The sequence below is a fragment of the Nicotiana tabacum genome, chromosome 24 (genome assembly GCF_000715075.1).
Source record: "Nicotiana tabacum cultivar K326 chromosome 24, ASM71507v2, whole genome shotgun sequence".
NCBI lineage: Eukaryota > Viridiplantae > Streptophyta > Magnoliopsida > Solanales > Solanaceae > Nicotiana > Nicotiana tabacum.
The window spans coordinates 39,102,051-39,174,139 of NC_134103.1; the positions used below are offsets into that span (position 1 = coordinate 39,102,051).

General features: G+C 38.0%; 1 protein-coding gene across 2 annotated transcripts; it reads left to right on the forward strand.

Moving 5' to 3' along the window:
• The first annotated feature begins 10,378 nt into the window (after positions 1–10,378).
• LOC107776338 (ATP-citrate synthase alpha chain protein 2) lies at positions 10,379–14,643 on the forward strand. Of its 2 annotated transcripts, XM_016596223.2 has the most exons (14): positions 10,425–10,630; positions 10,761–10,867; positions 11,993–12,169; positions 12,283–12,444; positions 12,548–12,628; positions 12,735–12,786; positions 12,871–12,985; positions 13,092–13,173; positions 13,515–13,610; positions 13,700–13,801; positions 13,965–14,081; positions 14,160–14,276; positions 14,396–14,503; positions 14,596–14,643. In XM_016596223.2, the coding sequence occupies exons 2-13, from the start codon at positions 10,769–10,771 to the stop codon at positions 14,465–14,467; spliced, it is 1,272 nt and encodes a 423-aa protein (XP_016451709.1). In that variant the 5' UTR covers positions 10,425–10,630; positions 10,761–10,768; the 3' UTR covers positions 14,468–14,503; positions 14,596–14,643. The 2 variants fall into 2 exon arrangements, with proteins under 2 accessions (XP_016451708.1, XP_016451709.1); XM_016596222.2 differs by having other exon boundaries at positions 10,379–10,630; positions 14,396–14,643.
• The last annotated feature ends 57,446 nt before the right edge of the window (positions 14,644–72,089 follow it).

Consider the following 72,089-nt stretch of genomic DNA (forward strand, 5'->3'; position numbering starts at 1 on the left):
TCTCATAATCACAATCTGCATGATCACAGATTCACAATCACAATCTGCCGGTATGGTCACATGCTCAATAGTAACATGAAAACAGATAATACAAGAACACATGGGCATGATTAATAAATGTCAAGTTTCATACTCCTGAGCTAGTAGTCAACAAGTAATATCAAGACATCGAGTAGCTCATCAGAGAAACACAACAAGTCACGTAAGGGGTAGGACATACACAAGGAAAAGCACACCATCACATGAATATCACCAACACAATGTCCCCAAGCCACCACCCATCATCCCTGACATTGCCACCCTTATCTCTCTGATAGCCACCTGTATTACTCCGCCCTGACAATATCATTAGCCACATGTATCACTCCAATAGCCACCCGTATTACTCCGTACATTCAACAATAGTGAGATTCCACTTTTATGCCCCGAATAACAACAATGGTGAAATGTCACCCTTATACTCCGCATAACAATAACCAAACCACACAACAATTCACATATGCTAACATCACAAGAACACAACATATCAACTCGTACCACAAGTGCCCATAGGCCACAACCTTTCCAAAGATCTAACAATATCAATATTCCCACGACAAATAGCCCACGGCTCAAACACAATGTGTATGGAATCTCAATAGCAATAAAATAAATGGGAAAGTAACTCAACAAGGAACAACACCCCCTTTAAACATAACTTCAATTAAAATAGATTAATACCTTTCGATAACCTCAAATCCAATTAATTGTTTAAGGATAAACTTGATAGTGAAAACATTTCTATGAAATGGAAAACTTCGGATTCTAGTGTATGAATTAGGCTAACAATGAAAGAGATGGCACGAACTAGTACTACTTCTAAATGCATGAGAATAACCCAGCAACAAAAGAATATCATGTAACTACAATTTCAACTAAGAGTAACTCCACAATTAAAAAAACCACATAATGATAAAAGCGATAACAACTTCAAATAAATCATATAAGAGCAAACTTGACAAGTAAAGAATGTGAAATGTAACGACAACTTCAAATAAAGCCTGCGATAGTAGACATGACAAATAAAAGATATAACATGTGCTAACAATTCCAAATAAGTACATGAAAGAAGCATAGGAGTCTAAACCGGTCAATTTCCACATATAAGCCCGAGTATGTACTCGTCACCTCGCGTACACGAATTTCACAAGACACAAATAGCACAAACGACTCAAATCCTAAGGGGTAGTTTCCCCCACATAAAGTTAGGCAAGATACTTACCTCAAAGAAGTTAAACCGATACTCTAAAAGGACCTTCTCGTATGAAATAACCTCCGGACAGCTCAAATCTAGCCAAAATAACTTTATATCATAAATAAAAATCATAGGAAATAATTTCGGATAATAAAGCTTTGATCTTTGATGAAAACTAAAAAGTCAACCCAAAAAGTCAAACCCAGGCTCCGCACCTCGGAACCCCACAAAATTTATAAAATTCGAACACTCATTCCGATACGAGTTCAATATACCAAAATTATCCAATTTCGATATCAAATCGATCTTCAAATCCTCATTTTATATTTTTGAATGTTTATACAAAAATTCTCATTTTCTCCCATTCAAATAACTAATTTAATATTAAAAATAAAAATAGAATCACGAAATATAATCAAATCAGGATAAGGAAGACTTACCCCAATCCAACACGTGAAAATCCCCTCCAAAATCGCCCAAATCTGAACTTCTAACTCAAAAAATGATAAAATATCAAAAGCCCTCGAAATAGAGTTCTTATATTCTGCCCAAACATTTGTACATCGCGATCACGGAAATACGCATACGATCGTGAAGAAGAATTAACACTGCCACCACAAAGCACTACGCGAATGCGCAACAAGGGACGCGAATGCGGTTCATCACTGCCTCAGCTTACGCGATGGCAGACCTTTCTATGCGAACGCAAAGAACAAGGTACCGGCCTCCCTAGCATGGTCGCCCACTATGCGATCGCGAAACACCTACTGCGAACGCGATGAAGCAACACTCACATATACGCGATCACAGACCTTTCACTGCAAACGCGAAGAAGGAAAAAGGTCAGCCACCAAACAGCCTACGCGATCGCGACTGGACCTTCGCGGTCGCGAATAAGGACTTCAGACACCAGCAAATCAGCAGTCCAAAAACATGGAGAAATGGCATGTAGCCCATCTGAAACACACCAGAGGCCCCCGGTACTCCGTCCGAATATACCAAAAGTTCCGTAACCTAACGCGGACTTGCTCGAGTCCTCAAATCACATCAAACAACATCAAAACTACGAATCACACCTCAAATCAAACTTAATAAACTTATGAACTTTCAACTTCTACAACTCACGCCGAAGCATATCAAATCAACCCGGAATAACCTCAAATTTCGCATGCAAGTCTCAAATGACATATGGTACTATTCTAACTCTCGAAATCGTAATCCGAGCCCAATATCCACAGAGTCAACTCCCAGTCAAACCTCTCAACCTTCCAAACTTTCAACTTTCTAATTTTCGCTAAAATGCATCAAATCAACCTACAGACTTCCAAATCCAAATCTGGACATACGCCTAAGTCTAGAATCATCATACGAAACTATTAGAATCATCAAAATACCATTCCGGAGTCGTCTATACCAAAAATCAAACTTCAGTCAACTCGTACCGCATAAGCTTCTAAAACAAGAATCATCATTCCAAATCAATCCCAAATCATCCGAAAACCGAACTCTACCACACACGCAAGTCATAATACATAACACGAAACTATTCGAGACCTTAAGCCACTGAACGGGACACTAATTCTTAAAATGACTGATTGGGTCGTTACACGACCCATATATAATACAAATAGAAAATAGGTTAACCGGCAGATAATATGGGTAACCATATTATCCATGGCTTTTTTAATATGGTCATTTTTGGAAAAATTTCTAGTCTCCCAAGCTTGAGGAACCCCCAATTTGAGTCTTTACAAATGTAAAAGTTAAACCCATTAGTTATCCATTGATTATCCATTTTCTAAGTGAATAATATGATTTTTATCCATATTTGACCCGTTTTTTAAAAAGTTTATTATCCAACCCATTTTTAGTGGATAATATAGATGGATAACTTTTTTTTTATCCATTTTTCCACTACTACTAGCAGGTATTACTTACACTACTCCCTCAGTGAAATTTAAAATATTCATACTCATTTACTGCATGCAGGAACGTTCCATGAACTACAAGTGCCACAGCTGGACTACACTTTTCGAGAGGATAATAAAGTGACAGATGCTCTGACAAAATTTGGCAAAACAAATAGACAATCTACATAAAAAGAGTCCGGAACCAAAGTGTGATTCATTTGGACTCAAGCGACACAAATAGGTTAAAACAAAAACTGGGCACCATTTTATATATAGCGCGGTTATTCACCGCGTTATATCTTAATGGCAGTTTTGTCCGTTAAGGTATAGCGCGGTGAATTACCGCGCTATATTTGAACTCAAAAAGGGCGGGATGTATAGCACATGTATACAGGGTGCTATAGTATAATGCAGTGAATACATGCGCTATACATACATAAAAACACGGGCCTCCATCTTCCCCGACCAGAACCAGTGCCCTCCCCCTTTCCCCATTCCAGCGGTCCCCCCTCCATTTTTAAAGAAAACAACTCAGTGGAGCCCACCCGTCCCACAAAAAGTGTATCTTCTCGGTATTATAGCAAGCTTACACCGGATTTAAGGTATTATCGCGTAGTAGATTGCTCGTTTCGGTCCCCAAATCATCAAATCCTCACCTTTCAAAAAATTATAAATCGAGGTAATCCGACTTACTTTTTGTTAAAACTCATGTATAAAAAATGCGTATTAGTTATTTTTTACTGTGATCTATATTTTTTCGTGATTGTTTTGTGATTTAAATAATAAATTATTTTTTATCCGGATTAGATTATTGTTGTGGTAAAAAATTAGTAAAATAGATAAATTATTATTTTATGAATAATTAATGTTATTAGTTATAAAAAATATTTATTAGTTATCTTTTACTGTGGTATATATATTTTTGTGATTATTTTGTGATTAAATTAATTTATTATTTTTTATCCGAATTAGATTATTTATGTGCTCAAAGATTAGTAAAATTGATAAATTATTATTTTATGAATAATTAATGTTATTTATGCGACTTTATTGTTGTTTAGTGCCATTTAGTGTTATGTTATGCCCGTAATTATAATATAGTGCTCGTAATTATAATCTAGTACCCTTTAGCAAAGTAAAATATAGTGCCCTTTAGCGTAGTATCTTTGTAGTTATTGAAATTAATCATTTAATTATCTGTTAACTCCAAAAATATTTGAAAAAAATGATAGTTAAAACACAAACTCTCTCAAATGTTAGTCAACAAATGTAAGAAAATAACATAAAAAACAACAATATTTGTCAAACTAAGTATTTTTATATGAATACTTATTAATTATATCATGTATAGTTATAAAATAATAAACTAACATATAAAATAAGAAACAAACATAGAAACTAATAAACTAACATACAAAATAATAAACTAAGATAAAAAATAATAAACAAACATAAAAATAAATAAATAAATATATATATATATATATATATATATATATATATATATATATATATATATATATATATATATATATATATATATATATATATATATATATATATATAATAAGAAACAAACATATAAAATCATAGTATAATAATCAAGGATTTTATCCCTAACTCTCAAAAAGAAAGTTGTTTTAGCCTGATCATAGTATAATAATCAAAGATTTAATCTCTTACTACACCATATATACCAACATACCATCTTACAACATGTAACTTAGAAAATCAAAATTGCATCCAATTGTTTTCTTTTTAAACATTAAAAAAAAAGGCAGTTCAGTGCACAAACCATCTCGCATTCATGTAAAATAATAAACTAACATATAAAATAAAAAACAAACATATAAAAGTAATAAACTAACGTATAAAATAATAAACTAACATATAAAATAATTAATTAACATATAAAATTATAAACTAATATATAAAATAATAACCTAACATATAAAATAATAATATAGAAAATATATCAACTTAAGTAATAATATAGTAAAAATATCGATTAAATATTAATATAAAAGATATTTAAAGATGTTAAGCAATCAAAAAGAAAAATACTTTAATTAATATTGTTTAATTTACAGACATCGTCATGGAGGTTCCCCTTGTGCATCCCGGACCTGTATCTCAAGAGCTACTGTTGCTACAGGGCAACCATATGCCTTCATACATCTAGGATGGGCAATGTTTGTCCCAAATATTCCGCCCAGACGTATAGACGATATGTGAGAGTTCATTAGGGACCACCCACTCCATCCCCGTATTATTAGATGCCTTCAGAATACGGGTTTCTACAGGATCATAGAGATCGGACGGTTGAAGAGTATTGATCATGGCTATGATAGAGCGGTGACGACCGGAGACGCACAAGTTTCATCTACCCATCGGCGAGGCTACCATCACACTTGAGGACGTGGAGGTTCTCTTCGGGTTGCCGGTTGATGGATTACCTGTAGCTTACCCACATGTTCTTAGAGACTATAGGGGAGTGTATTACCTGCATATGTTGCAGCGACTCACCGGTTTCCAGCTTATACCTGGTGGACAGATGTTATACACTCTTTGATCTTGTACCTTATGAACGCTTCAATGTGTGGAATCAAGACAAGAGAAATCAAGTCAACATTCAAGTTAAAATGATTCCCACTTGAATGTGTCCATTTCACAATTGTGGGTGCCAATGTATTTCCCCACAATCCACATATTTATTTTCAACTTTCTCGCACGCAGCATCCAGTTACAACCTTGAAACCATCTACGACAAATAACCTTGTATACTTTCGGAGATGACTCATGAACCACAATTGCACGACACTCTTTTATGTGGTATATTCGCACCGCCCTGCTTAGGCGCGCTTTATCAGCAAAAAGCATACCTTTTGATAGCATCGTTGCTCTAGATTCATCCCACATTGTTGTCCGAATTTTGTCAAGATCCCTTGTGAGGGCATCGATATCTGGCATACTTGGCAATTAATCAAGGTAGGGAACATCCCTTGAATAAAATGACACATGAGACTCGTACACTCTTAGTCTAACGGGAGGTGGAGCATGCTCCCTCCTCAAATCAGGTTCATCATTCTCGTCCTCATCACCATCACCCTCATCAGGGAAGGGTGTGTCATCTCCAGACTCGTCAGCATTGTTGTCATAATCACTATCATCTTTCTGACTTTGCACATATGCTAGATCCCGATTAAATATGTCGTCTTCGGGCAACTGAGTAAGGACATGACCTTCAAGTTGCTCGTTTTCACTGCACAACCAATAAAATAATGAGTTTCTCAAATTCATCCAAACTTTACATATAAACTTTATCACTTCACTTACAAATCATAATGTGTTGATATCCCAAGATGCATATTATCCTGTTGGTGATGACTCCCGGATGGACCACCATGATCCAACACACCAAAACTAGGCATATTCTAACTGTTCATTGGTTCATAACTTATAAAATTCATATCTGACCGGTACCCCATGTGGAATATATGAGTGTTAATACAAATTCAATACATAAAAATAAATATCGTAACACAAAGAAAAATTGAAGTTTACCACTCGGCTTGTGAATTATATAAACTTGGGTAGAAATTATGTGCTCGCTCCTCATTTGCCCGTGGAGATAAGTTTAGATCAGGCCAAACTCTTTCACCCGGAACCTGTTCGACTAAAACTGCTCCAAAATAACCACCCGATGATTGAGGGATATCCCTATTTTGCGGACCTCATTATTGCGAACGTCTTCAGCCTTAACGTACATTTCCAACATTTTTATCGCAAGAAGTTCCCGGTGTTCATCCAGAGTCCTCAAAAAATCTGTCAGAGTCTCATCGTTTTCGATGTCAAACTCAGCATAACAAGCAACCCCTTGCGGAGTAACAGAATACGGACATCGTCTTCGATATCGAACGTTTGCTCACACTCATTTTTTTTTTTACATAACAACGATACCAATCTATCGTACCCCATTGTAAGTGCCAACTTAACATGACAATGTAGAGAACAACTATAGCGTACTGAGTTATTTTCTGCCACAACCTCACCCCCACAATATAATGAAACCCTAATTTTTTGCTCTTCGGACATTATGACAAAATACAAAATAACTTAACAAACAAATATTTCAGAAGACTTGAAGGATCCTAAATGAATTTTTACCAAATTCTGAAACTCCTTAAATAAGAAAAAAATCAGTCCCGGGGTACAATTATTTGATGTATAGCACATGCATAATAGGCGCTATACACATATAAATTATTGGTGGGTCAGTTAAGTGCAGATGAATTATTGGTGGGGACACATTTTATATATAGCTCGGTTATTCACCGCGCTATACCTTAACAGACAAAAGAAAACTGCCGTTAAGGTATAACGCAGTGAATAACCACGCTATATATAAAATGATGCCCATTTTTTTAACCTATTTGTATTGCTTGAGTCCAAAAGAACCACACTTTGGTTACGGACTCTAATGAAGATGTACTTTATTTTGAAAATCCCCCAACTTTTACTTTATCATCCTTAGCTTTGATGTAACCGGGGCTGTAACTACCTGTTCAGTCCCCCCGTCTGCACTCTTTTAGTTACCTGCTTTTAATAATAAAAGTCTTTTTTTTATCAAAAAAATAATAAGTACATATTTTACACCTTCAAATCATAACTGCAACATTCACTTGGTGTTCTTTTTGGAATTCAATGTTTTTGCTAAACTTGAATTTGTTTGGCCGGTAAATTCTGAGGAGATTCTGCCACACACCCAGCAACATAACAGGGGTACAAATTTCTTAAGAAAAATGACCAATACTATCAAAGCATCTGTTATTTTATCCGGCAATTATCTTTTTCTCCAACACTATTTGTGAACAGTGAAGAACCTGAATTTTGAAGCCTGCCGAAAACAAAAGTCAATAAAATACTAAGAAGCAAATGCAGTACAGTTTTGACTAATTTGGGCTAAGTCGAGTGAATCATTTGACTGGCATTCTCGGACTAATAATATAGAAACAAATTTTAGTATAGAAGTCATACTTCACAAGCCCCCAACATTCCTTTAGCAGACACATGACTTTTTCAACCTAAAACAGCTGAGCAATTATTTTTAACAAAAATCACAAAGGAAATAAAATAAAAAAATATTCCATTTTACTTGTTATCCATCATTTCAATTTGATGAAATATCATTGTGACTGCAGTTTCGTTTGACTAGTGTTCGATTGAGGCCTGATTAATCCAAATTTTTACTGAAAAGTTTTACTTTAGGAATAAAATACTTTCTATCGAAGGTTATTCCGTATTCGGAGCTCGAACTCGAAAGCTCTAATTAATAATGAAGTATATTTATCACTCCATCACAACATTTGATCGTAATAATAATATTATATCATTGTTCACAAACGTCGAACTTAGCAAGCATTTAAGGTTAGATATAATGAAAAAAGAAAATAGCAACAGTGGAATATATAAAAGGAATATATCAGATAATATGAAAAATTATGTAAAATAATTTTTAGCACTTGGACAATAGATCTCCACCACCCTACAATTCTACCTTCCTTGCTATATTACATTCACAATTACCTTGATACAAATGTTAAGAGTTCTTTCTAGCTCCTTTTGATTTATTACCAAAAATCCGTACTGTGCAAAATTATCAAACTCCCAAACATGAGTACTAGTTCCAACTTCCAATTGCCGATTTAAATAAATTTTTTGGCATCACTTACACATATGCGACAAATATCACATGAGATTGTCTCATGTGGAATATTAATTGTTGAGGGAAAAACTGATACTTTCGATGCATGAACCAAATAAATTTTTATCACATTTATCTGACTGGAGAATTTCAAATAAAAGGAAAATCAGAATTCAAAATCTAGTGACTAAGGGATTAGTTTAATAGCAGTCGATGTGTACACCAGGTTTAGTTAGTTCAACCTCGGTGTAGCATTAGACCATCAGTCAATAATTAAGGAGAGTTTTATTTTTAATATTTTAATTTTGTTATTCTTAATAATTTTACAAGGGATATGTATTATTTTTTTTTGGCATCGAGTACTAAAATAAAGTAAACATTGGGTGTTTCCTACAAGATAATGCTAATTCTAAACGGAGTGATGCTATACTTATTAGCAGCTCCATTTCGTCTTTTTGTCCAATTCTCATTTCCACATCTTACCATTTCTCTCCTAAGCCTAACTATTTTGGTTCCGTGCCATTTGGTAGCTACAAAACCAAAACAATGTGAATTTAGCAAGAATTCATTTAACCCAGCAAATTATGAAATATTGGATCTCTCATCTTTGGTAGTAAATATTAGAGTACTACTATATAAATTCACTTTTCATATATCACGCTTTATTCATGTATTTATTTATTGCAAATTACATTTTAATTTCTATTTTTACACTGACAAAGTGTCCCGCTTATTAGTTACTACTTATAAAACAAATTATCACCAGTCAAAATAGTACTACACAAACGTCAAAATATCAGATTACCAACCAAAAAGAAAATGAAAAAACAAAATCAAATATGGCTGCCAACGATTACAGTAATCTAAATTCCACCTTTTGGACCATTCCACAAAATATCAGCACAAATGGGCATATAAATCCACATTAATCATATAGCGAATTTTTACAGTATCGCTATGACATGTTATAATAGGTATTCTATTTTATTGTTTATATTATTAATATTATATGTTTGGTTAAAAAATAGGATACCCTAGGATTATAATAATGAGACTAAAACTAGGACTATAACCTGAATAACTTAATATGGCATGTACCAAGATTTTGGTATAAAAATGATATGGATTTTAGCTAATACCTCCAACCAACCAAAAAAGGAATAAATTTAATTTTAATTTTTTTTTATTGAGATAACCCATCTAATTCCTTGAACCAAATAGTCCTTTAAGCAAAACAAGATTATCCCAAGATTATAATCTTCCCACTTTCTATATGAGATATATAATACCACATTTTAGTATTAAATTTATACTCATATTAGCTATATCAATAACCAAATGGTGAATAAATATAATTTTAAATTTAATACCAGAATTAGTATCCTAATTCAGATAAACAAACGAACGCTAAAAAAATATACAGTAACTTATTTTATACTCTAGGGGTAGGGGGTGGCTAAAGCCAACAATAAGCCTAACTTGTTTTACCGGTTGGTCCACATAGGTGGGCAGGTACTTTGCCTGTGCTTCATGTACTGTCCATAAGCTTACAACCAACTACTTCCCGCTAACAAATGATCCTTTTTTCTCTACATTTCTTTTCTAAAATTTTATTTTTTTCTTAATGTTCCAATTTTTCCCATATTTTAATAGCAACGGTTGAACTATAAATAGAGGTACTAGAGTTCCCCCAAGATTGTTAGTGTATGTCTTACAACTTTGTCTGATACATTCAGCTCAAGATTCATTGAATCAGTTTTTTCTGTGTCCTCTTTTTTAACGGTAAAGATCTCAACCTTTTTTGCATTTTTGCCATTATCATTGATCTGTGAATGAAATTCTTGATGATTTCATCTGGGTTTTTGGATCTGTTGATGGGTTTTAATTTTCTTCTTGTTTTGTATGAAAACAGGTTAAAAAATGGCCCGTAAGAAGATCAGAGAGTATGATTCAAAGAGATTGTTGAAAGAGCATTTTAAGAGGCTTGGAGGTTATGATTTGGCCATTAAGTCTGCACAGGTTAGTTTAAAATATTTTTGTTAATTTTTGAATTTGGAGTAAATCCTTAGTGTTTAGCTTAATTTGGATGATTCTTGATTTCAAATCTTTGAAATGTTAAGATACAACGGGGAAGAATGTTATTTCTTTTTGTTTGTATTAAGATTTGGCCACCAGAATTGCTTTTGCTTGATACCAAAATGTAGGAAAGATTTAGGTAGCATTTTGTATAAAAATTAGGCCACCTACTTGAATCAACATGCTACACTAAGAGCTTTGGTTTGAGGGATAAGGGATAATTAATCTCAGGATAACTAATTCCGGAATAATTAATTATGGGATTACTTGTTTCCCAACCAAATGACCCCTAAGGGTGCAGAATTTGAATCTCATTGAGAATATGTGATTCACTTTTCTTTTTATTTTCTTATTGTGTCATTTCCAGTAGTGGTAGCAAAGTCTAATTTTAAGCAAAATTTGTCCAGATACTACATTTGAGGATACAGATTTTGACTCTGATTAAATTTGAGTTAAATGATGGTCCTAGTTTTTTCCAGTAGGGTAGAATTGGCAGGTTAGGTGCAATGCTTAAGCTTAAAGAGAGTGCCTAATATTTTTGAAATTACAAGTTTAAAATTTTGGGGACCACCTTATCTGAGAGCAGCCACTTGATAATCCTAACATCCTTTAGTCTCAAGTTAATAATTGACTAAGTAACTAATAACTGAAGAGAACAAGAAAATAAATCTTTCCTAACTATTTCATTCTATGGAGCTGTTAGTTACTGCATCTCTACCACTGATGTCTGTTCCGAAAGTCTTTGATAGTGCAAAGACTTTGCTCAGATTGGGAGGATCCGACACACACCCAACGACACTTTTGAAGGATCCGAGCAACACAGATTCTGACTATTTAATTCAGAGACTGACTTGTATATTAATTTTCTATGAGTGTGGTGGGAGTACAGGGAGGAAAGCCAAAAGCTTTTCCTTTTTTCTTGGAGGGAGACTGGAAAAACCAAATTTCATGTTTCTTGTGAAAATTATGAACGGTATAGTTGACTAGTTTTATGAGCTTTATAAGCAGGATTCAAATCAGTCTCGATTTGCCACTATATGATGGTTTTTTTCCTTTTCTATGGCTTAGGTGACAGAGTCTACTGATTTCAATGAGCTAGCAGAGAAAGAGCCTTGGCTCAACTCGTCAAAGTTGGTTGTAAAGCCCGATATGTTATTTGGGAAGCGTGGAAAGAGTGGGCTAGTTGCCTTGAATCTTGATCTTGCTCAAGTTGCTACTTTTGTGAAGGAGCGCCTCGGCAAAGAGGTAATTCAGATATTCGCTGACCTTGTCTCTTTTGTCAAAAGAACCAAGTGCAATGCTTTATATAGACTATTAGCATATAGATGTATTGCTCACATTTAGTTTTACATTAACAGGTGGAGATGGGCGGATGCAAAGGACCCATCACAACCTTCATTGTCGAGCCATTCATCCCCCACAATGAAGAGTTTTATCTTAATGTTGTCTCGGACAGGCTTGGTTGCAGCGTAAGCTTTTCTGAATGTGGAGGAATTGACATTGAAGAAAACTGGGACAAGGTATGTGAAAAGTTACTGTATTGTTACAAGTTAACAGTAGGTTAGTTAAGTCCAAAGCCCTTTTCATGCATATCTCAATCTAACATATAATCCTTGTATCCAGGTTAAGACTATTTTCGTGCCCACAGGAACTTCTTTTACTTCAGAAATATGTGCTCCACTTGTCGCGACACTACCATTGGAGGTAAAAAGAAGAAAATCAGTAATGCTAGAATACTCTGTCCATTTGTTTTAATAATTTATCCAATTTAGATCTCAAATTTGATCTGGAATTTACTTGTATGTTACAGATTAAGGGCATCATTGAGGATTTCCTCAAAGTGGTTTACACTCTATTTCAAGGTATCTACAAAAAACTTAGTCATTGCTAGATCTTCACAACTTTTTGAATTTTTGTGTAATCCTCTCGACATGTCTGTCTATCAGATCTGGACTTTACTTTCCTAGAGATGAATCCCTTCGCATTGGTCGAAGGGAAGCCTTATCCTCTAGATATGAGGGGTGAACTTGATGACACTGCTGCTTTCAAGAACTTCAAAAAGTAATCTACTGTCTTCATTCACTGATACACTCTATATACTCTACCTAAATTTTAATGGCTAAAAGTTAGTCAATTTTTAGTAATTCGCATATCTACTATCCTACAGGTGGGGAAATATTGAATTTCCATTGCCATTTGGAAGGGTTATGAGTGCTACAGAGAGATTTATTCACGGGCTTGATGAAAAGGTATATCTTGATGGTATTGTATTACTTAATAGAGTTATTGAGAAATTGAAAACTCCTAACTGTCAGCCTCCAACTCCCATTCTTTGGCTGGTGGTAATGGGGAAGGAAAAAATGAAATAAAGAGATTGCATGCCAAAGAGATAAAACAAATTAACCAACTTCTGGTGGTTACGCATTTCAAAAACTTAAAATAAAAAACAAAACAAAAAGTGTTTCGTACATGTTCTTTAAATGGAAATCTTGAGGACTATGAGAATTGCGAGGCAAAATTGTTCTCCAGCTTTATATTGCAAAATATCTGTAACTACATACATGCTAAAGCGTTCAAGTCGTTATCGCAGACAAGTGCATCTTTGAAGTTCACAGTCTTGAACCCCAAGGGGCGAATTTGGACTATGGTTGCTGGTGGAGGAGCTAGTGTCATCTATGCAGATACTGTACTACACTTCTATTGGAAAATGCTATGCCCTCATATCTTCTTTGATTATCTATTCTCTTGTCTAAACATGCTATGTTACTTTAACAGGTAGGCGATCTTGGATATGCTTCTGAACTTGGGAACTACGCAGAATACAGTGGTGCTCCCAATGAAGAAGAGGTCTTGCAGTATGCCAGAGTTGTAATTGATGTAAGGATAAACTAGTTACATAAACTATGTTTCTGACACAACTAATATCTTACAAAAAAATCATTTATGAGTTTACATTATGCCACATTTTCCGTTTATGCACCCTGAAAGGAAAATTTCACCTTATTGGGAGAAAGATACTGACCCTAATCTCATATTACAGTGTGCCACTGCAAATCCTGATGGCCGTAAGAGAGCCCTCGTTATTGGTGGTGGGATAGCCAACTTCACTGATGTTGCTGCTACATTTAGTGGTATTATTCGAGCTCTGAAGGAGAAGGTATGATAACACAATTGGCTGTTGTTAAATGACTTGCTCTGATATTCAGATTTGCTTACTCAACATTTCTTATGACAGGAATCAAAACTTAAGGCTGCAAGAATGCAAATCTATGTTAGAAGAGGAGGTCCAAACTACCAAAAAGGTCTTGCAAAAATGAGGTCTCTTGGCGAGGAAATTGGCATCCCAATTGAGGTACGTATTAGTTTCAACTAGTAATCTAAAATGACTAGTTTCCTGCTAGCATCAAACGATTGTTATGCTGTAACTTACCGATTGTTGTTAACTTTTGCTTGCTCCAATTTTTGTTGCAGGTCTATGGACCTGAGGCAACCATGACTGGCATATGCAAACAGGCAATTGAGTGCATCACTGCAGCTGCATAAATCAACCAACCTCATTCTCCAAGCTGAACTGTTTTGGTTGTCTTTTTTTTTGCTATGTATTAGTAGTGTCTTGTTGTATGCCACATATAAGTAATTTGATTTGTATCTTTGAAATTTCAAATTTATAGGGCCATGAACAATGATCTCCAGTAATGAATTCAGTTTTCCAATCTCAACATGAAGTCCATCAAAATCCTTGGTTCAAGAATCCTTGTACTACATCTTGTGAGCAGAGTGCACTGAACTTCTATCCTTCTTTAAATTAGAAAGGAAACATCTCAATGTTATACTATTGCCTAAAGGTTTTGTTTTAGTGCTTAGATTCTTTCACATAGTATCAGAGTCAAACTTTATTAAACTCGTTTTATAACACTAACGTGGAGTTGCTTTGGACTTCTTTCTCTCTTAAATCATCCCATTAAGCTACTGAAATTAGTTCAGGGCCACTAATTAACTTATTATGCTTAATATGTCTCCCTCTATTCACGCCTCAAAAAAGAAAGGGAATCTTACATAAATGTCCCAAATAAGTTGTAATTTTCCAACCTCTAGTCATTAATTATAGATTTATCAAAGCTAGCCAAGCACATATAAAAATTGAAAACTCAAATAAATAAGGTTCTTTTTCTCTAAGAATCACACCCAAGATCTCCTTCCATATTTTAAAGTGTGATTAGCAACATTAGATGCAAGAAGGAAAAAAATAATTCATGGATGAGGTAGCAAATAAGGTGATGAAATACATATATATGTATATATATATATATATATATATATATATATATATATATATATATATATATATATATATATATATATATATATATATATATATATATATATATATACACATATCTATATCTATCTAAGCGAAAATGACTTTTTTCAATAGGTATGGTTGAAATTCATTGAAAACATATAGATGAGTCAATATACAAAATTTGAGGAAAATTGGAGGTGATTTGGACTGATTTAATATCAAAATTCGTAGTTAAAATTGAGTTCAATATTTTTTTCCGCGACACATGTATCACACATAGAGGTTTACATGAATATACATGTGATACACATTTGATACAAATATGATACATATGTGATATACAAATAATACACATCATTTGTTTTTCATATTTAATCTTCTACTTCGAATTTTTAATTCAAGCCACCTCAAAACTCCTCTAAATTATCCCAAAACCGAGATTCAAGCTCCTTAAAATGTACTCAATCTATTCTAATAACACCCACTCAAAAGAAAGCAAAAATTTGACCCCTTTTTAGCTACAAATAACTAATTGGCTAACGTTAGTAATCTTTAATAAATTGACCAAATTTTGTAATAAGCTACTTATAAATGGACCTAACTGGTAGTTTCCCAAAAAAAAAAAAAAAAGAATTATCAGTCCGGAAAAGGATAAAAGAATAAGAAAAAGAAAGAAAAAGAAAAAGTTACTTCAATAAACAAAATAAGGACAAAATACCATTTCAATTTATGTGTCTTACTTTCCCTTTTAGTCTATTTAAAAAAGAATGTCTCTTTCTATATTTAGTAACTCCTTAACTCCAACTTTCCATATGGTATATGTAAGACTACAAGATTCAAGTATACTTTGGTACATTATAAACATCTTTAGTTTGAGATCACAAGATTTAAAATTCTTCCTTGCTTTCTTAAATTTAATGGGCAGTCAACTTAAGACACATAAATTGAAGCGGAATGAGTAATAATTTTGATCAATCAATGGTTACACATGTAGCATAGTTTGTAAATCTATGGTTGATTTGGGAATCAACCCTATATTGATGTGAAAAAGATAGAAGGAATGAAGAAGAAGAGAGGAACTCTATTATTATCAGAGAAGAAAGAAAAGTTCCGATTACGCTGTTTTAGTAACTACCACTATTTATAAGATGAGCTAATGACAAGCTTAACTAACTAACTATCTAACTATTTACAATAATGCCATCTTTATTTAAGTAACTCCTATTTCCACACCCCCCCTCAAGCTCGTAGGTACAAAAATATTAAGTACTCCCAGCTTGCCAGTCAATGACTCATGTTGTATTCTGGTAAGCCCTTTTGTCAATATGTCTGCTAATTGATCTTTTGAAGCAACATGTTGTGTTCTGACCAGTCCTATTTGTATCTTCTCCCTGATAAAATGGCAGTCTATTTTAATATGTTTAGTTCTTTCATGATATACTGGGTTACCAGCTATTTGCAAAACTACTTTGTTGTCACAATACAAATCAACTGGTAGTGTTACAACTGCTCCTAATTCTTTTACAGTCCAACCAACCAAACAGCTTCAGAGACAACACTGGCCATACTCCTGTATTCAGCTTCTGCTGAGCTTTTTGATACAATGTTTTGCTTCTTGGATTTCCATGAGACCAATGATTTACCATACTTGACCAAAAAACCTGATACTGATCTTCTTGTGTTAGGACATGATGCCTAGTATGCATCACAGAACACAGAGATTTTGTCTGACTTCTCATTGTTGAACAACACTCCTAGTCCTGGTTCCCTCTTTATGTACCTAACAACCCTCATAGCTGCATCCCAATGAGAATTTTTAGGTTGTTGAAGGAACTGACTAAGTGTTTGGACTGTATATGCTATGTCAGGTCTTGTTAGAGTCAAGTACAACAACTTTCCTATTAATCTTTGATACTGCCCCTTATCTTCAAGCACACTATCATTTTCATTGCCTGTCAGCTTGTCATACTATGGTATAGTCAGCTTCACATTAATTTCAAGAGGTGTCCAAGATGGTTTGGCATCTCCCAGCCCCAACTCAGATATAATCTCCAAGGCATATTTTCTTTGATTTACCAGAATACCTCTACTCGACCTGCTGAATTCCATTCCAAGAAAAAACTTTAGCTCTCCTAAGTCTTTAATCTTGAATGCTTTGTGCAAAGAATCTTTTGTTGCCTGTATCAGTTAATGATTATTTCCAGCAATTAGCATATCATCAACATAAATAAGAATAACCACTATATCACTTTGATGTTGTTTAATGAACAATGAATGATCAAGACTACTTTGCTTGAAACCTGACTGCACTAAAGCTTCAGTCAATTTTAAATTTCATTGTCTGCTAGCCTGCTTCAACCCATACATGGATTTAATAAGTCTACAATCTAGCTTAGATTTGCCAACCGTCTCCCCCTAACTTGAAAATCCCTGTGGTAGCTCCATATGAACCTCATCATCTAGATCTCCCTGCAAAAAGGCATTGTATACATCCATCTCTTGGATATGCCAGTTCTGCATAGCTGCTAATGAAAGTACTATCCTAACAGTAGCAATCTTAGCGACAGGGGAGAATGTTTCATTATAATCCAGTCATTCCTTTTGACTATAGCCTTTGGCTACTAGTCTGGCTTTAAATCTTTCTATTTCTCCATCAGCTTTAAGCTTGACCTTATACACCCATCGATACCCAATGGGAGTGTTCCCTGGAGAAAAACATACCAACTCCCAGGTTTTTTTAGCTTGTAATGCTGCAATTTCTGTCTACACTGCTTCTATCCACCTAGCATCCTTACATGCTTCATAAAAAGATGTAGGTTCAGATTTTGCTGAAAACCCCCTAAATAAGCTTTATGAGAGGAAGATAGTTGATCATATGAAAGATAGTTAGCCATAGAATGGGGCTTCTTAGCTGGCAAAGGCACTACATAATCTATCAACCATAATGGTTGTTTAGTCACTCGTCTAGATGTAAATAGCAGGTTCTTCAAAGATCTCATCCTCATTTGCTTGTGTAGGAGGTACAATACTGTCTTGATGAGAATTGGACTCTGCATTAGTGTGGGAGGAACTAGGTGAAGCATCATATTGCTCTTGATAGTCAATAGATGAGGCACTAGGAAGATTGGCATCAATGGGCATAATATGAGACTGTATATTTGTTCTTTGTAGATCATCCTCTACAGAAGCCTGGGGCTGCAATGCTTCTTCTATAGAAGTAGGAATGTTAGAATCAATATATGCAAAATAAGAAGGATGGTTAGGAAAAACACCTTCCTAGCAGGAAGTTGGCAAAACAGGCCCTTCAATATCTTTGAAAGGAAAGACTCCTTCTTTGAAAGTGACGTTCCTGTTGATAAAGAACTCATTTTTCTCCAAGTTGTATAAAAGGTATCCTTTAGTAATATTAGAATACCCCATTAACACTGCCCTAACTACCCTAGCACTGAACTTATCTTGTCTAGGTAAGACACTAGCATAACACAAACATCCCAAAGTTCTCAGATGAAGCATGCTTGGTCTTTTCCCATGAAACAATTCATAAGGTGATCTAGCTTGTAACACAACTGAAGGTAGTCTATTGATAATATACACAGCTGCCAAAACACAATGTCCCCAAAATCTCACAGGAATATGCCCCTGAAATCTAATAGCCCTTGCCACTTCAAGAATGCGTATATGCTTCCTCTCAGCTACTCCATTATGCTGAAGAGTGTAGACACATGTTCTTTGATATACTATTCCCAACTCTCTTAATAGAGTAGTGAAGTTATGATTCACAAACTCACCCCCATTATCTGACCTCACTGTCTTTACCATAGTACTAAATTGAGTGTGTACCATTTTAAAAAAATCTCTTAATATAATGACTACATCACTTTTGAATTACAGCAGAAAAATCCAGGTTACACGAGAATAATCATCAACTATTGTTAGAAAATACTTATTTCCATCAATAGTAGAAGTGTTATAAGGTCTCCAAATATCTAGATGTAACAGTTGAAAATTTTCAATACTCTTACTATCACTAGAATGAAAAGGCAGTCTTGTATGTTTAGCTAAAGGACAAACATCACACTTATCTATTACATTTTTATAATTTTTAATAGGCAATCCAAGAATCTCTTTCATGGCTCCTCCAGAAGCATGTGCTAGCCTTCTATGCTATAGAGAAACATCAAGCCCTTTCTCATGTGCACTTAATCATTTACTCATTTCTTCTCGTTCATCTACAGGTAAGAAGAGGTACAATCCATCTTTCTCTTTACCAATCCCCTTGATCCTCCCACTTAAGAGGTCCTGGAATAGGTAAAAATGAGAGAAAAAGGTAACTGAGCAATGAAGGTCTGTAGTTACTTTAGAGACTGACATGAGATTGTACTGAAAATCAGGCACAAATAACACATTCTTCACTACCTGTCCCTTAGAAATTATGCAATCACCTATATGTGATACCAAATTCACTTGATCAGTAGGCATATACACCTTCCTACAGCTCCATGAGTCAAGTCTTTTAATATTCTATAACATGCTTAAGTCTGATATCATATGTTTAGTTGCCCGGTGTCTATGATCCATTCTTTTCTAGCTTTATTAGCCATAAATGATTGCATCATACCTGCCATGTTAGCCATTGTGTTCTATGGAACATCTTTGTTCAGCATCATCATGATCTGATTGTATTGATCAGCTGTGAACTGTGGTGGCCTAGGAAGCTCACTCATGTGTCCCTTGTCTGTTGCTTCAATCCTTCCTACATTAGACCCTGTAATATTAGGATTGTAATTCTCAGCATTCATATTGTAAGCAGTATTAGCAATGGCTCTTAGTCCTCTTTTCTTGTACTTGAAATTAGCAGGATACCCTACTATTTTATAACATGTCTCCTTAGCATGTCCTTTCATCTTGCAGAAATCACAATGAAGATTCTAATTCTTCTTTGGTCTATGATTTTGCCCTTGAAAATTTCCTCATTTTGCAGTCATGAAGGTTGTGGCTTCTGAACCCTCATTCATCATAGACACATTAGAGACAGATCTTTGACTTTCTCTCTCAATGATCATTGTATATGCTTTACTAACATTAGGAGTAGGATTTGTCATAAGAATCTGACTCCGCGCTTGCTCATAATTCTCATTAAGCCCCATCAAAAACTGCATCAACTTCTGCCTATGTAGATGTTTAACGAACTCTCTGTCACGACAAGCTGGAATCATACTCTCATACTCATCCCAAAGTTACTTGAGCTTAGTAAAATATGTTGACACACTGTTAGAGCCTTGGTGCAATGTTCCCATCTCCTTGTGCAATTGATAAATTCTAGATGCGTTGACTTTATCAAAACGCTCCTTCAAATCTTCCCAAACTCGACATTCATTCTTAGCATGCACTACTCCTGTCATTAATTTCTTCGAAACAGAACTCATAATCTATCCCAAAACAATTGCATTACATTTATTCTATTGATGACCTAAATCCTCTTTGACATCTTCTCTCTTCAGTGTACCGTCAATTAATCCTAACTTGTTCTTACCTAAAAGCTGGATTCTCATTGCACGGCTCCAAATTGAGTAATTGTCGGATCCGGTCAGCTGAATTGACATAATCGGAGCTCCGGTTGTGTCTGAAGGATGTAAATACAATGTATGATTGTGATCGAGATCTGCGTTCGCCATTGTCAAAGAAATAGAGGGTTTTCAGTATGAAAATGAACAGCTCAATTGATCGATCTAACTACTGGATCTGTAGATTCATCTCACAATCATGGCTCAATCGCTCTAATACCATGTAAATCTATGGTTGATTTGGGAATCAACCCTAGATTGATGTGAGAAAGATAGAAGGAATGAAGAAGAAGAAGAGAGGAACTCCGTTATTATCAGAGAAGAAAGAAAAGTTCTGATTACACTGTTTTAGTAACTATCACTATTTATAAGATGAGCTAATGACAAGCTTAACTAATTAACTATCTAACTATTTACAATAATACCATCTTTATTTAAGTAACTCTTATTTCCACATAGTTTTAGAGAATACACTTGTCTCGGCTAAGTTCCCAAGGGATACTTATATATTGACGAAACCAAGCCGTTAATCCCTTAAATTGTTGTGATGCGATCTCCACCATTGAACGAGTCCAGATCAACGGCTCTCCACCTCTTACCTTCCCCACAACAACTCCTAATTTTTCATAAAATATGTACGTAATATCTTAAAATTATGCTTATACGCTAGCAATTATGAAGATATAAGAATTAAAAAAAATTAATAAACTACAAATAGTCGGTCAACTTCATTTTATTGGCACAAATCTCTGAAGAGAATCAATTAAGCTAGTCAGTCAACTTCATTTTATTGTCATAGTTTGTTGCTTCTACTCTATTATACTCCACATAAACAAGTGCATTAATTTTAATAGTTAGCTAGGCAATGCAGACCACTAATGATAAATTCTTCCTCTCCTCCTCCAAAATGATGTTTTCTTAGTCTCGTTTTGTCAACTTCCATTGATGAGCTTTTCTTTTGGATCGATGGTTTAACCAAAGTGAGTGTATCCTCTATGGTCTACTTATATAGTTTTAGATAATACTCACCTCATTAGCTTAATCTTTGGAGTTAGAGTTAGGCTCAAGGTCCATTTTCTTAATATTGTGTTAGAGTTGGACTCATCTCTATTCTTAATTTACCTAATATGTTGCTCCCATGTTATATTGTCCATGCTCTATCGTCTCAATCTTGAGGGTGCATCCCATATAGGTTAAAAGGGCAGCTCGGTGCACAAAGCATCCTGCATTCACGCATAGTATATAAAAGGGATGTACCCAGGGGCGGATCCACCCCTTTAGGAAGGGGTGGCATGACACCTGCTAAGATGATAAATTTTTTATATACATATGTTGAAATTTTCTTAAATTAGGTTAAATATCTGATCCTGCCACTTGCAGTCATAAACTAGACAAAGGTGCCATGACTGGTAGACCTTTTTGAAAGCTTTTCTCGTGTGTAAAATTCAAGTTGGAATTTATCTTGAACCTTGTCCGACTTCCCCCTTTCTTTGTGCTTTTTATTTAATTTCCTTTTATCCAAGTCATTTTCCTTTTCGGCTACCTCCCAATTTTCTATTTGTCGTTTATTATTTTTTATATTTTTCTTCTCTATTCTATTGTTTTATATATGGTCTCTAGCAAGAACACTCAAAAAAGAGACTCCAAAACTTTAAAATCATATAAAATAAGTATTCCTCTTAATCTTAAATTTATGAGTTTTCTTATTTCAAATCCGAAAAATTTGGGTCTTAATGGAAATTTTGGATTGAGATCAAATTTTTCCATCTTTTTTTTATTATATCATAAAAATTGTGTTATTATATGGTTCTTAAATATAATTTAAATCTCTTTACTATTAAATTATGGTGAAAATTTTGTAAACATTGCTTAAAAAAATATGAGGTTTATGATTTTGATTTTTGGGAACTTGTAATTTATTTAATTTTATATTATGGGGCATAATACCTATTCAAGATATTTTTTAAAAAAATTTTCTTCTTATGGTCGATGTAATATGTTATCTTATTTTTAGTATACGGAAAAAGATGTAATTCCTAGTAAAAATATTGATTTTACTTTTGTTATTATAATAAAGGTGTTATTCCTTATTTAAAATACTAATTACGTTTGTTTTTTTATATTTGTGATGTTATTTTTATATTTACAAATAAAAAATATCTATTAGGTTGACCCACATAAACTCAAAAAAATCGAATAAATTTCTTAACAAATTTCGTATTAGTCATTATAAGGTATACACTAAAAGAAATTATGGCACCCGCCACCTTCAAATTCTAGATCGGCCTCTGGCTGCACCCCGAAGGGGTGTGATGTAGAAATCTACCCTAGTGCAAGCATTAGTGGCTGCTTCCACGACTCGAACAACCTATCGTCTCCAAATACAAATTTGAGAAATCCTCATTTCATTAGCTAGCTTTTAAAGTTCTGTTAAGCTTGAGGTTCATTTGTTAATTACAGAGCTCCAGTCCTCCCTCCCCTCCACCCAAGAAGAAAAGGAAATTGAAATAATTATTTGTCACTAATGAATTTTTCCGCGCTTTGTGCCGTTTAATCAGATAACTTTTGAAATAATATTATATTGGAAAAAATAAATACGTAGCTTTTATCAGTATGCATATCTAAATTAATTATATACAAATTGATTATATCACAAGCATAATATTTTTTCATCATGAACAACTTGGCCAATTTGACAGATATGTTATTACTTTCATTTCTGTGAAATAATTCAGCATTTACTTTGCAATGTTGTTGAACTTTCTAAACACTTTAATTTTCCTTTGTTATACACTACCTGAATAGGTCTAGCATATGCAATTTTATAAAATAGGTCATACTTCATGATTTTCAATCAAATTTAGCTTAAGAGATACATAATCCTGGATAACCATATACACAGAGAAGCATAGCAAATTATTTGAAGAAATTGTTGAGACAGCCTCTTCAAACTCTAATCCAAAGGACTATAACACGTGCAAGGAAGTTGAGCCCCCCTCTTTAAGGTTCCTCTTTTCTTTTCTTACTGTTTGCATATGCATACAAATCATATCAGTTGTTTGAGACGAGGAAAATAATCACATTTTTCTCAAGTTATAAGTTGTTTTGAGCATGTATGTAACACACATCCACAACTTTTTGTTGTTTAAACAATGACAAAATAACCACAATTTAATGTACATTTCGTTTAATCATTCCTAAAATATAGATATATATGACTTTTTTATGCCAAACAAAAGGCAAGATTATTGCGTTTGAATATAAGCACTACACTACAAGCCTGTAACATACTAAAAGAGTAGAAAAGTATGCATATTATATACGGTTAAAACCGATCCTCGATCATGAAGATCGATCGAGGATGGCATCTCAATTAAGGGGTATCTTCATGGAGACCCCGAACGAATTCCGAGATGGGGCAATCGAGCTCGGGAGTTCGAATCGACCATGGTAACATCAACCGATACAGGTCCAAACATCGATGCCCAAAAGTGATCACCTAGCTCGAAACCAAGGCCGGGGTTCCGATCCGATACCGAGCTCGAGTCGGTATCGAGCTCACAGACAAAAAGCTGTTACAACCGCACCAAAGGAGAGAATCTCTGCGGGAAATAAGGAGGGGACACACCATCATGGGTCTTCCACTAGTAATATTTATTCCATCATGTTGCTATAGATAAAAGAGTGATCCTTGGCTATAAAAGAGGGCAGAGTTTGTAATAGAATACACTTTTCACTGGGATTAAGAATTCATTGTGTTTATCTTTCTAAAGCTCACCTGATATCTTTGTTCATCATCTTCTATTTTTGCACTATAAATACGTGTATTGTTATTTTCATATCAAAGGAATCTACTTGCCCTTAGAACCATACATAAATTCAACGTTATCCGATTTTTCGGGTAAACAGTTTGGCGCCCACCGTGGGGCTAAGGATAACAAGTTATTATTTGATACAAATATACAGCACACTTCAGCTTACAACTTCATGTTAGCAATGGCTCTGCCAATCGACCTCGAAGCCGGCCTTCAGGATGAAACCAATAACTTGATGCCCGTGGCAGAAAGGCTACCCAACAACGTCAACGAGGCTCGAATCGAGGAACCTAAAATTCGAGCCGAAATACCAGTAGATATCAATTCACGAATAGCTCTAGAAGCGAATCAACGTTCCGAGCAGGAAAGAAGCGTTCAGGGTGGCGCTCGACCCATAGCCCGAGACACCCACAGCACGGGGGAAATCGGGATCAGCTTGCGCATAATTTTCGAAATGCTACAAGCCCAACAAGTGGCGATAGATCAGTTGCAGAGCCAAACGCATATGCGAAGTAATCCAAACTCCAATCCGCTTCTTCGAGAAGAAACCCCCAGAACAGAGCCCGACACCGTGAAACTGAACGAGCGAAAATCAGGAACCGCTCCTGAAATTGCTAAACTGCTCGAGGAACTCACAAAGCGAGTTGAAGCCAACGACAAAAAATTCGAAACATATGATGCTAGGATCGATCAGATCCCGGGGGCTCCGCCCATGATGAAAGGGCTGGATTCGAAGAAATTCATACAAAAGCCTTTTCCATCGAGCGCGGCCCCGAAACCAATCCCAAAAAAGTTCCGTATGCCCGTAATTCCCAAATATAACGGTACGACCGATCCTAACGAACATCGCACCTCCTATACATGTGCCATCAAAGGCAACGATTTGGAAGACGATGAGATCGAGTCTGTATTATTGAAAAAGTTCGGAGAGACCCTCGCAAAAGGAGCAATGATCTGGTATCACAACTTGCCACTGAATTCTATCGATTCTTTTGCCATGTTAGCAGATTCGTTCGTAAAAGCACATGCTGGTGCCGTAAAGGTCGCAACGAGAAAATCGGATCTATTCAAAGTAAAACAAAGGGGTGACGAAATACTGAGGGAATTCGTATCCCGGTTTCAAATGGAACGCATGGATTTGCCACCAGTCACAGACGACTGGGCCGTACAAGCTTTCACCCAAGGGTTGAACGGACTGAGTTCGACAGCATCACGACGGTTGAAACAAAGCTTGATCGAATACCCTGCAATAACTTGGGCAGATATACACAATCGGTATCAATCGAAAATCAGGGTCGAAGATGATCAATTGGGATTTCCGTATGAACCCCGGCCAGAACCGAACCGCGCAACCACTAAAATTCTGAAGGAAACCAACAGAGAACAAAGGTCAAACAGAGACCAATATCAATCGTACGTCACAGATCGGGTGAACCACAGTTCGGCGCATGAGACAGTTAGGAATAACCGCAGTTATGATGGGGGGCAAATTTCTCGGGGACTTATGTGCAAGAGAGGTTTTGATAAACATGCCGATCCTATAGAAGTTCCTCGATTATCGGAATATAACTTCAACATCGATGCATCCGCCATCGTATCGGCCATCGGACGCATCAAAGATACCCGATGGCCTCGACCCATGTAGACCGATCCGGCCCAAATGAATCCCAATCAAATATGCGAGTATCATGGCACCCATGGTCACAAAACGGAAGAATGCAGACAATTAAGAGAGGAAGTAGCCCGCTTGTTTAACAAAGGGCACCTCAGGGAATTTTTGAGTGATAGGGCTAAGAACCATTTCAAAAACAAGGACTTCGGCAAGCAAAACAAAGAAGAAGAGCCACAGCACATCATTCACATGATCATCGGCGGCGTCGATACCCCTCAGGGACCTATGCTCAAACGTGCTAAAACGTCGATTGCGAGGGAAAAGCGATCTCGAACTCAAGATTACATTCCCTCAGGGACTTTATCGTTCAATGATGAAGATGCAGAGGGAATCATCCAACCCCATAACGATGCACAGGTAATATTCGTACTCATGAATAAAATTAAAATTAAGCGTGTGTTAATTGATCCAGGTAGCTCGGCCAATATCATCAGATCGAAGGTCGTAAAATAGCTCGGCCCACAAAACCGGGTCGTATCCGCAACTTTGGTTTTAAACGGATTCAATATGGCATGCGAAACCACCAAAGGCGAGATAACCCTACCGATAAACGTCGCCGGAACAATTCAAGAATCAAAGTTTTACGTGATCGAAGGCGATATGATATATAACGCCCTTTTCGGAAGGCCGTGGATCCACAACATGAGAGCTGTACCTTCGACCCTACACCAGGTCCTCAAATTCCCAACACCGACAGGTGTCAAAATAGTGTACGGAGAACACCCAGCCGCAAAGGAAATGTTCTCCATCGAAGAAGCAAAACCAACATCTTCATCTTCGCCAGTGAATGGATCGGGTTCAAAAGGAGGCACAGTCGAAGACCGGAATGCCAAATAGCAACCAAAGACATCGGCCCCGACCTAGCCAGATAAGCAAAGCATCGAAGAAGATAGTGATCAGTGGATCCCTCGATCCTTCGTGACCCCCGATGAATTGGAGCAGATCATTTTGACCGATCACTGGCCCGAACGAAAGGTATACCTGGGAAGGGGTTTGAGACCCGAACTCAGGAAGAAAATCATTCAATTTCTTATCGATAACATCGATTGCTTTGCTTGGTCCCATTTAGATATAACAGGAATCCCGCCGGACATAACGACACATCGACTAAGTGTGTCCCCTAGATTCAAACCGATGAAGCAAAAAAGAAGACCCCAATCGGAGGTGAAGCACGCATTCATAAAAGATGAGGTAAGTAAACTGCTCAAAATAGGATCCATTAGAGAGGTAAGATACCACGAATGGTTGTCCAATGTGGTCGCATGCCCCAAAGATTCTTATCCACTGCCCATCGATCACTTGATCGATCCCACGGCCGGCCACGAGATCCTTACTTTTCTCGATGCCTATTCCGGGTATAATCAAATCCAGATAAACCCGGAAGACCAGGAAAAGACTGTGTTTGTAACCAGATATGGAACATATTGTTATAATGTAATGCCCTTCGGGCTAAAAAATGCAGGAGCTACTTATCAACGCCTAGTAAATAGAATGTTCGAAGAACAAATAGGTAAATCAATGGAAGTCTATATTGATGACATGCTAGTCAAGTCCCTGCGCGCAGAGGACCATTTGACCCATTTGCAGGAAACGTTCGATATTCTGAGGAAATACAACATGAGGCTCAACCCCGAAAAATGTGCTTTCGGAGTCGGCTCGGGCAAGTTCCTCGGCTTCATGGTGTCAAATCGGGGAATCGAGATTAACCCAGATAAAATCAAGGCCATTTAAGACATCACCATCGTGAACAGCGTAAAAGCTGTACAAAGGTTAACAGGAAGAATAGAAGCCTTAGGCCGATTCATTTCGAGATCATCGGATCGAAGCCACAAATTTTTCTCTCTACTCAAAAAGAAGAACGACTTCGCTTGGACACCGGAATGCCAACTAGCGTTGCAAGAACAGAAACGATATCTATCGAACCCACCACTGCTGCACACTCCAAAAACTGACGAAAAACTTTACCTGTACTTGGCAGTATCAGAAGTCGCCATAAGCAGTGTCCTGGTTCGAGAAGAGGAAGGTACGGAATTTCCTGTTTACTATGTAAGTCGGACCTTAGGGGAAGCAGAAACTAGATACCCGCACTTGGAAAAATTGGCGCTTGCGCTGGTTAGCGCCTCTAGGAAATTACGACCATACTTCCAATGCCACCCCATAAGCGTATTAACCACCTGCCCACTTCGTAATATTTTGCATAGGCCTGAACTATCGGGCCGATTGGCCAAATGGGCCATCGAACTCAGCGGGTACGATATCGAATATCGGCCTCGAACAACCATCAAGTCTCAAATTTTAGCAGACTTTGTGGCCGATTTCACGCCGACCCTCGCACTCGAAGTCGAAAAAGAACTACTGTTAAAATCAAATTTATCAATAAGGGCATGGATCCTCTTTACGGACGGAGCTTCGAACGTAAAGGGGTCCAGGCTAGGTATAGTTTTAAAATCTCCCGGGGGTAACATTATTAGGCAAGCTATTAAAACTATCAGGTTAACTAACAACGAGGCCGAGTATGAAGCCATAATTGCAGGTCTCGAGCTAGCTAGAAATCTGGGAGCGGAGGTCGTTGAGGCCAATTGCGACTCTTTGATAGTGGTGAGTCAAGTAAACAAAACCTTCGAAGTCCGAGAAGGCAGAATGCAAAGGTATTTGGACAAACTGCTTGTCACTTTGAACCATTTCAAATAATGGAGTCTACGACATGTTCCACGAGAACAGAATAACGAGGCCGATGTGCTTGCTAATTTGGGATCATCGGTCGAGGTGAATGATTTGAACTCGGAAACTGTCGTTCAACTTTCAAGATCTGTAATCGAAGAAGGGCACGCCGAAATAATTTCTACCAGCTTAACCCGGGATTGGAGAAACAAGTATATTGAATACTTAAAAAACGGAAAGCTCCCTTCAGACCACAAAGAGTCCAGGACCCTTAGAACTAAAGCTGCTCGATTCACTTTGACTGCGGACGGAACGTTATATCGAAGAACATTCGATGGACCAATGGCGGTATGCATAGGTCCGGGAGATACCAATTACATCCTCCGGGAAGTACACGAGGGAACTTGTGGCAATCACTCCGGTACCGACATGTTAGTTTGAAAAGTGATCAGAGCAGGGTATTATTGGATCGACATGGGCAAAGACGCAAAAGAATTTGTTCGTAAATGCGATAAATGTCAAAGGTTTGCTCCAATGATCCATCAGCCCGGAGAACAACTTCACTCGGTCCTATCGCCATGGCCATTCATGAAATGGGGAATGGACATCGTCGGTCCCCTACCATCGACCCCAGGTAAAGCCAGATTTATTTTGTTTGTGACTGACTATTTTTCTAAATGGGTTGAAGTGCAGGCGTTCGAGAAAGTAAGAGAAATATAGGTTATCGACTTTTTGTGGGATCATATCATATGCCGATTCGGGATACCATCTGAAATAGTATGTGATAATGGGAAGAAATTCATTGGCAACAAAATCACAAAGTTCTTCGAAGACCACAAAATAAGAAGGATACTAGCAACCCCATACCACCCCAGTGGAAACGGACAAGCCGAATAAACAAACAAAACTATTCTTCAAAATCTGAAAAAGAGATTGAACGATGCTAAGGGAAAATGGAGAGAAATCCTGCCCGAAGTCCTTTGGGCATACCGAACAACATCGAAATCCAGTACAGGGGCGACCCCATTCTCCTTAGTATATGGCTCCGAAGCATTGATACCAGTCGAGGTCGGAGAGCCTAGTCCTAGATTTCGATTCATGACGGAAGAATCAAATAACGAGGCTATGAACACCAGCCTTGAATTATCGGACGAAGGACGAGAAGCTGCCCTCATCCGGTTGGCCGCCCAAAAGCAACAAATCGAAAGGTATTACAATCGAAGAACTAAACTTCGCCACTTCAAGCCAAGGGACTTGGTGTTAAGGAAAGTCACCATCAATACTCGGAATCCAAACGAAGGAAAACTAGGACCAAATTGGGAAGGACCGTACCAGGTGCTCGAGCACTTTGGGAAAGGATCGTACAGGCTCGGCATCATAAACGGCAAACAGCTATCAAGCAGTTGGAATGTATCACATCTAAAATGGTACTACTGCTAAGGTCCGACCTTATTCAACTGTCCCGTACAGAAGTTCGAACAAAGAACAGAAGTATTCTTTTACTCAAAAGCGCGTGTTGTACTCTTTTTTCCTTAGACCGGCTTTTTCCCAAATGGGTTTTTTGCGGCAAGGTTTTTAATGAGGCAACCATCGATCGTGCTGCGCTGTCAAAATAGTATCCGAGGCTTTCAACCCTTAGCCCGAACGGCCTCGAATACCGGGGGGGCACCAGGTCCTCAAATACATCGAGTTCAGATGCAACAAAGTCTTCTCACAACAATAGAGGAAAAATTGTAAGAGCCAAAATGGTCAAAATAAACCATGCTCATATTAGATTGCCCCAAAACATATGTACAATGGCTTGAGATTTATTATGCAACCAGAATTAATAATCACTCGAATATTAAGCCTACGGGCTTCCACATTATCTCGAGTTCGAAATAATCACTCGAATATTAAGCCTACGGGCTTCCACATTATCTCGAGTTCGAAATAATCACTCGAATATTAAGCCTACGGGCTTTCACATTATCTCGAGTTCGAAATAATCACTCGAATATTAAGCCTACGGGCTTCCACATTATCTCGAGTTCGAAATAACCATTCGAATATTAAGCCTACGGGCTACCACATAATCTCGAGTTCGAAATAAACACTCGAACATTAAGCCTACGGGATACTCCTATATCATGTTCGAAATACTCAGTCGACCGTCGAGCCTACGGGTTTCTTCAACATCGAGTTCGAAATAATCACTCGAATATTAAGCCTACGGGCTTCCACATTATCTCGAGTTCGAAATAATCATTCAAATATTAAGTCTACGGGCTATCACATAATCTTGAGTTCGAAATAAACACTCGAACATTAAAGCCTACGGGCTACTCCTATATCATGTTCGAAATACTCAGTCGACCATTGAGCCTACGGGCTGCCAAGTTCGAACAAGGACCCAGTCGAATTTGAAATATTAAAAAAGCTACGTTTACTCAGAGTTTACGTTAACCACCACATAATCATCAATTCAACAAGCAAAATCAACCTTGTCATATATATACAAAATTGCCTACGTAATTAATTTATAGGTAATGAGAATTAGACTCTAATCTTCTGGGTCAGGGTCTTCCCCACCCTCGGACCCGCTTTTGCTACCATCATCGTTATCATCGTCATCATCATCAGAAGCCAAGGCTTTAGCTTCCGCTTCAAGCTCTTTTGCCTTTCTTACCTCTTCGGTAAGATCGAAACCTCGAGCATGAATCTCCTCGAGGGTCTCCCTCCGAGATCTACACTTAACAAGTTCGGCAACCCAATGAGCTCGAGCATCGGCAATCTTCGCCGCTTCCCGGGCCTCCACCTGAGCGGCCTCAACATCAGCTCGATATACAGCAATAGACTTATCCGCCAAAACTTTCGACGACTCAACCTCCGCCTTAGCCTCATCAAGTCGTATCTCAAGCACATCGATTTTCTTAGTCTGAACCAATACCTTTTTCTTGACATTTCGAAGCTTAACGTCGGCTGATAATAACTTGGTTAAGATGGTTTCTTTCTCTGCTGCCAGGCGGTCAATAGTCTCCTTCCACTGGTTGCATTCGGCCCGGATTTGATCGACCTCCTCTCGAAGTAGCCCGATCCTCTCGATCTTTTGCTGCAACTGAGACAACGGATGGTTAACTTCCACAGTCGAGTCGAATCCATACTTTAACAGAACACGACTCACCTGCTAATCGAGCTCAACCCTTTCTTCACGAACCTTAGCCAAATCCGCTTGAAGATTCTTGATAACCTCCTCCTTTTTGCTACAAAGAAGTCGAAGGTCATCTCTTTCACCTAAGACCTTCCGGAGTTCGGCCTCACACTGGCTAAGATCAACTCGAAACCTACCGATGGCCTGCACAGTTAAAAACTGTCATCAACACCAATAAAGCAAAAAAAAAAGATCACCGATATCGGAACCGCCAAGTATGGAAAAGAACAAAGAAGCCAAGTACGAAAGAATCATTACCCGAGTAATAAAACGTTGAGCTTCCTCTAACAAAAGAGAAGCATCACCGATATCGGAACTGTCATCAACAATGGTAAAACAATCCTTAAAAGGATCCGCTGCACCTGAGCCAGCACCAATATCGGGAGTCTTCAGCTCTCGAGCCTCCTTCAACGCCTCCTCAGAAAAAGACGGAAGGGAAGGTGAATGACCCATTGCCATTGCCCCGAGCAAATCACTCGGAGTACTCCAATCGAGACCTAGGTCTTCGGAACCAACCCCGATGGGCACGGCCGCCATCGGCTCAGCAGCTCTAACAACCTCGACTGCCTCCGCAGGTCGGACTACCAAAGCCGAGGAGCTATCTTCTTCTTCTTCTTCTTCCTCCCTCAGTCGATGGACCGAATCGATCGAAAGGGCAATGATTTTTTTCCTCACCGTTCGAGTTTTGGGCTTAGGGTCCTCCGGCCGAGAGGAAGCCCTTCGTTTCTTTTCTTTTCCCTGTTCCAGGGCCGGGGGCTTATTGCCTTCATCAACGCTCGAAGGCCGTAGAACGGCATCCCTAGTTACACCTATATACAAGGAAAAAATCGATAACGAAATGAACGCAGAATATACCTCGAGGGAAACAGGAACCAAACCTCACCATGATTCTTGGCCTCCCATCTACCTTTAGCCAAATCACGCCAAGCGCGCTCGGCATAGGATGAAGTCGAGGCTAACTTTCGAACCCAATCCTCGAGATCAGGCACAACTTGTGGCATCCAAGGTGCAGCTGAACATCAGAAAATAATATTAGCAAACACGGAAAAAGACACGAAAAGCAAACACGGATCACTTACGGTCGAAGTTCCATTTTTCAGGAAACGACATCTTTTCCACCGGGATAAGATCACGAGTCCTCACTCGAACATATCGACCCATCAAGCCTCGAACCTTATCTTCATTGATGCTCGACATCAAAGCCTTCGATGCCCGACGATATAGCCTAATAAGTCCACGATAAATCTGAGGCCGATACAGTCGTATAAGGTGGCTCAGTGAAAAATCCAACCCTCCGGCTTTGATAGAGAAGAAACGCAATAAGATGACTATACGCTATAAGGAAAGATGAATTTGGCCGAGGGTGACCGGATATCTCCTGCAGAAATCAAAATTCACGGGATCGACAGCTCCCAACGTAAAGGGATAGATGTAAACACTCAGAAATTCCTCCACATAGGTAGTGACGCTCTCATCGGAGGAGGGGATTTGTATCACAACCTCAGAACCCCAGCCGCAGTCTTTCCTGACGGTCTCGAGGTTAACCTCCGCTATAGAGCACATATACATCGATACATGCTCACACCGATCCGGAACGGACGAAGGATTCTCCACCTTAAAATCAGCTTTTAAAATACACGGGCCGGGAATATAATCTTGAACAGACGGCTCAGTCGGTGCCTTATCGTCACACGGCTGTGAGGAAGAAGCTTTCTCCTTGTGAGGTACGATTTTTGAAGTTTTCGCCATTAATACGAGAAGAAAAAGTTGCAAAGAAAGGTGAAAGAGGGGACAGCACCGAAACTCTAATATAAGCGGCACTAAAGCAACGAAATAAGAGAGACTAATCAAAGAGAATTTGGGAGAAGAGGAAGCACAAAAGTGGAAGACATTATATGTGAAAAACCATTTATAAGGCATGGCGATTCGTTTCTAGCGGTGGCCGACTGCCGACTGACACACATTAAATGCCTCGATAAAACCAAATCGATGGGACGGCTATCACGCACATCATAGTCAAAGCCGATAGAAACGTCATTATCGATTCGGTCGAACCTTAGGGAAATCACATCGTTTCTCGTCATTCCTTTCCAAGAAACGAGGGGGCTATCTGTATACGGTTAAAACCGATCCTCGGTCATGAAGATCGATCGAGGATGGCATCTCAATCGAGGGGTATCTTCATGGAGACCCCAAACGAATTCCGAGATGGGGGCGTCGAGCTCGGGCGTTCGAATCGACCATGGTAACATCAACCGATACAGGTCCCGAATATCGATGCCCAAAAGTGATCACCTAGCTCGAAACCAAGGCCGGGGTTCCGATCCGATACCGAGCTCGAGTCGGTATCGAGCTCACAGACAAAAAGCTGTTACAATCGCACCAAAGGAGAGAATCTCTGCGGAAAATAAGGAGGTGACATACCATCATGGGTCCACCACTAGTAATATTTATTCTATCATGTTGCTATAGATAAAAGAGTGATTCTTGGCTATAAAAGAGGACAGAGTTTGTAATAGAACACACTTTTTACTGGAATTAAGAATTCATTGTGTTTATCTTTCTAAAGCTCACCTGATATCTTTGTTCATCATCTTCTATTTTTGCACTATAAATACGTGTATTGTTATTTTCATATCAAAGGAATCTACTTGTCCTTAGAACCATACATAAATTCAACGTTATCCGATTTTTCGGGTAAACATATATAATATCGTTAATAGTAGCGTACTCATCATCAAGCTTGAACTTGAATTTACAAGTACTGTCCACAAATAACGTCATATGTTTATCTCTTCCCTATTTTAAAAACAGTGAAAATGAAAATTATGCACAAAAATATTATATAGTAAAATAATATAATTATGACAAAAGAACCAACATTGGAAGAAAAAAAAAGGAAACGAAGAAAGAAGCTTTATGTACACAGAGCTTCGAACGAAAAGGAGAGAAATCAGTAATGAAGAAAAAGAAGAAAGTTATCTAAAGAGGATGTGTAGTATTTATAATAACCAATCATTAGTAACTGACATTGGGCAATAGAAATAGTAACGTCTAGTGAGTAATGGTAATTGATAGATTGTAATTGTAATAGAACGTGTCTTTTAAAAATGGGAAGAATGTGCTTCAAGAGGGGTTTCAGAGTTAAAGTTCCATCATTATAAGCAGTAAGTTGTGGAAGAATCCCAATGCGTTCCTTTTCCTCTCATTTTTTGTATTTTCTTAGAATTTGTCTTCCTCCAAGCGACAGTATAATATCTGTTTATTATGAGTAACAACATAGCTTTTGCTTCATGAGATATTTGGACATCAGCATGATCTATGAAAATAAGCACAATTGTATTAATTCATAATGATCATCTATCAAGAATCAAGCAAAATTTTATTAAGTTAATATAAATTATACTTATCAAATCCCCTTATACTTTCAGTATTTGTGTCACGACCCCAATTTTCCTCGGTAGGATGTCGTGACGGCACATAACCTCTAAGACTAGGTAAGCCTAACAAATATGCGGAAGTGAATGAAATAATAATTTAAAAATCTCAAAATCCAACAACATATATAAAAAGGGAAATCTCTACAGCTCAAGGTATATACAGTAGCCCAGAACCCGGCGTAATATAAGTCAAAAGCTCTATGGCAATACCAAATTCATTCCTATACAATTGCATCTAGTAAAGAAGGAAAGATATAAAAAGGGATAGAAGGGGACTCCGAGGCCCGCGGACGCGGGCAGGTGTATCTTGAAGTCTCCAAATGTGAACTCAGCTCACTAGTGCCTGGACTGATAGGAAGTACCTGGATCTGCACAAAATAATATGCAGAAGCGTAGCATGAGTACACTACAATGGTACCCAATAAGTACCAAACCTAGCATCGGTAGAGTAGTGACGAGGTCAGTTCAAGGCCCTATTGGAAATAATAAGGAACATGACGAAAGATATAACAATATAATGATAAAGACAATGGAAATGAAACAAATAACGAGTTTACCAAAAGTTAACTACACAGAATCGAAGCAGATAGTACAACACGGAAGAAAAATATGAATTTGACATGTTAAGGAAACAAGCAACCAAAGATAAGTACAACAAATAGAGAAAGATCAACAAGGGCCACTACCGAGGTACCACCTCGTAGTCCCAAATCACAAAAGTAACTCACATTCTTTTCTTATATCCGCAGGAGTATTTACATTTAGTTTTGAAAATTATTTTTCCCGAAATAGCATCCCACGTTTTAGCCCACCTTATCACACTGCATGGCTTCTAGTAGTTCCCCTACTAGCCACGCGTATCAAGCTCACCTTATCTCACTGCATGCGTTTCAACACCCAAACCGTATACCACCGTATGCGTATCAATATCACAAGTTCACAATGTATCATAAATCGCACCTCAAGTGCCCAACATCACAACTTACCAGAGAAACCAAACAATAACAGAATTTCACAATAAGGAGTCCACGACTCAACCATAATATACACAAAGTCTCAACAATAACAACCGGAAGAATAACTCAATAGAATGATATTTCACAGCTTAACACTTTACCTCAATAGGAATCACGGCCTTTGCAACTCAATACTACTTTCAACAACATGATATTCCAAGAATAGCAATTTCAAGTAAGGAGTTCAACAATTAAATAATGAATACAAAATAAAGGAAACAAGAACTTCAACTAAACATGTAGAGTAATTATCAAGTAAGAGATAAGATAAGTATACATATGAAATTAGACTAACAAAGACGGCTATAACCTATTAAGGTAACTCAATTAAGGCATGAAAGGAATCTACATAGCTAAAAATCGATATTTTTTACATTTAGCCCGCATACACGCACGTCACCTTGCGTACACGGTTTTTACACATCGCAATTATCACAACACCACCAATACTAATGGATAATTTTCCCCATACAAGGTTAGGCAAGTCACTTACCTCAAATCACGCTAAATCAATCCATTAGAAGACCTTTCCCTCGATTATCCAACTCTGAACGGCTCAAATCTAGCCAAAATAATTTCATACTATAAATATAACAATAGGAAACTAATTCAAACAATGAAATTATGATCTTTGCAAGGAATTAAAAAATCAACCTAGGCCCGCACCTCAGATGTTACACCCCATATTTTCATACGTGAAAGTACGCCATAAGTAAATTGATGAAACCTCGGAAATAAGATATTACATCCCGCATTTTCGTACGTTAAAGTTTTATCATAATTTAATCGACGCAAGCTCGGGAATGAAATTATTTTGAGATTATTAGTGTCATGCTACTTCAAGCAAGTGATAAGTAAATTCGTGAAGGTGAAAAGGTAAGCGAATCGAAGAAAATGAGTTTCGGTGAAATTTGACATTTTGGGATAAAATACGGTCCAAGCTATAATACCCCATATTTATGGACTAGTACCATACAAGGTACCATATGACCATGATAGTAAGGTGTATAAAGTGTGTTAAAAATAAGTAGTATTTTAAGTAATTTGAGATAATTTTTAATTATGTGGGTAAGTGATTAATTATTTGATTAGTGGGGGATTAATGAGTTAATTAAGGAAAAGATGAATTATTTGGATAATATTAAAGGCACCAACGTGGCAGCCCATGAAGTGGATAACAAATACAATGAGTGACTCATATACAAGGAAACAAGGTGTCACATAGTTAAAGCATACAAAGTGATTCACATTCTCTTTAGCCTTCTGATAAAAGTTTGCATAATAATATCCATTTCTCTCAACACATGCAAGCTAATGTTTGTCTATCCCCTTAAGATTAGAAGATGCAAGCATACATTTCAAAAAGATTGCATATGTGATTTGACAATGGTTGGAGCTAGTGAATTGTCAAAATCGTATACAATTCCATACAAATTACATACGGGGTTTGCTAGAATCAAATCTCTTACAAGACTATTTAATACTTAGCAACGTGAGATTTTGCGATTCTAAAGAAGTATAGTACAATCTTTCTCGAGAATATCATACGCATTTTTTCCTACTTCGATCCGCCGTTATATGTTTTGCCACAATTAAAGTATGTTAGAGGGATTATCAAGAGAATCGGCTTAGGTATGCTAAGGCTATCCCTTCTTTCTTTTTGGTATAATCTATACGACACGAACGAAACGAGCAAATGCACAACTTTCATAAATGACTCTATTCATAGAAATATTAGGGGTGTCTATATTCTTGATTCCCCATGTGAATTATTATTATATCTTCTGTTCATAGGTCATAGAAAAATACGTATTTGATAAAGTTTATCCAAAAGGCATATTGATTTTATGATATTCCGAGAAATCTTATTAACGTAATTCTTATGCATTTCATGCTTTTATACATGTACATTAACCCATGACCAGATGGCGTTATATACGCGTATATATGTAAATATATGTATATGGGATATGGGAAAAGGTTACGACGTTATATACGCACCACCACCTGATCAGCTGGTATATGTTGATGATTTACCCACAGTGGCCCAAATGATATGATGGGATGCCCTCAGAGGCTTGATGATGTTATGAACGCATATACCTATGCATGGTATGACATTTATACACATATGCATGACATTGTAAATATTAATGATTCACAGAGCTATGCAGACGTACATGTCGAGTCTTTTACTCCATGTTTCTCTCATGTTTATTATTTACTGATTTTCATTCCTTACATACTCGGTACATTATTTGTACGATGTCCCTTTTGCCCGGGGACGCTGTGTTTCATGCCCGCAGGTCCCGGTAGAGAGGTGGAGAATCCTCCAAGTAGGCTATCAGCTCAACGGAAGATGTTGGTGCGCTCTATTTGCTCCGGAGTTGCTATTGGTCAGTATGATTAGGACATGTATTGATTGGTATGGCCGGGATCTGTCCCGATCGGGCTTAGAGAAGGGTAAAAAGAAGGTTTGTAGACATATATCGTGTACGTGAAAGATTGTACGGCCTTATCGGCCTATGTTCAGTGTAATTTTGGTCTTATAGGCCCTATGTCACATGTATAAGTTTTTTCAGATTGGGTCGTCTTATATTGATTATTCCCTTATGTTTGTTCTGGTTAGCCATGACGGCCCGTTTGGCCCATTTGCCAATGACAATACAATAAGAATGATATGTAACATTGGTACTCGGTTGAGTAAGGCACCGGGTGCCCGTCGCGGCCATCGGTTTGGATCGTGACATTGGAACCCGACCAAAATTGTAAAATCTGAACACCCATTCGATACCGAATCCAACCATACAAGAATTACCCAAATTCGACTTCAATTCGCCTTTCAGATCCTCAATATTTTGGCCTAAAAGGTTTCATACCTTTTCCCTAAATTTCCAACTCCAAAACACTAATTTCATGATGAAATTAACAATAAATTCATGTAAATTAACCAAAACCGAGTTAGGATTCCTTACCCCAAAATTTTCCTTGAAGAACCCTCGAACAATAGCCTCCCACCGAGCTCCCTAAGTCCAAAAATGAATTATGAATCAAACCCTCAGAATTACCCCTTTTCTGCCCAGGTAATCCGCTTCTGTGACTAGGAGGTCCTCTTTTGCGGGACCTCTCCTACGGAAAAAGAAGCGCACATACGCAAGTCACTTACCCAGGCCCCTCCGCTTTTGCAAAAATTCTCCCGCACCTGCGCACGCGCGCCTGCGGAAGGGATGTCGCACCTGCGACAATTGCCGCTCCTGCGCTCCTCTCTATCGCAGAAGCGAAGTCATTTATGCAAAACTTTTCCCGCTTCTGCGACCCCAGCTGGGCATGGCCAGCTCCACATCTGCGATCCCCAGCTCGCTTTTGCGAGTCCGCACCTGCAGCCAATCCCTCCGCATGTGTGATGACACCAGAAGATGGACATCTTCACCAATCCAACAAGTCCAATTTTGTTCTGGATTAGATCTGAATCACACCTGGGGCCCCCGGGACCCCGTCCGAATATACTGACTAGTTCCAAAACACATAACGGACCTGCTCGAGACCAAAAATCATATCAAACAACATAAATTCTACGAATCGTAACCCAAATTCAAGCCTATGAACTACGAACTTCCAAATTCTGAAACCAATGCCGATTCATACCAAACCAACTCTGATTGACTTCAAAATTCGCACACAAGTCATAAATGACATTACATACCTATTCCAACTTTCGGAATTGAATTCCGACCCCGATATCAATAATGTCAACTCACGGTCAAACTTTTCAAAATCCTCCATTTTCCAACTTTCGCCAATTCATGCCAAAACGACCTATGGACCTCCAACTCAACATCCGGACACACCCCTAAGACCAAATCACTATACGGAGCTATTGGAACCATCAAAACTCCTTTTCGGAGTCATCTTCACACAAGTCAAACTACAGCCAACTCTGCAACTAAAACCTCCAACTTAGGGACTATGTGTCCCATTTCACTCCAAAACTCTACCGAACCCGAAACCAAGAACCTAGGAAGGTCACGTAACCACAATATAACATAGAGGAAGCATAAATTAGGGGATCGGGGATAAAATACTTAAAACGACCGACTGGGTCGTTACATCCCCCATCTCTTAAAAATACGTTCGTCCTCGAACAAGTATAGAAACACCTGAAGTGGTGAAAAGATTAGGATAACAGCTACGCATATCATGCTCGGTCTCCCAAGTTGCCTCCCCAACTGGTTGAGCTTTCCACTGAACCTTCACAAAAGCAATGTTCTTCGACCTCAACTTCCGAACCTGCCTGTCCAAAATGGCCACCAGCTCCTCAACATGAGACAGATCCTTGTCTAACTCGACTGAGCTAAAATCTAACACACGAGATAGATCGTTGTGATACTTCCGGAGCATTGAAACATGGAATACTCGATAAACTGTAGCTATACTAGGTGGTAGTACAAGCCTGTAGGCCACCTCTCCGATTGACTTCAAAATTCGCACACAAGTCATAAATGATATTACAGACCTATTCCAACTTCCGGAATTGGATTTTGACCCCGATATCAATAAAGTCAACTCCCAGTCAATCTTTCCAAAATCTTTCATTTTCCAACTTTCGCCAATTCATGCCGAAATGACCTACGGACCTCCAACTCAACATCCGGACACACTCCTCATACCAAAATTACCATACAGAGTTATTGGAACCATCAAAACTCTATTCCGGAGTCATTTTCACACAAGTCAAACTACGGTCAACTCTTACAACTAAAACCTCCAACTTAGAGACTGTGTGTCCCATTTCACTCCGAAACTCTTTTGAACCCGAAACAAAGCACCCAAAAAAATCACGCAACCACAATATAATATAGATTAAGAATAAATTAAGGGATCAGGATTAAAATAATTAAAATGGTTGATCGATCGTTATAATTTGTTTGTCCTCCAGCAAATAAACCACATCTTAAACCAAAATAGTTTATCTTATAACTTGATGTAGGGTTACTGATATCACTTCATGTCATAAAACACATATTTTTCAAGCCCTGCTTCACGAATGAATTCATAACTCAATCAAAACCAAATCAGGATACATGAATAGAGCATGCTTCATCCATCAAATTCATGAGTTTCAATGCACTACATGAAACTAACATGTCTCTCACATCCAAGAAATTAGTACCTTACTCATACTGATATTTTATACTTCAATACCACACAAGAGGGGGGTGATTTGTGTGGTGTCTAATTTTCATGTGCACTGATTATAGAAGGACATGGTTCTTCTATGTGTTCCTTATACTACTGTTGCAGAAATGGTAAATGCGTAAAGTAAAGAACACAAGTATTTTTACGTGGGAAACACCTGGCTCAAAAGATGAAAAAATCACGACCTACTACTCAGTAGGATTTTCTCCAACACTTCACTAAATCACTGAGCCAAAACAACATTTACAAAAATCTTTGTAAACCTAAGGATTACCACTAATCCCATTGTGGCAACCAACCTCTAACTGTTGTGACAACTTCAAGTTAACTCTAACTTGAATACTCAAAATACCTAATACAATTGTCTCTAGATAAAGCTAAAAGGTATAATTTGAAAAGCCCTACTATAATTGAACTAGAATAAAAGACAGATACTTGGAACTGGTTCTTCTATCTTGTTCATGTAGTTTCAGGTCCGCACACTTGAATCACACAAGAATTGCTTACAAAATACCTTGTTATTTTGCTCTCAACTCAAGTTTAACTTCAGCGTTTATGTGTACTTGTAGAATGAGAACATCCTGCAATTTATAGAGTTAGTAGAATAGGAAATAACTAGAGTTCTAATGTTATACTCTTCCATGGTGGAAGAGTTCTAGTTATCTTCATATTTTAACTCCTCCCTTATCTAGGATAGAGTTATCCCGAGTAATGAGTCCTTTTCCTTATCACTTATGAAACCTTTTCGCTCAGGAGATATCAGATATAACCACTTAAGTTTATCTCCTTCACATGCATACCTTGTGCTTGAATCTGCCTGTGTCTGTGTATACTGTGTATGGACCTGGTTCATGCTTGAGTATCTTTATCAATCATCAAAACAAACTTCACTTGGGACAATAAATTCCCCCATTTTGATGATGACAAACTCTGTGCTTTTCATAAGCATAGGCCCAGTGTCAACTTAGCTCAACACCAACACAATGTCAGAACACTTTCCATTTTAAAGTCACAAATCATCAAGAACCAGGCTCATTAGTTTCTTTGGGAGTGGTGTGGACTTCAAACTCACAAGCAATCAAAGTGTTTTTCCCAAAGTTTTCCTTGCTTGTACCAACTTCCTAATTCTTGATGGGTACCTTGAAGTGTACAAGTACAGTCGTGAGAATGAACCCATAGGGTATGGCATGAGTTTTGGTGCCAGTCAAAACCCTATCGAGAAGCTCGATGATGAATCCAAGCCAATTGATTTGCTTTCCACTGTCCAGACATTCTGTAAGGACCATGTCCATGAATGTGGCAATGTACCTCCTTTCCTACCTAGGCAGCACAACTTTGTTAACAAATTCAAACAACACTTTGTGGAGTGGATTCATCTCACTTTTGTATATAGCCTTGGAATCAAGCTCCTCTTCATAGTCACCAAACTTCCTTGTAATGGCTTGCCGTAGGGAGATTCTCTAGACTTTGCCATTTGAGTGTCTTGTAATCATTGTACCCTGCAGCAGGTACACCCAAGATTTCTCCCAATTCCTTGTCATCAAAACTCACTTTACCCCCTTCACCACAATGGTGACTCTGCCATTTTTAATCTCATAGTTTGCCATGAACTCCACAATTTCAGTTCTGGTAAGCTTTTGCATCCATCTGAAGGACCATATCCCTCCAACCCTGCATTTGTAACCTTTCCAACAACATCACCATGCCTTCCTCCTCCAAGTTCCCGAGGAGTCTACCTTTCAAGATGGTTCTTTTCCTAATTTTAACCATGTTGTCTTTCTCTACATCAGATTCTTCTTCTTCTTCTCCACTCCATTCTTCTTCTTCCACTACTTTCACTTTTTTGGACTTCAAGGCAGACCTGGTTCTCTTAGCCAAGGTAGAGGGCCCTGCAGACTTTGTCTATAAAATAGACTTCTTTATGGAAGTCTTGATCTTCTTTATGGAATACTTGATCTTCTTTGCCTTTGGAGTCACAACCTCCATTTATTCTGCCTCCTCTTCATTATGAAGAACCAGGTCCATCTCCTCAATTTCAGATGCCTCAACAAGCTCAACCACCTTCTTCTTTCCCTTAGCAACATCTTTTTTCTTACTTTCTTCTTGGGCCTTTTCCAGTTCAGCCTCACTCTGCTTCTTCTGACTCCTTGTAGCTCTTCCTCTTGTAGGAGGAGTCTCTACAGGGATAAAAAAAAGGCAACATTTCTCTTCTTGTTTTCCCTAGCTATACCAGTGACTTTAACTCTTGACCCCCTTTTCTTTTTAGGATTGTAACTGTCAGACACTTTTCTCAGTAGGTCCTCGAGGGGTCCCTGCACAGATGGAACAGGTTCTTGAAATCTCTTCCTCAACCTAACCAACCCCTCAGCAGCTCCCTTAACCCACTTCCCCCTTTTCTCTCACACTTTCTTCTTCTCCAGCAGATTCCTCACTCCATACTACCATAGTTCAAGTTTCTTCAGTCAAACCAACAGGAGTGGGTGAAGATTCAACCACTCCTTTTCCAATTCCCCTCACATGGACTTGGGCACCCTCACTCTCCTTTTGTGTAGTTTTCTTGGGTGGTGATGAAGGATTCTCAAAAGGTTTTGCCATTGTTGTGTTTGGGTATGAGAGAAGAAGAATATCTGTATGTTTGGAAGATGAGAGAAGATAGAGAGAATTGTTTGATGGCTTAGAAATTTGAAGTGAAGAAACAACTAAGTCCTAATCAATATAAAGAGGAGGAGTTTAACTGGGTAACAACTGCATTTTCAGAAGTTCAGAGGTCTAATCAAACTGGGAGTCAGTTTGAAGAGACGTTTATGACTCCCCCTAGAATCTAGGCACTTATTGCATTTTTGGGACTCTTTTGAATGAAACTGGTTCATTTCATAACTGATAAGTTCAAGGAGGTTAGGATTAAATGGGACTCTCCATTTTATCATAATCCAAATATAATTATTTCAAAATATGCAGAGTGGACAGTACGTATCATGTAATCTTGATGAACTAGATTCTTCACTGAGAAAGCTCTTGTGTAAATCTGAATTTTTCAAGAAATTAAAGATAATATCATTAGAGTTTAATGAGATATTTTAGCATATGGAACAAGAGTATACTGATGAAAGTATAAGACTAAGCAAAATCTAATCTAATTATGTATAAAATTCACAAATTGTTTAACCAATTTTTGAGATAGAACTGGTTCCTTTTAGGTGATCTTAATCATCCCTAATTCTAACATATTCCTTTCAAAGTGATCTCTACTTACAGCTATTGTGAAGATGTCACCTATTTGCTTGTCAGTAGCACAAAATTCCACATTGATCAAACCCTTTTCATAGTTGTCCCTCAAAAAAAGATGCCTAACATCTATGTGCTTAGTTCTTTTGTGATGAACCGGGTTCTTGGTCATACTAATTGCACTGGTGATATCACAAAAGATGGGGATACAACCTACATCAATTCTAAAGTCCATTAATTGCTCTTTAATCCACAAAAATTGAGCACAACATCAGGCAACAATAACATACTCAACTTCAACAGTGGATAAGGCCACATAATTTTGCTCTTTAGTGGCCCAAGACATAAGACTTGAGCCAAGAAAGTGTGTCATACCTGAGGTGCTATTTCTATCTATAAGAAAACCTGCATAATCAGTATTAACATATCCCACTAAGTTGAAATTACTACTTTTTGAATACCATAGACAAAGGCCAGTAGTGCCTTTTAGGTATCTCAAAATCCTCTTGACAGCAGTCAAGTGAGACTCCTTTGGATTTGCCTGAAATCTAGCACAAAGGACTACACTGAAAACAATGTCAGGTCTGCTAGCAGTGAGATATAACAGAGAGCCAATCATTCCCCTATACAACTTCTGATCAACAGATGAACCAGGTTTATCTACATCCAATTTTGTGGCTGTTGCTATAGGAGTGTCAATTTCTTTGGAATCTTCTATTTTAAATCTTTTAAGCAACTCTTTCACTTACTTCTGCTGATGGATCATAGTTCCATTTGAATTTTCTTTAATTTGTAAGCCTAAAAAAAATTAAGCTCACTCATCATACTCATTTCAAATTCACTCCCCATTAGTTTAGCAAATTCTTTACTTAACTTATCAGTAGTTGCTCCAAATATTATATCATCAACATATATCTGAACTACTAAGAGATCTTTACCTTTTTCTTTCAAGAATAAAGTATTGTCAATTTTACCTCTCTTGTTGCCATGCTCAAGCAAGAATTTTGATAATTTTTCATACCATGCTTTTGGAGCCTGCTTGAGCCCATAAAGTGCCTTGTCAAGCTTGTACACAAGATAAGGATATTCCTTGCTTTCAAAGCCCGGAGGTTGCTTGACAGACACTTATTCCTTTAGATAGCCATTGAGGAAGGCGCTCTTGACATCCATTTAATGGAGAATGAATTCCATATAAGCAGCCAAGGTTATAAGGAGTCTAATTGCCTCCAATCTTGCAACTGGAGCAAAAGCCTCATCATAGTCTATGCCCTCCTCTTGACTATATCCTTGAACCACTAATCTTGCCATGTTCTTTGTATCTGTTCCATCTTCGTCAACTTTGTTTCTAAAGATCCATTTTGTGCCAATTATTGATCTGTCCTTAGGTCTCGGTACTAGATTCCAAACTTGACTTCTCTCAAATTGGTTGAGTTCATCTTGCAATGCATTCACCCAGTCTTCATCCTACAAAGCTTTAACAACATTGTTAGGTTCAATAAGAGATAAAAATAACATCAAAAGCACAAAGATTCTTCAAAGAAAATCTGGTTTTGATTCCAGAGGTTGGATCAGTAATGATGTTCTCAATGGGATGAGAACTTTGATACTTGTAGGGTTTCACAACCAGCTGATTTCCCATAGATGTTCCTTCAATGTTTTATTGCTGGGAACAGGTTCATGGACAGGTTCCCTCGAAGTTTGAGGATTAGTTCCTCTTTGTTCAGTTCCCTCTGTCAAGTTGCCCTGGGTGGAAGGACCTGTCCCATCACCTGTTCCTTCCTCTGGTGTAGCTTCAGTCTGGGTTGTGGTTTCATTTGAGTTTCTTACCAGCCCAATTGCTTCATTATCATGTTCCTGCCTCTCAGAAAGAATGATAGTTTCATCAAAAACCACATGTACACTTTCTTCTACACATATAGTTCTTTTGTTATAAATCTTATAAGCTTTACTATGTGAAGAATACTCCCTCATCACTTATGGGATCAAACTTACCTAGGGAGTCTTTACCATTATTGTGCACAGATCACTTGCATCCAAATGCTCTAAGATGGGATATGTTTGGCTTTCTCCCTTTAAATAACTCATAGGGAGTCTTCTCAATAAGATGTCTAGTCATGCACCTATTTATGATGTAACATGAAGTGTTCACGGCTTCTGCCCAGAAACTATGGGGCAGTTTACTAGAAAGAAGTATAGTCCTAGCCATTTATTCCAATGTCCTATTCTTTCTTTCAACTACTCCATTTTGTTGTGGAGTCCTAGGGCAGAAAAATTATGATTTATGCCATGCTCATCACAAAATTCAGCAAATATAGCATTCTCAAATTCAGTACCTTGATCAGACCTAATTGATGCAAGTTGATTACCTAGTTGTTTATGAGTTTTTCTAATAAAATAAGTGAACATGTCAAATGCTTCATCTTTAGATATTAAAAATAATGTTCAAGTAAACCTAGAGTACTTATCAACAAACACCGTCACATATCTCTTACCATCTCTGCTCAATATTTTCATTGGTCCACAAAGATCCATATGGACCAGTTCCATCGTCCTGGTGGTGCTTACCACTTTCTTGCTTTTGAAATAGGATCTTACCTGCTTCCTCCTCGCACAAGCCTCACAAACTTTATCTTCCTTGAACTTAATGTTAGGCAGTCCTATCACCAAGTCCTTGGAGACTAGTTTGTTGAGTTGACTTAGACTGGCATGTCCAAGTCTCTTGTGCCAAAGGAGGGGATAATTATCCAACACACTTAAGCAAGTGACTTCATTTTCTGAAAGTGTGGACAGATCTACAATATATATCTTGTTCACTCTTTTTCCCTGCAAAACTATCTTGTCAGTGGTAAGATTAATCACAAAATATTTTGTAGAGGTGAAGGCTACCATGCTACCTCTATCACACAATTGTGATGCACTTATTAGACTGTATTTCAGTCCATCTATCAAGTAGACATTCTCAATGGTGTGAGAAACAGTCTTACCTTCTTTTTCAACCCCAATGATCTCACCTTTCTATAAGGCCCCGTTAAAATTTCCTAATGATTTAAGATTTTAAAGTGCACCAATGGTATTTGGGAATAACGTGTTCGAGTATTAAAGGAGACCCATGGGATAGAACCATATTTTTTTGAAATGAAAAATATATGTTTAAGATGTGTTGGAATATAGTAAGGAGTTTTGTGAATGGCAAGAATTCGTGTGGAACAAGTTGGATATATTAAGTGGAAAGGATGTCTCAATTCGCATATGATCCTACTTAAAAATAATGATTCTACCTAAATACAACGACTTAGGAGGTGTTATACCTATAAAATTAAATCCCTTTGAGTCTAGTTTTTAACGCTTTAAACCGTTCGTCATTTGGACACTCCTACAAGACGTTATGACCAAATTACCAAAAGCTGGCAGACGGTGACACTACCGCTGCGCCCCATACGGCGCGCCTGTGGGGATTTCCAGAAAACTTCGAAAAACGTTTTCTGGGCACATTTTTCACTGCCGCGGCATGCCCCATGTGGCATAGCTGTGCAATTCTGGGTTTTATTTATAACCCGACCCTATTTCGTTATATAGGCGTTGTGGACCATTTTTCTTGCAAAATCTGATATTTTTGAGAATGAGAGAGTGCCCTAGAGAGAGGGAGAGTTCCTCAACAATTGGTTATTCAATTCTTGCTTAAATCCTTGGAGATTAACAAGGAAAAATCACTAGGTCTTCATCCTAGAGGTAAGATTCTACACCCTAACCCTCAATCTCGAATTTTATCTAGAATTGGGTAATTGGTAAGATAATTTTTAGGCATGGGAGTTGTTCATCTTGCATGCATGTGTTATCAAAGGGTGTAAGAAGATTGTTGAGCTAAGAATAGTAGATAATGGATTTGGGATGATGGAATCCACCATAGGAGGAGCTTGAAACCTTAATGCACACCTAGTGTTTGATAAAATGCTCAAATGAGCTAAAACCATGATCATCCTCCTAATTTTGGTTCAATTTGTTATATTTCTAAAATAAATTGAAGTTGATAAGAATTTCGGAATATTTTAGAGTTGAAGGAAGATGAATTGAGGTACGTTGACTAAACTTCTCTTCTAGAATTGAATCACATTAAGTTCTTGTAAGTTCCGTGTTATTCATTATAAATTAACTATTCCGAATAACCTTTGTGTTGAAAGGTATATGTTCAAAATGTAATTCGGATGCTCTTATCATAGGATGTTATCCTTCGGGAATGTATTCAAAGCATGAGTTGGGTATTAGAGTTGGCTATTATGCCAAATTGTGTAAGAAATCTCAATATGTTTAAGACTTTTAATTGCTCATATGTGTACTCTTAATTGCACCAATAAAATGAAATGATGTGTGAAATGTTATGAAATGAGGCTTGATTCAACTATTCCCAATTGACTCCGAAAATAAAATTTTCCAAAAGCTTATGTACTCAAGTCATGTCCAAATGTGGTTGTTCTAACTAATGCTATGCTTGGTAGGTATTTCCAATATGTTGTGAGTTCTTATATATTCATGAGTTGAAATTGTGTATTACCCTTTTGGGGGAGAGGTTTTTTTAAGAGTATTCTATAGGATGATATTTATGATGATAAACCTTGAAAGAAAAAAAATGAAAGTATGAAATATGATATGCGGCCACAGTGCCATGAATGAATAATAATATGTATAGCCAAGGGAGCCAATAAAATAATGATGTGCAAGTAGTTGAAAATACTAATGAAGTGATATATGGTGTGAAAAGGTTATGAGATGAACACATTCGTATTTGTGTTTCCAATGTGCTATAAGCTCCAACGCCCTCATGAGGAGAGGCTAAGGTGTTCCTAAATATTTTAAGTGTTCCTGATATCCTATGATCATCCATGGAAAGTACAAGTAGGTGATAGTATGAACATGAAATGTGGCCGTTTGCCAAAATGAGAATTATGAGGTGTTGTATGTCCCAATGGCTTCAATCATAGTATGTATGCTTCTAAAATAATTGATGTAAATGACTTCGATGTTAAGTCCCCAAGAATCATGAACATAGCTAATGACCTTAAGATGACAAGGGAGTATAAAATGAAGTGGGAGAGGGATGTCCTATGCTAAGTGACGATAAATGTTATGGAAACGTATTTGGGTCATGTGCCATTGAAATTGACTTATTGATTTACCATACATGTGCTAATGTAATGAGGTGTATTTCTCCATGACGAGCATGAATATGAACATGAAGTATTCAAAATATCCTGGAACTTACGACCTCAAAAGTGGCGCTAGTCATGTCGCTTTGGGTTTATATATATGGTCATGTGCATAATGTTTCTCTATTTTTACTCAATTATGTTATACCCCCCTTGGGGAGAAAGTTTTGTACGGATTCAATGTGATCAAATTCTAAATCACATATGACGAAATTTATGAACTTATATTCTTGTTAAGATCAAAGGTGCCAAAGGGTATGATTTGAAAAGAAATCTTTTGTACTAACTATTATTATTTGAGAATCCAAATTATAGTATTGTGGTTACACCTCCACCTGCATATATTGGGGTGAGGCGGCAGAGCCGCTTTGTGTAGGGATTGTGGTATTGTGGTTACCCCTCCACCCGCATATATTGAGGTGAGGTGGCAAAGCCACTTTGTGTAGGAATTGTAGTATTGTGGTTACACCTCCACCCTCATATATTGGGGTGAGGCGGCAGAGCCGCTTTGTATAGGGATTGTAGTATTGTGGTTACACCTCCATCCACATATATTAAGGTGAGGCGGTAGGGCCGATTTGTATAGAGATTGTGGTATTGTGATACACCTCCACCCGCATATATTGGGGTGAGGCGGTAGGGCCGCTTTGTGTAGAGATTATGGTATTGTGATACACCTCCACCCGTATATATTGGGGTGAGGCGGTAGGGCCGCTTTGTGTAGAGATTATGGTATTGTGATACACTTCCACCTGCATATATTGGGGTGAGGTGGCAGGGCCTCTTTTAGGTAGAGATTGTGGAATTATGATACACCTCCACCAGCAGATGTTGGGGTGAGGCGGCAAGGCTGCTTTGTGTGAAGGTGGTTATAGAGGATCCCTGACTTAATATCTATAAATTTTAATGGAAGCTCTTGATTCATCATATTCATGTTATATTTTCAAGCCCTTGAATAGGTGTATTTGTATTGCGTAAGTGAACACTGTGAATGTTCTATGAAACACGCAAGTGTATTGTGTAAGTAAACACTGTGAACGGTCTATGAAACACACAGGTGTATTGTATAGGTGATACTGTGAACGGTCTATGAAACACACAGGTGTATTGTATAGGTGATACTGTGAACGGTCTATGAGACGCATAGGTGTATAATATGATATGTGAACACTAAGGATGGTCTATGAAATGTATATGTGTAAAATAAGGGAGGAAGGTGCCACTTTCATTGGACTTGTTTGTACATGTTGTTACAATGACATTATATTATGTATTCCACGTATAGTTCATATGGCTCAGTTGATCCTAAAAGATGTTTAGAATGATGCAAGTTTAATAAGACTTGAAATGTGATCCTATGGGATGTTTCATAGTTTCTTGATGCACTTTATTTGCCTCTTATTTGAGTTACCGTATTTTCATATGTTTGTTTGACTTCCTTACATACGAGTACTATTCCACACGTACTCATATCCCTTTTGCCGGGGGCTCTACATCTTTTAATGGATGCATGTATACTTCTACAGGATGATATGGATCTTTGATAGGCATCCTCTTCACTACTCAGCTTATGGTAAGTCCGCTACAATTCTAGTGGGTGTTTGGGTCTAGTTCATTTTATGTATATAGGCATCTATTGTCATAGAAGCTCCATGTACATTGTGGGTTATGTACTTAAAGTTTTGAGTTTTGTCATGTATCTATGTTCACAGTATTTACAGATATTTATAAAGCTATATACCAATCGAGGAGAATTTTAGGCCATTGAGCCAAATGTATTCAATATGAAAGTTAAGATCTAATTATGTTATGGTAAATCATGCATGAGTAATGATGAGAGGTTAATGTAAATTAGACTTGCTTGACTGGGTTTACTCGGTTGAGCGCCGGTCGCGCTCCCTGAGTTCGGCGCATGACACTTTCTTCCCATTTCCAAAGGAGACTGTAGGCATATAAATTTTATTGGAATTAAATCCATAAAATAATTTGGACTATATTTTAAAATCAAGATATATTAGTTCAAATAAATTTTTTGGACTAATATAATTGGATTAGTTATAAGCCCAATATATATGGATTAAATAAATAAGCCTTTATCCATTGGGCTAGTCCATTTAGTTGGGCTAGAAATGATGAGCCCACTTCATTAGGCCGAATATGCCATCTTCCTAGACACCCAGTTTGGTTTCATGTGTCAAATGACACGGCACGCTAAGTCAGACAAAAGAGCCAATGGGATCATGCCACATGTCAAAATGACAAGGCATGCTAAGTCAAATTAAAAGGCCAATGAAACCGCGCTACATGTACAAGTGACATGTTCTGGCCAATCAAATGCGGCTTTGTCACGCTTTAATTTGATTGGTCAGAAAGAGTTTGTTCTTATCATAACTCTTCCCTCTCACAACTATAAATAGGGGCCTTCATAACTCAGAAAAGACACCAAAAGTTATAACAAGAAGCAAGAAAGAGCTAGTGGATCAAACACTGCAAATTCCTCCACAAATTTCAAGATGAAGCAATCAAGTTCAAGTTCAAGCTCAAGAACGTAGAACAAATCAAGTTCAAGTTCAAGCAATCAAGCTCAAGAACAAGATCATCGTTCATGGCAACAACTACATATTCAAGATCAAGCTCGAAGGCCCTTGAATTTATTTACTATTGGAAAGAAGAATCAGAGGATTCATAGAAATTGTACCCTCAAAACTATTTGAAATCAAATACTGCGATTGTTGAAATATTTTTCTGTCTTGATTTATTTTCTCAACGCAATTTATTATCTACAAATTCTGGCACACCCGGTGGGACAATCTCTACCTCTCATCTCAACTTTTCAAGCAACAAAGTATAAGAACATCTAAATGGTTTCAAAGAAAATCAACCCCGGATCAACTTCCACCAAGGCTGGTAACTCCAGGTTTTATGCTGATGTGGAAAGCATCCTCGATGTTACCTTTGGAAGCTTTACGAGGAGCAAAGCAGGCTCTATAGGACAACAATCACTTCAAGTGTCGTCTGCATCAACCCCTATTTTTGGATATTTATCCTCAAAAGGAGCAAGATATTCCACAAACGCACCCGAAGGAGGAAGCGATATTGCTGAAAAGATCAAGAAAACCCTTGCCCTGCTTGACCTCTCCAGATCTAAGAACTCTGTTGTGAAAGAAGATGATGATGCTTCAGGTGATGGATCTTATCGCATAGTATGAGCCATTCGAGAATCAATCTGTGTGATATTCCATGCTACTCCCTTTCATCTACAACAATCATGCAAGCCATGGTGACAAACACTTTATCTGTGGAAGAGAAGTTGGAAAACTTGACGGAAGCAATCGCTGGCTTGACCGAGTGCATGCAAAATCAAGATGCTAGAATTTACAAGCTAACAGACACGGTGGGAATCTTGGATTTATGGTAAAGGCAATCCAAAGCAACATGTGACACACTTCGTTGAGACATGCAACAACCTTGGGACTTATGAAGATTACCTTGTCAAACAGTTTGTCCGCTCGCTAAAAGAAAATACTTTTGATTGGTATACAGACCTCTAGGCGGGATCTATTGATATATGGGATCAACTAGAGCAAGAGTTCCTCAATCGCGTTTATAGCACAAGGCGCAATGTGAGCATGGTGGAACTCACAAATACTCACCAATGGAAGGGTGAAATAGTCATTGACTTTATCAATCGTTGGAGGAATTCAAGCCTCAACTGTAAAGACAGGTGAAGCTTCAGGCATAGAGATGTGCATCCAAGGCATGCATTGGGGATTGCGCTACATCTTGCAAGGTATCAAGCCTAGCATATTTGAAGAACTTGCAACTCGTGCCCATGACATGGAATTGAGCATGGCCTCTGCTAGAAATAAAAGGTTGCCCATCTATGAACATCGCAAAGGGAAAGACAAGCAAGAAGTCAGGAAGTGGGGCAAGTTCGTACCCAAGTCTGAAAGCAAAGAAGCTATCAATGTCAACACATCACCTGTAAAATTCACGACGAAAGTAAGCAAGAAGCAGAGTATGAAATCCACTTATTTTCAAGATAAGCCAAGTGTAAAGTTGACTCTAAAAGAAATACAAGAGAAAGAGTACCTATTTCTGGATTCTGATGTGCCAACTATTTTTGAAGAACTTCTCGAGTTAAATCTCATTGAGCTTCCGGAGATGAAGCGGCCAAATGAAGCTGGGAAAATAAATGACCCGAATTACTGCAAATACCATCGACTTGTGAACCATCCTCTGGAGAAGTGCTTTGTCTTCAAGGATAAAGTTATGGACTTGGCTCGCGAAAAGATGATCGTGCTTGAAGATGAGAAAGCAAGCACAAACCAAGTCTCTATCACCTTGTCTGGATGAATTATGTGGTTTTAAAGAAAGTAAAGATGAAGAATTATTGGAGAAAGACAAAGCTGAAGTCAATCAATCTGATGATGATAAAGGTTGGACGTTGGTGACTCGTCGTAGGCACCACAAAAGAAGCCTACGAAAAGAATCAATAGAACAACCAAAAAGGAAAATAATGGTGGAAAGACCCAGGAGATGGAATCCAGTTAAGCATTTGAAGAAAGCAAAAGTGGAGGTGCACCATCCTCAAAACCCATGACATCCAGTAACCTTGGAGGATTTCTTGCCATGTTGGTTTCACATGAAGATTTCCCGTGATAGTATTGAGGCCTCTTGTTGCAATGCTGATAAAGGGGAAGAAAAGAGTGATGACCTACCGTTGGCACCATCTCTAGACAAGCTCATCGAGTCTATCCATCAAGAAGTTAACACGTGCGAGGAAAAAGTTATGTTCACAACTAACGACCTTCTACTAGGTGACACTCTTCATAACCGCCCGTTGTAGCTGGTTGGCTATATGCATGATGAAAGGGTAAATCGAATTTTGGTTGATGGAGGATCCTCAGTGAACATCTTGCCAATTCGCATCGTGAAAGAACTCGGTATTCCCATGAACGAACTCTTAGAAAGTCATGTGATGATCCAAGGATTCAACCAAGGGGGGCAAGAGCCATAGGTGCGATCAGGTTGGGAATCACTATTGAAGATATGCAATCAAGTGCATGGCTGCATGTGATCGATGCAAATACTTCATACAACGTCTTGCTTGGAAGGCCTTGGATACATGAGAATAAAGTGGTTCCATCTACCTACCATCAATGTTTGAAGTACTATGAGGGTGAAGTCGAGAAGAAGATAGTTGTTGATGATGAGCCATTCACTGAGGCTGAGTCACACTTCGCCGATGCAAAGTTCTACTTGAAGAATCAGATTGTGAAGGAGCTAAAAGCTGATGATGGCATGAAAAGAAAGAATGGCGGGCCTACAACTAAAAGAGCTGAGGTGATTACTGGTAGAGCCAAAGCTATTACTGATGAGGTACAACCCAACGCGAATAAATCTCATAGAGGGGATATTGCGTCTTATGGCAAGAAAGTAAGTCTTGCACTCCAATATGTCCCTAAAAGAAAGAAAGATGAAGGAGAATCATCTAATCTCCAAACTAACATGCTAAAGGAGTTAACTCTTCCGGTAAAACGAATTATGGCAGTAAAGTTGTCCTCAAAGCCACTTGTAGGGTTTGTAGCCCAAAATCGTTTGCAAAATGTGGCACTCCCTAGAAAGCGAACAGATGAAGGTTTTGATCCTAATGCTTAAATGCTATTTGTAAAAGCTGGATACAATCCCAATGAGCTGTCAAAGTTAAGGAAACTCACATCATAAGATGTGACGAGGCAACCACGTGAAGGTTTGGGATACAAGCAACCGTCACCAGTGCGCATCTCCAAAAGAAGGATGAGCATCAATTATATCACTGTAGAAGACGAATATGCCGCTTCTAACAGGCCTTCTGTCTTTGATCGACTTGGAAAATCAACTGTGAGAACATCTGTATTTGATAGATTGGGTCCATTAAAGAAGGGGAATAAGTTCCAAAGAAATTATCGAAATACAAAAATAGTCGCTTTGCCCAAAAATGAGAAGATCTCTAAAGATTTCCAAAGTTTGGTTCCTTCTACAATGAAGCGACAAAGAAAAGTCATGGTTTCGTGTGATGAGGTACTGAAGGTGAAGCCATACACTATGGTCTACACTAAGGCTGGCAAGTGGGCCGGTCTAGGCTCGGGACCGGCCCGGGACTGCGGGCCAAATGTGCCAGGACCGTTTGGGCCGGTTTTAGTGGGCTTTGGCCGGTCTCGTGGGCCGGTCCTATGCTTTGGGCCCGCCAGGCCCAAGACCGTTTGGCCCGCCAGGGACCGGGACCGGACCGGTCCCTTAGCGGGCCAAACGGTCCCAACGGATATATTTTAAAAAAAGAATTTTTTAAAAAAAAATATAGCCATTGGGGAATTTAAAATCTGGCCGTTGGCTGTCACAAAATAGCCATTAAAACCCCCGAATTTTTTTAAACCCCAAACTTTTTATAATTACACTTTTTCCCTATTTTCAACTATAAATACCCCCTCATTCTTTTATTTTTCTTACAAAATCATCAATCTATCACAATCTCTCTCTAATTTTCTTCTATAATTGCTACTATTGCTTACTTTATTGTTACAATTCGTGAAACAATTGTGAAGTTGGTGAAATAAAGTTTTCAACGATAATCAATTTTCAACAAGCTGTTCGTCAATTCGATAAACCCGTTTTAACTCTTAAGTTTTAATATTATAGTTTTGTTTGTTTTATTTATTTTCTATTACTTTATTAATTAAGATGGCTTCCTTAAAAAAACTTTTTAGCAAAAATAAGGAAAAATTCAAGAGTGACGAATCTAGTACTCAATCTGTTCCTCCTCCACTGCCCCGGGCTCCCCGAACCAAATTTCATATCCGTCCTACACCTGCTATTCTTGATAGCGATAATAGTTTATTATAATTTACTGAAAGTCAATTTTGCCATAATATTAGAGCTGGTGAACAATTAGACCATGAATTAATGAATGCTCTTTATTCTAATCCAACTATTGATGAAAATGATGACGAGGAAATAGATTTTGATGAAACTCAACCGGATGATGATACACCAACTAGTCATGCTCCTGATGTTAACCCAACTAGTGATAACCCTGCTAATCCAAATGATGCCCCATCTGATACTCCTGTTACTACCCCTACTTTTTCTAGACATCCTAGCAAATAGACGGAAACATCTCCCGTTTGGCCATTCTTTACTCAATTAATTCCAGAAAATAAGGCTAAGTATAAAACTTGTGGCACGAAATTAGTTTTTAAATATTTTGGATCGCGGGGGGGAGGGGGGGACGAGAACTTTGGCTAGATACATATTTAAACACCCTCAAGATAGAGTGAAATATCTTCGTCTGAAAGCTTTAGCCGAGGGGAAAAGTCTACCTACTCCTAGTCAGGTTGACCCTAGTACCGGTTCAAATCAATTTCAACCAGAAATTAACACTGTTACCGGTGGTATTTTATATTATGATCCAAAAAAAGATCGGGAAGAATTGGTAAAAATGGTAACTGTTATGTGTTTACCCTATAATTTTTCTTCTGACCCTAACTTTATGCATTATATTAGAAAAATTTTTAATCTTACTTATAAAGGTCTTCCTCACACAACCGTAAAGAGCGATATTTATAAATATAAACATAAATATGAATAATATTTGAGCTATTTATTTACTCATATAAATTGTCATGTTGCTATTACAACTGATATTGGTAGAAATGGTAACGACTGTGATTATCTTACTGTTACCAGTCATTGGATTGATGAGGATTGGATAATGCAAAAGCGCATTATTTTTTATAGAATAATTAATTCATGTCACACATGGCAGTTTATTGCTAGCACAGTTACAGATATTTGTAGATATTTTTGCATTAGTGATAAAATAATGTCAATTTCAATTGATAATGCTACTAATAACATAATTGTTATAGCCTTGCTTACCACAACGCTAAATTCTGCATTTAGTGACATTTTTCATGTTAGATGTATTTATAATATTTACCATTTAATTGTGGGTGATGGTATGAGAATTTTAAATATTGAAATTAAAAAGGTTAAAATGGTTCTTAACTGGCCTTTTTATTCAAACTGTAGAAGTAGACTTAGAGAATATTTTAAAAGATTCGATGAATTTGGCCTAAGAGAAAGAAAGGTTCCTAAACCTTGTCCAACTAGATGGAATTACATGTATGAAAGTTTGGTTGTTGCATATGAATATAGAAACCCCATAAACTCAACATTTAATGAACATGTAAGTGATGATGATGATGAGCACCTTACAAATAGGGATTGGGCTAATGTTAAAATACTTGTAGATTTTTTAGAAAAATTTCATATTGCTACAAATGAATTTTCTGGGCAATATTATCCTACTATTTTTAACTGTTTAGTTTATATTGCAGAACTTGCAAATTTGTTTGCTCATTTTTCAGAAGGTGGGGAAATTTATAAACTTGCTATTGATTCTATGAGAAAAAAGTTAAAAAAATATTTTTTTTCTTATTCCCCCTATTTATGGTGTTTCTACTTTGTTAAATCCTTGTATGAAATTAGGAGGTCCTCATTTTTGATATGAAACTGTTTATAATGGTTTAGCACTTGAAGATGAGGAATTGTCTCAACTTCTGAAGCAATAGCCACAATTAGAATAAATGCTCAAACTATTTTTAATACTTATCAAGTTACATTAAATCATGCTAGACCAAATGTTCCAACTCCTTCTTCTTCTTATTCTCGATCATCTAAAAGAACTGTGGGAGTAAGAGCACTTAGTGCTTGGGCGGGGTTTAGGGGTTCTCAAGGTTCTAGTGGTAGCGATTTTTCACAACTAAATGAGCTTGAAGTTTATTTGTCGCAAGGAATTGAGGAAGTGAATCCCGACGGCTCCTTTAATCTTTTGGAATGGTGGAAGGACAAAGAAAAATACTTTCCGGTTCTTTCAAGGATGGCCCGAGATATTTTAACTATTCAAGCTTCAACAGTGGTATCAAAGAGCACTTTCAGTCAAGCAAAACTTCAACTCGGTGATTATAGAGCGTCTATAAGGGAGAGCTTGAAAAAATCAGTACTTTTCAGAGATTGGATCCGGTCGGAAAGAATAAATTTTGGACTTGCTGAATCACAACCAGATGAAGACGAAGCTTACGAAGAAATGCTAGCTAAACTTGCGGAGGATGTTACTTCACCCGGAAGTGGCGATGACCAAGCTACTTTTCCGCCACCACCAACGAAAATTCCTCTGGACCTTGATAGATTTATGAAGTTTGTAAGAGGTACCATATAACTTGTATGAACAAAAATTAGTATGTATTAAATAACTTATATTTTGGCACATCTTGATTAGTTTCTTTTTCTTCTCAGTTGTGGTATTAGCACCTTGTTGTGCTCATTCCATATGAGGGATGAAGACTAAGAAAGATATTGCCATATTTTTTAATGCTATAATAAAATTATAAGGCATTGCTTTGATTATCTCTTTACAATATTTTTGTCTTTAGACTTTAAATTTGAATTAAAAAATATTTAAAAATTTAGGTCACAATTCTATAATAAATTTTACAAGGCATTGCCTTAGATATTATTTTTAACATTCTTTTGTCTCTAATTTCTATTTATTTTTAAAAAAAATCCATTGGGCCCACTTAGCCCATTTAGCCCGCGGGCCGGGACCGTTTAGCCCGGGACTATTTGCCGTTTAATTTGGGACCGGCCCGTGACCGTTTGGCCCGTTTGGACCGAACCACTTAGACTGTTTGGGCCCGGAACCGGCCCACTTGCCACCCTTAGTCTACACTAAAGAACGTGATGAAGACAAATAAAGTGTGGGTTTTTCGTATCATGTTACTGTACAAGGCGAGCATGGTGCTTTATCTCTAATGGAGGATGACGGGAAATTGGACGATGTTTCACCGTGTTATCACATATCCTTCAATGATGGGGACCCTAAAGAATATGAAGATGCAAAAGATGCTCCCCGGGAACTTGAAGGAGGGGGTGAAGGAAACGATTGATGCCTTAAAATAAGTTAACCTTGGCACTGATGAAGAACCAAGACCCACCTACCTAAGTGTTTTACTAAAGGTTGATGAAGAAAGCACTTATATTGAGTTACTCAAGGAGTTTAGGGATGTCTTTTCTTAGAGTTACAAAGAAATACCTCACCTTGCGGTCAAGAATGGCGCTCGTCCTATTAAGCAAGCTCAAAGGCGCTTTAGGTCGGACTTGGTTCCCCTGATTGAAATCGAAGTTAACAAACTCATTGAAGCTGGATTTATTCGGGAAGTTAAATACCCAATGTGGGTTTTAAGTATTGTCCCTGTAAGGAAGAAGAATGCCAAGATTCGAGTGTGCGTTGACTTCAGGGATCTCAACAATGTGTGTCCCAAAGATGAATTCCCCCTTCCTATTCCAGAGCTAATGATCGATGCTACTATTGGGTATGAGGCAATGTCGTTTATGGATGGTTCGTTAGGCTATAACTAAATTTGCATGGACCAAAAGATGAAGAGCTTACTGCATTCCACACCCCCAAGGGTATTTATTGCTACAGGGTAATGTCATTTGGCTTGAAGAACGCTGGTGCTACTTATCAAAAGGCTATGCAAAATATTTTTGACGCCCTTCTCCACAAAATATCGAATGCTATGTGGACGACTTGGTGGTAATCAAGAAAGAGGGGAGACCACTTGAAAGACTTAAGAATGGTGTTTGAGTTTCTCCGGAGGTACCAACTTAGGATGAATCCATTGAAATGCGCCTTTGGAGTTACTTCCGGAAAGTTCCTTGGTTTCATTGTCTGACATCGAGGGATAGAAATTGATCAAGACAAAGTAGATGCAATCTTGAAAATGCCTAAACCTCGGGATATTCACGAATTGAAAAGTTTGCAAGGAAAGTTAGCGTACCTTAGGAGATTCATCTCAAACCTAGCTAAGAGGTGCCAACCATTCAGTCGCCTTATGAAGAAAGATGTCCCTTTCAAATGGGACCAAGCGTGTAGCAATGCCTTAGAGAGCATTACATCCTACTTGATGAAGCCTCTAGTTTTGGCAGCTCCTATACTTGGAAAGCCGCTGATATTATACATTTCAGCACAAGAAAGGTCTGTTGGAGCGCTGTTGGCCCAAGAAAATAGTGAAGGGAAAGAAAACCCCCTTAATTACTTGAGCAGTATGATGACACCAAATGAGCTGAATTATTCGCCAATTGGAAAGTTATGTTTGGCGCTAGTCTTCTCAATCCAAAAGTTGAAGCACTACTTTCAAGCTCATGTCATTCGTTTGGTTTCTAGAGCAAATCCCATTAAGTTCATGATGTCAAAACATGTCCTTAGTGATCGACAAGCGAGATGGTATCTCCAGTTTCAACAATTCGAGATTTTGTACATCCCTCAAAAAGCTATAAAAGGACAAGCATTGGCAAACTTCTTGGCAGATCACCGTATACCTGGTGATTAGGAGCTAACTGATGAACTGCCTAATGAGGACGCAATGGTCATTGAAGTTCAACCTCCATGGAAGATGTACTTTGATGGTACTGCACATCGTGGAGGAGCTGGTGCTGGTGTAGTTTTATCACTTCTCAAGGTGAAGTTCTTCCCTACTCTTTTACGTTGATGCAACTCTGCTCTAACAACGTTTCTGAGTATCAAGCACTAATACTTGGGCTTGAAATGGTTGTCGAAATGAAGCGGTTGCAATTGCAAGTCTTTGGTGACTCTCAGATGGTGATCAACCATCTTTTAGGTAGTTACGAGGTTAAGAAACCTGAACTACGCTCATATCATGATTATGCTAAAAATATTAATGGGATGGACCGGTGACGTGACTATTCAACATGTGCCAAAGAAAGAAAACAAGAAGGCTGATGCTTTAGATGCTCTAGCTTCATCATTAACCCTGCCTGATCAAGCGCAAGTTACTGTCTGCCAAAAATGGGTAGTACCGCCGCCAAATGAGGTTGAAGGTGAAGTAAATAAACCCAAGCATTTTGTCGTTGTTTCTGAAGTTGAGAAAGAAGAATGGCGACAACCCATTATCGACTACTTAAGCTATGGGATACTTCCAGAAAATCCAAAAAGAAGGACTGAAATCCGTCGTCGTGCACCTCGCTTCCTTTACTACAAAGCTACTCTATACAGAAGGTCATTCGAGGGAGTACTCTTGCGATGCTTAGGAGAAGAAGAAGCACCCCAAGCTTTGCAAGAGGCACATTCTGGGGGTATGTGGGTCACATCAGTATGGACCAAAGCTCCACTTCCATATAAAAGGATGGGATATTATTGGCCAACAATGGTAAACGATTGATTGGACTACGCTCGAAGATGTAAGGCTTGTTAATTCCATGCGAATTTTATTCATCAACCTCCTGAAGTGTTGCACCTGACTGTGGCATCCTGGCATTTGACGCTTGGGGATTGGATGTTGTTGGACCACTGCCAAAGTCCTCTGGTGGGCACCTATACATCTTGGCTGCAACTGACTACTTCTCAAAATGGGCTGAAGTTGTTACTCTTAAGGAGGTAAAGAAGGAAAATGTTGCAAGTTTCATCCAAACATAATCTATCGCTTTAGCATTCCTCGTTACATAATAACGGATGATGAAAATCCATTTGATAATAGGTTGATGAACAAGATTTGTGATCTCTTTGGCTTCAAGCAACGTAACTCTTCGATGTACAATGTTTCCGCCAATGGGCTAGCTGAGGCATTTAACAAAACTCTATGCAACTTGTTAAAGAAAGTCGTCTCCAAATCCAAACGAGATTGGAATGACCGTATGGAAGAAGCTCTATGGGCATATAGGATGACTCACTGCACACCAACACAAGCGACTCCTTATTCACTCGTTTATGGAGTCGAAACTGTCTTGCCACTCGAGCGTCAAATACCTTCATTACGACTAACTATTCAAGAAGGGATCACTGATGCAAAAACTGCTCGACTTCGATTAGTAGAGTTGGAGGCTATTGATGAGAAGAGGTTGGAAGCTCAACAGAGTCTTGAATGTTATCAAGCTCGATTGTCTCGAGCCTTCAATAAAAGAGTTCGCCCGAGATCCTTTCAAGTAGGAGATCAAGTCCTTGCCGTACAAACACCCATAATCACTTCCCATAAACTTGTAGGGAAGTTCACTTCAAAATGGGATGGGCCATATATCGTACAAGAAGCTTATTCAAGTGGGGCTTACAAGCTAGTTGATGCAGATGGCATGAGAATCGGCCCTATCAATGCCAAATTTTTTAAGAAGTACTATCCTTGAAGATGCAACACTCCTTGACGCATGAGCCAAAACTGCATGTTCCTACACTCCTAGGCCGCATGAGTCTGAACAGTGTACAGCCCACAACCCCCCCCCCCCTCCCCCCAAAAAAACGTCCGCTAGGTTGAAAACCTCGAAAGGGGTAGCCTAGGCAAAAGTTAGGACATAAAATAAAATAAAATAAAAGTCCGCTTGGGTGAAAACCTCGAAAGGGGCAGCCTAGGCAAAAGTTAGGACATAAAGAAAAAGTCTGCTAGGTTGAAAACCTCAAAAGGGGCGGCCTAAGCAAAAGTTAGGACATAAAAAGAAAATATATCCACCCATTCTGAACTACGGTATGACTTGATCCTCTTCACCGAGGTACGTAGGCAGCTTAGAATTTCATTCTAAGTTCAGTCGCATAAGTTCAAAAGATACATATTGCCCTAGTCGCTGTCCAAATGAAGTATGATGGAAGTAATTCATTCAAACAACACTTGAAAATCAGGCTGATATTCCATTCTTCTTTTGAACTTTGGATCTCATATGACTTAAAGGGGGCAAACCTTCATGATAAACTAGTGTCTTCAATAGGGCAAATATAGTCTTTTAGGAGGCTAACAAGTATTTGCACTGAAGTTCAGGGATTTACTATGTCTTCATGTTCACCAAATCTTTAAGTCCTCTGGTCTTCAGGTTTGCTGCTCTTTAAGTTGAAATGTTTAAACCCTTGAAGTCTCCAAGTTGAAGTCTTCAAGTCCGTCGGTCTTCAAGATGAAGTCTCTAAGTTGAAATCGTCAAGTCTGTCGGTTTTCAAGTTGAAGTCTTCACATTCTCCACTCTTCAAGTTGAAGTCCGCAAAGTCCGCCAAATCTTCAAAGTTTCCAAATATTCAATTCAATGTCGTCAAGTCCTCGAAGTCTTCGAGTTGAAGCTTTATAATTTTCCAATCTTAAGGTGGACATATAAGTCCCTTTGCACCTTAAGTCGGCCTCTTTGTGGGTTTATCCTTAAAAGAAAATTATAATTTTCCAATCTTAAGGTGGACATATGAGTCCCTTTACACCTTAAGTTGTCCTCTTCGTGGGTTTCTCCTTAAAAGGAAACTATAACTTTCCAATCTTAAGGTGGACATATGAGTCCCTTTGCACCTTAAGTTGGCCTCTTTGTGGGTTTGTCCTTAAAAGGAAACTATAACTTTCCAATCTTAAGGTGGACATATTAGTCCCTTTGCACCTTAAGTCGGCCTCTTCGTGGGTTTGTCCTTAAAAGGAAACTATAACTTTTCAATCTTAAGGTAGACATATGAGTCCCTTTGCACCTTAAGTTGGCCTCTTCGTGGGTTTGTCCTTAAAAGGAAACTATATTTTCCAATCTTAAGGTGGACATGTAAGTCTCTTGAGAGTAATCTTTCTGATAGTCGGGGCACATTAAGAGTAATCTCTTCGATAGTCGGGGCACAATAAAAGTAATCTCTCTGATAGTCGGGGCACATTGAGAGTAATCTCTCCGATAGTCGGGGCACATTGAGAGAAATCTTTCCGATAGTCGGGGCACATTGAGAGTAATCTCTCCGATAGTCGAGCTACATTGAGAGTAATCTCTCTGATAGTCGCGCCACATTGAGAGTAATCTCTCCGATAGTCGGGTCATTTTGAGAGTAATCTCTCCGATAGTCGGGGCACATTGAGAGTAATCTCTCTGATAGTCGAGCCACATTGAGAGTAATCTCTCCGATAGTCGGTCATTTTGAGAGTAATCTCTCCGATAGTCGAGCCACATTAAGAGTAATCTCTCCGATAGTCGGGTCATTTTGAGAGTAATCTCTCTGATAGTCAAGCCACATTGAGAGTAATCTCTCCGATAATCGGGTCATTTTGAGAGTAATCTCTCCGATAGTCGGGTCATTTTGAGAGTAATCTCTCCGATAGTTGGTCCATATTGAGAGTAATCTCTCTGATAGTCGGGTCATTTTGAGAGTAATCTCTCTGATAGTCAAGCCACATTGAGAGCAATCTTTCCGATAATTGGGCAATTAGTGTAATCTCTCTGATATTCGGGCGGGGATGAGTACCCATCCCCTCACACTCTAAGACTGTCTTCTTCATGCATGAATCATATCCTCAAACAAGAACAAATTCTTCAAGTCAAAGTGGAAATTCTTGGGCAAAATTGAAATCTGGTGCTTATAGTTCAAGCTTACATGGTTTATCCATCCTCTTTATACGAGTTGATACTTCGAGCCTTGTCGTCAATGGATAAAATATATATATCCGACAAGTCTTTAAGTAGGGGGCATTTGTAGGCATATAAATTTTATTGGAATTAAATTCGTAAAATCATTTGGACTATATTTTAAAATCAAGATATATTAGTTCAAATTTATTGGAGTAATATAATTGGATTAGTTATAAGCCCAATATATATAGATTAAATAAATAAGCCTTAACACATTGGGATAGTCCATTTAGTTGGGCTACAAATGATGAACCCACTTCATTAGACCAAATATGCCATCTTCCTAGAGGCCCAGTTGGTGCCACGTGTCAAATGACATGGCACGCCAAGTCAGACAAAAAAATCTAATGGGATCATGCCACATGTCAAAATGACAAAGCATGCCAAGTCAAATTAAAAGGCCAATGAAACTGCGCCACATGTGCAAGTGACATGTTCTGGCCAATCAAATGCGCCTTTGTCACTCTTCAATTTGATTGGTCAGAAAGAGTTTGTTCTTATCATAACTCTTCCCTCCCACAACTATAAATAGGGGTCTTCATAACTCAGAAAAGACACCAGAAGTTATAACAAGAAGCAAGAAAGAGCTCGTGGATCAAACACTGTAAATTCCTCCACAATTTTCAAGTTCAAGCAATCAAGTTCAAGCTCAAGAACGAAGAACACGTCAAGTTCAAGGTCAAGAACGAAGAACAAATCAAGTTCAAGCTCAAGAACGACGAACAAATCAAGTTCAAGTTCAAGCAATCAAGCTCAAGCTCAAGAACAAGATCATCATTCGTGGCAACAACTACATATTCAAGATCAAGCTCGAAGACCCTTGAATTTATTTACTATTGGAAAGAAGAATCAGAGATTTCATAGAGATTGTACACTCAAATTATTTGAAATCAAATACTACGATTGTTGCAATATTTTTCGGTCTTGATTTTATTTTCTCGACTCAATTTAGTGTCTACAGAGACATTACCTCCTTTAAGGTCCTCAAGTGAAAGGAATTGCTTCTTGCTTCCTATCATGTGCTTTGAGCAGCCACTATCCATGTACCATATTTGGTTGCTCCCCTTCACTTGGACCTGCAAAAGAAAATCAGGGGTTAGTCTTAGGAACCCAAACTAGTTTGGGTCCCTTTCTATAGGCAAAAGGATGAATCAAATTCTTTTTAGCCCAACTTGGTAGCCTATTCTTCCCTTGAACAAATTCTTTGTTCTTTTGACTTGCCTTTTGTAACACCCCGGAAATTTTTAAAAAATTTAAGTGTAAAGCCCGGTAAAATTTGCAAAGAAAATAATGTTTTATGGTGCCGGACTAGGATTATGCGTTTGAGGAAAGTAAAGGAAAATTTTTGGAAGAAAAATACATTTTTGCGGTCCATTATGCGACCGCAGAATCACTCTGTGGACCGCATAATGGCCGCAGAGTGAGGCAGTTGATTGGGTCAGTTGAAAGCAATTATGCGGTCGAAGATGCGACCGCATAACTATTATGCGGTGTACTATGCGACCGCAGAACAGTTATGCGGACCGCATAGTATCCGCAGACTCAGGCAGATTTTTGGTCATTTTGGACACCAATTTTACGACCGATATGCGGTTCGCATAACCATTATACGGTCGCATATGCGACCGCAGAACCTGTTCCGGAGCTTTATTTTTTGGTTTTTAAAACCTGACCCTATTTCATTAAATACACTCTTTGGGTCATTTTTGAGACATAATCTGATATTTTAGAGTGTGAGAGAGTGCCCTAGAGTGAGAAGGTGTTCTTCAATTATTGTTCTTTAATTCTTGCTCAAGCTTTGGAAGATTAAGGAGGGTAACTCACTAGGTCTTCATCCTAGAGGTAAGATTCTACACCCTAACCCTCAATTTCAAATTTTGTCTAGAAATGGGTAATAAGCAAAATAATTTCGGGGCAAGAGGGTTGTTTATTTTATATGCATGTGTTATCAAAGGGTGTAGAAAGATTGTTGAGCTAAAACTGGTAAAGATTGGGTTGTGGGATGATGGAATCCTCCATAAAAGGACCTTGAACCTTAATCCACACTTAGTATTTTATAAAATGCTCAAATGAACTGAGACCATGAATATCTTCCTAATTATGGTTCAATTTTATTATGTCTCAAATAGATTGGGATTGCTAGAATTTTTGGAACGTTGTAGTAATTTAAAGAAAGCTCAATTGAGGTATGTTGGCTAAACTTTCTCTCTTGGAATTGAATTCCATAATGTTTCTGTGAGTTTCAAAGTATGGATTGCGTATTAAAATGTAGTGGCTTGAATCGTATTTCAAATGAAAGCTAGTATGCCAAGTTGTGTGAGAAAATCTCAATATTCTTAAGACTCTTAATTACTCATATGTGTACCTAAAGTCTTAATTAGGAATATAAAGCGTGGCCAACGTGCCAATAGTAAAAGTTATACTTGTGACCAACGGTGCCAATGAAATGAAATAATGTGAGAAAGATTATGAAATGAGCTTTGACTCAACTATTCCAAAATTGACTTCGACAATATAATCGGCTAAAAGTTTATGAACTCAAGTGATACTCATATGTGGCTGTTTTAGCTAATGCTATGATTTGTAAGTAATTTTTAATGTGTTTTGCGTTCTTACATATTCGTGAGTGGAAATTGTGTATGATCTTAACTTGTACTTAGATTGCCATTCATTTTACTCCAATTATTGGAAAGAAACCGATTGTGTTTAAAAGCCTTCATTACTAATGAATTTAAAGTTGTGATTTTCGGAATATTCTACTTGTTGATAATTATGATGATGATCTATGAAAGGGAAGAAATGAAAGTGTGAAATATGAAATACGGCCATTGCGCCATGAATAAAAAATCATATATATGACCAAGAGAGCCAATGAAATAATAATATTATAAGTGGTTGAACGTACGGATTAGGTGATATGTGGTGTGACAGATTATGAGATGTACGTATTTGTACATTTGTTTCCAATGTGTTATGAAACCCTATGGACGGTCTATGAAACGCATAGGTATATTGTGTTATGAAACCCTATGGACGGTCTATGAAATACATAGGTATATTGTGTTATGAAACTCTATGGACGGTCTATGAACGCATAGGTATATTGTGTTGTGAAACCCTATGGACGGTCTATGAAACGCATAGGTATATTGTGTTATGAAACCGTATGGACGGTCTATAAATACATAGGTATATTGTGTTATGAAACCCTATGGACGGTCTATGAACGCATAGGTATATTATGTTATGAAACCCTATGGACGGTCTATGAAACGCATAGGTATATTGTGTTATGAAATCATGTGGACGGTCTATGAAACACATAGGTACATTGTGATATGAAATCCTGTGGACGGTCTATGAAACTCATAGGTACATTGTGATATGAAATCCTGTGGACGGTCTATGAACGCATAGGTACATTGTGTTATGAAATCCATTGTGATACGAAATCCTGTGGACGGTCTATGAAATGCATAAGTGCATTGTGTATAAGAGGTATAGATGTACGGTATGAATAGACACTATGGACGGTCTATGAAACGCATAAATGTATAATATGATATGTGAACACTAAGGACGGTCTAATGAGACACATTATTAATGCACACAATAGGTGCCCCCTTTTGTTGTCCTTGTTTGTACAGGTTGTTTCAATTACATTACATTATGTGTTCCACGTATAGATCATATGGGCATTCTGTTTTCAATGAGGATTTCTAGCTATACATACTAGTGTTATTCGACAGTACTAACGTTCTTTTTGCCGAGGGCGTTGCGTCTTTAATGGATGTAGGTGGTTCTACAGCAGGTAGCATTGACTAGTGATAGCAGTACACTCCTTTCAGTTGATTTGGTGAGCCCCACTTCATTTCGGGGTCATGTATCTTTTGTTTCTCATGTACTTGTGGTTGAGGTATAGCCGGGGCCTTGTTGCCGGTATTTCCATATTACTTTTCAGTTGTACTTAGAGACTCCGTAGACAGGTTATGGGTGGTATTTGATGTTGAGAATTGGATTAGAACTGTTGGTATTTGACAACATATTTTTCATTAAATCTATAAACTCGTACTATTTTGGGAATATTGAATGATGTTGTTAATGGGAATGAAATGAAAGTAGTTAATGAAATCTCTTCAGTATTTGATTAACGGAGTACATCTCTTATTTATTCACGAATGAATTTGGGTAGAATGAAATCTAACAGGCTTGCTCAGTCGAGTTCACTCGGTTGAGCGCCGGTCGCGCTCCTCGGTTTTGGGGCGTGACAGCTTTTCTTTGCAGTGCATTCACTTTTATAGTGACCTAGTTTACCACAATGTGTGCAAATCATGTTCTCAGGAAGTGTGAGGTACTTGCTTTTGGGATCCCACTTAGATGCTAGGTTCCTAAAGCCAAGTCCTCTTTTGTTGCTACTATGGCGTTCTTGTAGCCATAAAAGTGCATCGGACAACCTGTTCCATTTACAAGTTATGTCTAGCTCATGCTTGACCTTGCTTAGATCCTCCTTTAGGATTCTTACCTGCCCATCCCTTTTATACAACTCATCTTTTATTTTTCCTACATTTTCTTCTAGAGTGAATTGTGTGTGATCAGTTGTCTTTTTACCTGTTCCTAATTTCAGTTTTAGATTTTCAGATGAAAGCTATAGGATAGTTGAGTCAAGAGCATGAACCTGATTTTTCAACACAGTATTTTCACTTACAGTTTTACTGACCCTAAGTTTCAGGTTTTTGCACTTAACCTTAAAAATCACTCTTTCTTTAGACAATTGTTCCTTCTTATTGTTTACATCCTCAGATTCATCAATTAGTTCTAGAAGTAACTCAGATAACCTTTCTTTAGACAATAATTTAATCTTGTCTTTGAGATAAATTACACTTACCTCAGTTTTTTCATCAGATTATCCAATGGCCATAAGTATTTGTTCATCATCATCATCTGAGCTTTCTCTCCAAGCAGAGACCATAGCCTTGGTTGATATTTTGTTGCTGCTTTTCTTGGGTTGAATCAGTTCCTTCGTTCAGCTCTTTCTTTATTCTATTCAATTTCCCATAAAGGACAGTTCTTGATGTGGTTATCAGTGTTTCCACACTTGTAGCAGCCATCATTGGTTTGCTTCTCAGGATCTTTTGACTTACTATAGTTTCCATTTATTGAAAAGCCATTTCCTCCCCTCAGGTACTTCTTGAAGTTATCATAGCCATTTTATCATTTTCTAGATCAGAACCTTTAGTGATTCTGAGTGCCAAGCTTCTTTATTTCTTAGGTACATCCATTTTCATGCTTTATCTCCGAAGTTCATAGGCAGTGAGATTTTCAATTAATTCATCCAGTGGGAGAGTGGCAATGTTCTTTGATTCCTGAATGACGGTGATTTTGCTCTCCCAAGTGATAGGCAAAACCCTAGTCAGTATCTTCTCGACTCTATCTTCTTCAGGAATAATCCTTCCAAGAGACTCTAGTTCATTTGTCAGTGCAGTAAACCTTGTGTATATCTCCTGAATGGTTTCTCCTTCCTTCATAGCAAAGTTCTCATATTGAGAATAGAGTAGAGTTCCTCTGGATCTCTTCACTTGAGGTGTTCCTTCATGAGCCACTTGCAATGTGTCTCAAATTTGCTTAGCAGTTATACAACTTTGGATTATGCTGTACTCATCTGGACCAAGACCACAAACAAGCCATTTCTTGGCTTTAGCATTCTTCTCTCATTTCTTCATGTCCTCTGCAGTGCAATCCGCTCTTGTCTTTGGTACTTCTACTCCTTCAGCATTTATCTTCAAGGTAGTCAGTGGACCATCGGTGACAATGTCCCATAGCTTATAGTCATCTCCTATAATGTGATCTCTCATCCTGTTTTTCCACCAAGAGTAGTACTGGCCATTAAAGAGTGGTGGCCTAGCAGTGGATTGCCCTACCCAGTTTTCAGGTGGTGCACTCATCTTGATCTTCTCCTAAGGTATTAGCCTCTTCAAGGATAACCTGCTCTGATACCAATTGATGTTTTATTCTTCAATGCCACACAAGAGGGGGAATGATTTATGTGGTGTCCAATTTTCATGTGCACTGGTTATAGAAGGACTTGTTTCTTCTATGTGTTCCTTATACTACTGTTGCGAAAATAGTAAATGCGGAAAGTAAAGAACACAAGTATTTTTACATGGAACATACTTGGCTCAAAAGGTGAAAAAATCGCGACCTACTACTAAGTAGGATTTTTTCCAACACTTCACTAAATCACTGAGCCAAAACAGCATTTATAATTTTTTTTGTAAACCTAAGGATTACCTCTAATCCCGTTATGGAAACCATCCTCTAACTGTTGCGACAACTTCAAGTTAACTCTAACTTGAATACTCAGAGTACCTAATACAATTGCCTCTAGATAAAGCCGAAAGGTACAATTTGAAAAGCCCTACTACAATTGAA

Excerpts from the sequence above, each read along its gene's own strand:
- LOC107776338 (XM_016596222.2), top strand. The coding sequence starts at position 10,769 with ATGGCCCGTAAGAAGATCAGAGAGTATGATTCAAAGAGATTGTTGAAA. Across the intron at positions 10,868-11,992 it reads TGGCCATTAAGTCTGCACAG|GTGACAGAGTCTACTGATTT; the intron begins GTTAGTTTAAAA and ends TCTATGGCTTAG. Across the intron at positions 12,445-12,547 it reads TTGAAGAAAACTGGGACAAG|GTTAAGACTATTTTCGTGCC; the intron begins GTATGTGAAAAG and ends CCTTGTATCCAG.